The 72,089-nt window shown below is 38.3% G+C and overlaps 2 pseudogenes; one reads left to right on the top strand and one right to left on the bottom strand.

The window, feature by feature from the left end:
- Nucleotides 1-44,722: 44,722 nt before the first annotated feature.
- On the top strand, nt 44,723-46,382 carry LOC145168856 (aldehyde oxidase GLOX pseudogene; annotated as a pseudogene).
- Nucleotides 46,383-54,061: 7,679 nt separating this feature from the next.
- LOC145168855 (aldehyde oxidase GLOX1 pseudogene) lies at nt 54,062-55,802 on the bottom strand (annotated as a pseudogene).
- Between the last annotated feature and the right edge of the window lie 16,287 nt (nt 55,803-72,089).

Genomic DNA, 72,089 nt, shown 5'->3' with positions numbered 1-72,089 from the left:
ACACCATCTAAAACAGGTTTTAAAACATCAAAACAGTTTAGGGTAATGTTTCTAGTCCATTTCCAGCAGCAAAAGTCAAAAAACTGTAGTCAGAGCCTCCTACTCGTCGAGTGCATAAACCTACTCGACGAGTAGGATGAGTTTGTGCTTGGACTCATCGAGTTCCCCATGGACTCGGCGAGTCCACTGTCCAGACAACTCAATTTTTTCGATTTTTTCACAGTTTGCATCAAGTATTCAAGAAAACAAACCAAGGTTTTGGTACTACTGATGGGTTTTGAGCATCCTAACACTCCTATGGTGTACATGCAACCTTAGAAACCTTGGATCTATGTTTTACTATGAATACATGCAAATTTGTTTTTCCAAGGTTCATAACCTATCTAGCATGTCATGGGGTACTTTAAACATAAAAGCTAGAATAATTACATACCTTTTCAATAATGAGTTGATTCCTTGGAGTTTGAGAGCCAAGTACCAATAATGTGGATGCCTCAAATGGAAATCACAAATCACCATAAACTTGGAAAAACTATGAGAGTGTATGTTTGCTTGTAGAAATCGGCCACCTTCTTGCACACACACCACTAGTGCCATTTCAAGCATCATAAGCTCCTTTATATAGTGTGGAGGATTAGGGTTACATCCATGTACACCCTAATACCCATGAATCTTCCTTTCCAAGGATCCATGGGTTAAAATCTCCATGGACTATCGATCGACTCCCATGCATGCCAAGCCCATTCCAAATGAGTATTAACCCACACTTATATAAATACAAGCGCCCATATTTAATTAGTCACCTTTTTTATCACCAAATTAATTCTAAATCAATTTATGATCAATACTAATTAAATAATATGATTTCATATTAATATATTATAACTTATAATATATTAACAAATCATAAACATACAATTCTAAAAGGTTTAACCATACAAATAGTTCGGGTGAAGTGCAACCCAAATGGACCATGTCGGGTTGGGTCAAGTATATACCAAATAAAGTTATGGACTTAGACACCTTATCCAACATTAACAAGGTAGGCAAAGGGTGGCTTAAGGTTTATCATAGGTTGGTGGAGCGTGTGTGGTTAACCGGCACATCGATTGAGTGATAAACATTAAGAGTACCAAGTAATTTGCATGGTTACTTCACACCTTGTTTTGTGATCCTCGGCGTCCCAGTCACAAAACCTGAAGGTCACACTCGAGATTGAAACATTCCATTGAAAAGTTCAATGAATCTCAAAGAATCTAGGAGTTTCAAAACCAATTAAAACCTAATAATTTATTTCATTTTTCATGGTGGAAATTGGTGAATCGTCATTCACCTACCTTCAAATATTTTATAGCTTGGATTACAGAATCCCTCTTCTAAGTTATAAAATATTGTGTTGGGTCCTATCCTTAATATTACTTTTGGGTGTCTTACTAAGGACTATCTTTATATCTAATCTAAAATTGTCTTTCTTCTTTTCATATGTCTTCGAACAATGTTGCTTCTGGCTCAAACCCTACCAACTCCTTCTCTCTCATGAACCTTTGTGGGAGAGTCATCTTCGATGGATCCAACTTTATGGATTGGATCAGGAACATCAGGATGGTCACTCGCTATGAGGACAAAGAATATGTCCTCGACAAGGAGCTTAAGGAACTTAATGAGTCGTCTGCTACTCCTGAGGAGATCGCTGAATACCAGGCACATGAGAGATATGCTACCAAAGTGGCATGTATCATGTTGGCCACAATGACAGCTGAGCTCCGAAAGTCCTATGAGGACTATTACCCTTTTGAGATGCACCAGGAATTGATGGACCGCTACCATCAGAGTGCTCGTCAAGAGCGGTATGAAATTATCTCCTCCATGATAACAACCCGAATGAAGGATGGTGAACCCATCACGGGCCACATGCAGAAAATGCAAAGATTCATGGACTGTTTGGTGAAATTGAATGTGAAGTTCCCCGAGGAGTTGGCGATTGATATCATTTTTCACTCCTTACCTTCGTTTTATGATCAATTCCGAATGACATACCACATGAAGAAGGAGGAAGTTACACTCAGCAAGTTTCAAGGACTTTTAAAGACCGCAAAAAGTGATCTTAAAGGTAAGTCGGTTGTTACTACTCCTAATCCTCCCGCGGCCCCTGTCTTGGCAATCGGGCAAGGCAAAGTAAAGAAGAGGAAGAGCCCTTCGAAGGGTACCAAGGGAAATTTCCTTGATGGCTCCTCTTCAAGTGGAACCAAGAAAGGTTTTGTCACTCCTTCTGCTAACCCTAAAGAGGCAGAATGCTTCTATTGCCATGAAAAGTCGCACTAGAAGCGAAACTGCCCGAAGTACCTGCAAGATGTTAAGGATGGGATAGTAAAACCCAACCATGCAGGTATATACAATATATTGTCTAATAACTCACCCTATTCGAATTCTTGGGTCCTTGATACAAGTTGTGGTATTCACATATGTTCTGATTTGTAGGGACTAAGAAGAAGTGAGAATGTGGAGCATGGGAAGATAAACTTGATCATGGGGAATAGGAAAGTTACACTTGTCACCAAGATTGGAGTTTACTGTTTATTGCTAAGTAGTGGGTTAACATTAGATTTGAATAAATGTTGTTACTCGTCTGAAATGGCGAGAAATATTATTTCCTTTCATGGTTTGTACAAACAAGGTTTTATCTTTTCATTTGATAATGAATGTGGTGGTATTAATGCTTTCTTTAATAATGTTCTTTATTTTAAAGCATTACCTTCTGATGGTGTGTATGAAACTGTGTCGGTTATAGATAACCTAGGAAATAATGTGTTGTGTATCGATTCTTCCACTAGCTTGGATAAAGCATCATTATGGCATTGTCGTGTTGGACATGTAAGCAAGAAACGCATAGGCCAAATCCAAAAGGATGGAGTCTTGGAGTCATTTGACCTAAAGTCGGATGATAGTTGTGAATCTTGTTTGCTTGGGAAAATGACAAAGTCACCCTTCACTGGTTCTTGTGCTAGGGGTGAGGGTTTGTTGGATCTCATACATATTGATGTGTGTGGACCCTTCAGAACCGCCACAAGGGATTCTAAGCGTTTCTATGTGACTTTTACTGATGATTATAGTAGATATGGATATGTCTACTTAATCAAGCATAGGTCAGAAACCTTTGAAAAGTTCAAAGAGTTTAAACAGGAAGTGGAGAATCAGTTGGGCAGCAACATTAAGATGCTTTGATCCGATCGAGGTGGTAAGTATCTTAGTACAGAGTTCCTTGACTATCTTAAGGAATGTCGGATTGTCTCACAATTGACACCTCCCAGGACACCGCAGTTGAATGGTGTTGCTGAGAGGCGTAATCGAACCTTGTTGGATATGGTTCGTTCCATGATGAGTCGAGCTTTGCTACCAATCTCATTTTGGGGGTATGCCTTAGAGACTGCCGCCAACATTTTGGGGGTATGCCTCCAACTAGCTTTCTTCAAGTGCTCCATGTCAACAGCTAGTGCTCCAAATAAGCTTCAAGTGCTCCAACATCTGATTCTTCAAATACTTGTTGAATCTTCAATATCTTTTCAACCTGAAACATTCTGATAATGTTTATTAGAAAATGTAAATCAATACTCAACTTATTTCAAGTGACAATCACATAATAATATTTCCAACAGTTTCCCCTATGTGATGGTTACCGAAATAAGGAGTTGTAAAAAGTGTGCAAAAGGAAAAAGATTGATTTAACATTTTCCCCCTCTGCTTCAATGGAATTTTCTGTTGAAGCAGAAACATAAAAAAACTTTAAAAATTATTCGAGAGAAAGTGTTCTTCGAACTTGAAAATTTTGGTAAAGGAAAATTTTAACTGTCAATATAACAATTAAAAAAAATAAAAGGATAAAAAAATGATTTGGAATTGATTAGTAGTGAAAAATGATTGTTGGAAAAGTTGTAGGATAACTTCTAATCAAATTCCGATTTGAAAAAAATATGTTCGAATTTGCATAATCTAGACAAAAATTACGTTTTTGTCCAGATAAGGGAATGAGTGTCGGAAAGGAAATGTTGCAAATTCGTTTTGTGTTTTATTTAGGCCAGAAGTTTGAAGAAAAAAATCAAGTGTTGAATAAGAATGAAAAAGTTCATCTTTTTCGACAAACAAAAAAATAAATAAGACTTTGATATTTTGCTAAATCATATCAACGAGTGTTATGATAAAACAAAGTTGTTAAGTCTTGATCTTAAAAGACTGTAACATATCAAAAAAAATTTAAAAATAATTTCTTTTTATCATAAATGATATTTTCAAAATAGGTTTGGATAGAAAAAAAAAATCTATCGATACCCATTGAACATTAGATAAACACTAAGAACCCGAGAAATGTATGAAATTTAAACTAGGATTGTGTTTGTGTATGCCTTATCCAAGAGATAGCAAAAAAAAGTAATAAAATATAATAAAATAAAAAAATAAAAAATAGTAATAAACAAAAATGAAATAAAAGATTTTTTTTTCAAAAAAAAATTATAATAATAATAAATAAAATAAAATAAAAAAGAAAAGAAAAAAAAATCGTGCATGTGTGTGATAGTGTGTGAACCAATCAAAACATGGTTTGTTGTTGCATGGCACAAAAAAATAAATAAACGGCAGCTGAAGGATAAACATCATAGATGTTATGTAGGTTGGTTCCTTTTATGACACAGTGACCGTCACAAAAGAGCTATATACTCTATTATGCAAGAGTCGCAAAAAAAAACAAAAACTATGTAGTGTCACCAAAGTTTGTTGAAACCTTGGTTCTGCACAACATTTTGGAGTTTCTTTAGCTGGTTCACTTAACATAAGCTAAGGAGGGTATATAGAGGCGCTCCATAGTTTGCTTGATACCAGGATGACAACGTGATTTGTTGTCGTTCCGATGTGCACCGGTCACGATGACGATTTGCACATCAAGATGCTTGCACCGAGGATCAAGAGGATGCATGTTCCGGGAAGTTGTTGAAGAAGAATTTTATCAACGATGATCAAGCGGATACGACCATAAATCAACCTAATGTTCTTGTGTAATTCACTTAATGGAAAGGTGGGAATAGGTGCATCGTGTAGGTGCATGTGGTTAGAAAGAAGCATTCAACCAAGGGTTGACTGTGAATTGTCTAGAATGAGACGTGAGCCAAGAACCTTTGCATCATCAAGTGTGTACAGGGAAGCAAAGTGCGCTGATGGAATTTTGAATGTGTGTAACTAGTGTACAAAGCAACCAAAGAAGCTGGTTCACGAACTTGTGACTCTGAGAAGATATTGGGAGAAGGGGTGTGCGCAGGAGCTGTGTTTATTCGGATTTGGAATGCCAATACTACTCAGAAAAATATATGATGGATGGGGAAAGCGCATTGGAGAGTGACACAACAACAAGAGAAGGTGGAGTACCGGGAAGGGGTGTGTGTCACACCTGATCTGTGGAGAATTGACGAAGACAAAACTTGTATACATGAGGCCAGATCTATCAAGCCATGATGGTCAAGAGGTGGATGTTCACTCAGCGGGTTTGGCAAATCTGATCATGCGCACACGATGTTTCACCCGGTGATGTTGCTAAAAAAACTGATGATCTGAAGAGTATGCTCATGAGGGTATGCTCCTGATTGATCACGAGAAGGATGGATATTACATCAGAATATACCCGTGGCAGGAGGTTGTTGATGTCGTAACTGGTTTTAGAGATAGCACACCAGGTTCAGGTCTTGGAGTCTTGAAGAAGTTCACGAAGGAGGGAGGATGCGCCAAAAAATTGTGGTAAGTGCCAACGATTCTTTGCGCCAAAGGAGAGAGTCGGCACTAAGGCTTGATGCTGATGGCGCAAGAAGGAAGAGATGATCTCAAATAGTGTATTGCGCAAGTTAATGGTGAGGGTGATAATCTCGATGTTGCGCCAATGGGAAGAGAAGCGTCACTAGGGTTGGGTAGGGATGGCACAAGTAGGGTTGGATGATGGCGCAAGTAGAGATGGCACAGGAGGTGACGTTGGCGCACGAAAGGTTCTTGGCGCAAGAAGGAGTTTGGCTCAAGAAGAAGTTGCGCCAAAGAGACTCGTTTTTGTCAATAGAGAGTGGGGGTGTAACAGGTTGATCACGAGTTAGGGTTGGTGCAAGAAGGGAATGATCAAGAGGGTTTTGATTTGGACTTGTTGATCACGAAAAAAAAAGGTTGTTGAGGATCAAGAGGTGGTGTGTTGATGAGGCAAGAAGGGGAGGGTCAAGAAGAGTTAGTTTTTTTTTTTACCACGAAGATACTTGCGGCTAAAGAGAGAAAATGTGCAATTATGTTTTGTGGGTCAAGAGGAGTTGCGAAATTTGGAATGGCTCAATAGTGGTTTCGAAATTAGTGATGCTCAAGAGGGAATTTTGAAATTAGGGTTTGGCTCAAGAAGGGTTTTGAAATTACTTGATGAGCAAGAGAAGGTTGTTGAGGGTCAAGAAGGGTTTCGAATTTAGTGATGGCTCAAGAGGGATTTCGAAATTACTTGATGATCAAGAGAGGGTTGTTGAGGATCAAGAAGGATTTTGAAATAAGTGATGGCTAAAGAGGGATTTCGAAATTACTTGATGATCAAGAGAGGGTTGTTGAGGATCAAGAAGGATTTCGAAATAAGTGATGGCTCAAGAGGGGATACAAATTCCTTGTTGATCACGAATGGCTCAAGAGGGCACACAAAATCCTTGTTGATCACGAATGGCTCAAGAGGTCACACAAAATCCTTGTTGATCACGAATGGAACAAGAGGAGCTTTCGAAAATAGGGTTGTTGTTGAGCCAAACTAGGTTTTAAAAAAAAAACTTGTGGCTCAAGAGATGATTTTCAAAAATAAGGAAGTTGTTGAGCCAAATTAGGGTTTTGCAACAACAAACATGTGGCTCAAGAGTGATTTTCGAAAATTGGGTTGATGTTGAGCCAAACTTGTTGTTGTGCCAAGGCTGCTTGTTGCTCACCAACTGAAGTTGCATGTTGCATACGCGACTGTTGCTCACTAAGCCTTGTTGCTCCAAGTGAGTATGAGAGTAAGAATTTGTGAGAGAGTGAAAAAGCAAGAATGAGAAGTAGAAGTGAGGTATTTATAGGTGAAGGTTTCTAGGGTTTCTTAATGGCCGAAATAAGGCTTGCATGGGCCAACTTGTGGGTCCATAAGGCTTGGATAGTACGCAAGTATAAATAGGAGAATTTCAACTTGAGTCGCGAGCGCGAGAATGATGCCTTGAGAATCAAGAAAGAAAAAGGTGGTGCATGCATGGATCATATCTTTGAGACGTGCATGGCACCTAAGGAAAGACCTAGTCGAAACGTGCATGACATACTTGACATGTGCATGGTCTACATGAAACGTGCATGGCTCACTTGAAACGTGCATGTTCCAATGTTGTTGAGTCATGCTCCAATGTTGTTGAACATGTTCCAATTTTGTTGAACATGTTCCAATGTTCTTGACTCATGCTTTAATGTTGTTGAACATGGTCCAACGTTTTTGAACATGCTCCAAATGACTGACGATGCTCCAGGCTGGTCCAAGTGATCAAGATCCTTCAAGTTTGTGAAATTGCTCCAGGGTACTTCCAGTTGATCGAGATGATGAAAATGTGCCAAGATGCCTCAAGATGATCAAGTTGATGAAGATGTTCCAAGATGCCTCAAGATGATTAAGTTGATGAAGATAGTCCAACATGCCTCAATATGATCAAAATGAATGAAGATGGTTCATTCATTCGTCCAATTGGTCCAAAGATAAGGAGATGGTCCAAGTTGTATGTTGTTGCTCCAACTGTGGTCCATGTACCTGAAGTTGTTCCATGTTGGTCCAAGACCATGGAGTTGCTTCAAGATGGTTCTTTAAAGCTTTTGATTTTGAACTTCTTCACGATATACAAGAATGCTCCATAAACCAAGGCAAACACATATGGTTTTCTTGAAGAGGATGATACATTGTCATAAGATGCTCCACTTGGCTCAGGATGTTCCATGATCAAGTAAGTGGTATTCTCTATCTAACTTAACTGCTTTACCTAGATTCTAAGGCATGAGTTAAACAGAAAGTATAAAGTGCAAACACTGAATAATCTAACTTTGAAAGTGATGTGTGTGCATATAAATAGAGAATCTGAGAAGGGAATAGGAAGATGCAGTGAAGTATGTGCATGTGAAAACAAAAACTTTAAGGAAACACTAGTTGATTGATTTAAAGTCATTGAGGATTATCTTGCTATTACTTACAGATTTATCAAGGAACTAAATTATGTGTTTGATTCTTCACTTCACGTTGTAAAGAGTTCCCTTGTGGATTATTATGTTTTGAATTCCTTAACATTACACAGAATAACCCGATTTGTACTCACCAATTATGTCTCACCGCAATGCGTATATTTGTATCTAAGCCCTAGTTACTTCCCAAGCCCTAAATACTGACAATCCTCATAAACGTTCCCCACTTATTTTGAACAACATTCATTTTTTTGGCATTCCTACCACCTATACATTTTTATTGACCCCTTTCGTTTCAAAAGGTATCGCCAAATTCCAAGTGACACGACTTCAGAAGAAAAAATAATATATATAATAGTTGACCTAAGAATATAACTAGACTCTTTTTTTTTTAATATTTTTTTTTTGAAATTTTATTTATTTATTTATTTATTTATTTATTTTTTAACTCTAACTTTGACAAAGTACACAACCAAATAATTCTTAGCTTTACTTCTATTTCTACTTTAGTTCGTGACTTTCTAAGAAATTCATTGGAGTGCTCGGAAGCGCTTAGGTCACTAATGGAGTCCATGACTTTCTATGAAAACCCATGTAGTGGACTTCTTCCCGGTCCGATCCGCGTTAATGTACTGCAGGTGGACAAATTTTCAATATCCCGTGGGGTTTACTGGCCGAGTTCTCATAGTTCACAGATTGACTCCACTCCTGAACTATAACTTATTGAATATATAACTAGACTCAAAGTGCAGAAATTAAATAGATAAACTTGGAACTTGACTCGCTTTGTTTTACCTAAGAAGCTTTTTTATTGGGCATAGATATTCACAAAGCAAAACTTTTTATGTCCTTCAAACTACACAAGTTCGCTTTTTTGTCTCATGAGTTGAGTATGACAGGGAAGCCACAAATATACTATAACACATTGGCTTTACTAAACCTTAGAGTTCGCCTCAAATTATCCCACATAACATTAGTACTTGATGTATGTTATAACTCTAAGTAGAGTATAACCATGAAGCTTGTTAATGGTCACTGAAGTATCAATATTAGTTGTGTACTGAAGCAAACTGAAGAACCACAGAATTTAATATTTTGAAAAATCATTAAAGTGTGGAGCAACTAACCTTCTTCATTTGCATAGTTATGATGACAACTTGCATTTTTCTAACAAAAATAAAGATAAAATCTTTTTGGTATTTTCTTTTGTTTAAAGTAAAGACAAAATACAGAAAATAAAATCTTTTTGTAGTTTTCTCTTATGTAAAGTAAAAAAAAAATTTGGGGTTTTTTTTTTGGAAAAGCAAAGCAAAAATACAATAAATTAGAAAATAAAATATTTTTCGAGTTTTCTTTTTAAAAAAATGAAAAAAAAATTTCAAATGCCTAGAGAATCTGGATTAAGCATGCCAAATCGTCCTAGAAAGTGTAAGAACTTGGATTCATCCAGAGCTTTTGTGAACACATATGCAGTCTCTTATTCTGTAGGAACAAAATGAAGCTCAATATGACCTTTTTGAATGTTATCTTTAAGGAAGTGATATCTGATATCAATGTGCTTGGTCATTGAGTGGTTGACTGGATTATGAGAGATTGCAATTGCACTCTTAGAGTCACAATAGATCGGGATCTGTTGCATTTTGAATCCATAATCTCTCAGTTGTGTTTGCCTCCAGAACACTTGAGAACAACAGTTGGCAGCAGCAACATATTCAGCTTCAGCAGTAGAGGTTGAAACACATGTTTGCTTCTTTGAGGTCCAGCTGACCAATCTGCCTCCTAAGAATTGACAACTACTATAAGTGCTTTTTCTATCGAGCTTGCATCCTCCATAATCTGAGTCAGTGAAGGCTTGAAGATAGAAGTTGCCTTTAGCAGGATAGAATAGACCAAGAGAAGCATTTCCTTTCAGATATTTGAAAATTCTTTTGACTGCTATGAGGTGTGATTCCTTTGGATTAGCTTGAAAGCGTGCACACAGACATGTTGAAAACATGATGTCTGTTCGACTAGCTGTAAGGTACAGTAATGAGCCAATCATTCCTCTGTAGTGCTTCTGATCTACAGATTTTCCATCAAGGTCTGAATCGAGCTTGTAGGAAGTAGACATTGGTGTCTTTTCAGTTGATGCGTTCTCCATGGAGTATCTCTTCAACAGATTTTTGATGTACTTCTCTTGACCAATGAAGATTCCCTTAGGAGATTGACGAACTTGTAGACCTAGAAAGTAGTTGAGCTCACCCATCATACTCATTCTAAATTTGCTTTTCATCAACTCAGCAAACTCATCACTAAGGTCCTTGCTGGTTGAACCGAATATGACGTCGTCGACGTAGATTTGCACGACAATCAGATGGTTGTTGTGGATTTTCCTAAAGAGAGTGGGATAGATAGAACTCTTTGAAACTTGCAATCTTCTAAGAACTTGGACAAGGTTCCATACCATGCTCTTCGGGTTTGCTTCAATCCATAGATACCCTTTTGAAGCTTGTAGCAATGGTTGGGGAACTTTGAATCTTCGAATCCGGGAGGTTGTTGAACATAGACATCCCTATCAATTTCTTCGTTCAAGAATGCACACTGCATATCCATTTGCTAGACCATAAAATTCTTATGTGCAACAAATGCCAAGAAAATCCTAATGGCTTCTATTCTTGCAACAGGTGCAAAGGTTTCATCATAGTCTATGCCTTCTTGTTGCGAGTAGCCTTTGACAACCAGTCTGGCTTTGTTTCTGATGATGACTCGATCTTCATCACTTTTGTTCCTGTAGACCCATCTTGAACCAACAACTGATACTCCTTCTGGTGTTGGCACTAAGTCCCACACGTTGTTGCGTTCAAATCTAGCAAACTCTTCTTGCATTGCTTTTACCCAATCTGCATCTTGTAGAGCCTCTTTGATTCCTTTAGGCTCTATCATGGATAGAAAGCTTGCATATAGACATTCATTCTTGGTTGCTGAACGAGTTACTACTCCAGAATCTAGATCACCTATGATTTGATCGACTGGATGATCCTTTGTCCATTTTGTGAGGCGAGCTTCCTTATGGATTTAAGGAGTGCAAACTACCTCATATTGTTCTCTTGGACGAGGAGGGTAGTCAAAAGTGAATGTTCCTTCAAAAAGATCGTCTTTGAAGAGTCCAGAACTACCTGATATAGGTGGTTCCCCCTCAACTGCTGCATGCTTGAATTCAACAGATGGAGTAGATGTGACGGAACTTGAGGGACTGGAACCAGTCGAGTGGGGTTCCCTCTGAAACCATGGACTGAATGGTTGGGAGGATTGTAAAGTACCTTTAAGAATGGAACCATTCAAAGGTGGTTCCCCCTCGAAAGATGCAGTAACTGGTGTTATGACTGGTCCAGATTGATGGGAGGTTGGGGAAGAAGGTTCAGAAGATTCTAAATGACTTTTAGGAATAGAGTCATTTGAAGATGCCCCCCCCCTCAACCAGAGCTTTGGTGGAACTTGAGACTTTTGATGATTGAGGAGGTTAAGAGACATCAGGAGAAGCTGTTTTCGTGAGCTTTTCTGATTCTAGGGCAGAAGGTTGAGTTAGAAAGAGGAAATCAAAATCTATTTCAATAGCATGGACTAGAGTAGAAGCATTAGCAGGTGATGGCTGGTTCATTTTATCAAATGGTACTACCATTTGAGGACCAAAGTGGTTTGGATCCAAAACCCTTACATAACTCTCATCAAAAGTGACATCACTGCTTTCCTCTATCACCCTGGTTCTTTTATTCAGAACTCTATAGGCTGCAGCATGAAGACAATATCCAAGAAAGATACCTTCATCAACCTTGGGTGCAAATTTCCCTAGTTGATCCCTATTGTTATTGATGTAGCAACGACAACCAAAGATGTGAAAGAATTTCACGTTGGGCTTCCTCTTGTTTATTGCTTCATAGGGAGTGACTTCAAGCCTGTTGCTGATTAGGGATCTGTTTTGAGTGAAACAGGCGGCCGCTGTAGCTTCAGCCCAGAAGTGTTGTGGTAGGTTTGCAAAGATCAACATTGATCGAGCAGCTTCACATAGTGTCCGGTTCTTCCGTTCAACTACATCATTCTGTTGTGGAGTGTAGGGTGCAGAAAAATTGTGCTCGATGCCTTTCGATACAAGAAAGCTATCTAAGGCGTTGTTCTTGAATTCGCCACCATTGTCACTTCTCAGTCTTCTAAGTGGCTTGCCTACCCGAACTTCTATGTAGCGAATGAAGTTAATTAGCTCATTGGTAGTATCAGATTTGTTTTGCAGAAAGTACACCCAAGTGAATTTGGTGTGGTCTTCCATAATCATAAGAATGTATCTCTTACCACTTAAGCTAGGAACTGTAGTGGGACCACACAGATCAATATGTATAAGCTAAAGAGGTTCAGATACACTGTGTTCTGTTATACTTTTGTGCGGAGATTTGGAAATTTTTCCTTGTTCACAGGCAGCATAAAGTATATCATTGTCAAGTTTTAACAATGGTAGTCCTCTCACAAGATCCTTTCCAATGTGTTTGTTGATATAACCAAAGTTGAGGTGGGAGAGTCTTCTATGCCACAACCAACTGATGTCAGAGGCAGCTTTGGAAAGAAGACAAATATATGGGGTTCCCTCAATTAGTTCAATATCAAGAGGATACATGTTCCCATTTCGTGGGGAACCAACAAGGATGCGCTTGTTGGTATCCATAATCAAACTCTTGGTTTTGGTGAACAATACCTCATGATCATTGTCACACAGTTGTGCAACACTGATAAGGTTATGTTTAAGACCGTCTACATATGCTACACGCTTAACGATAAAGTCCCCGTTTGATATGTTTTCATGTCCCATAACTTCTCCCTTCATGTTGTTTTCAAAAGTAACATACTGACCTGGCGTTGTGATCTTGAAATCTCTGAGATATCCTTTGTGCCCGGTCATGTGCCTGGAGCATCCACTGTCAATGTACCATGTATCGTCATGTGGTACCCCGGCACAAAAAGCCTGCATTTAGAGAGAATGATTAGGTACCCATGTTTGTTTGGGTCCTTGAGTGTTAGCTTCCTTCGGACTTGTGGGAGTTGGGACAGTCTTTTCTTGTTTTGCATCAACCACTTTGGGTTTTGCTTGGTTTTTAGAGACCTTGGTTTTGACCTTTTTAGAGGCCTTCTTTTGAGGTTTGGTTTGTGGGAAAAATGGAGAGTTGGTGAACTGAGTAGGAATTCCTAGAGAGGGAAATCCATAGTTCACAGGCACTCCAAATTGATCAAACATGGGAAACTGGGTATTTCCCCTGAATTGATTGATCATTGGAAACCCAGAGTTTCCCCCAAACATGTGATTCCCTCCTATGGACGGAGAAAAACCACAATATGGACCAATAATAGAATTCAAAGGGTAATTACTATTCTGATACATGAAAGGGTTGGTTTGAACAGCTCTTGGTCTCATCATTTCAGACAAATCAGGAAGATTGTTAGGTTTGAAATTATTTTGATAGTTAGTTCCTGTTGGGTTTGGAAATCCAGAATTTTAGAAACCATGATTGGAAGGAGAGGTTCTTTGAGTCCTTGAAGTATTGGGAGGACTGGTATGTCTGGTCTTCCTTTGGCTTGGCTTAGCCTTTGGTACTCTCTTGGTCTTCCTATCCTTGTCATTATTTGTAGTCTTAACCACTTTGGGTTTTGAAGGATGGACTACAGTTGGACCTTGTTCTTTAGAGACATCAATTTTCTCTTTTCCCTTGTCTTTAGAGACATTAGTTGGCTTTACAATTGTCTCCTTTTGTTTAGGAATGGGTGAAGAGATTTTGATTGGAACAAAAGGTCTCTTGAGTATTTCAAAAACAGTTTTCTCATTACTCACAGTCTTCAAGGTTTCATCCTTGTTGACTGGAATTGGAGACTTCCCAGTCTGTTGTTTCTTAGAATATTTACATCCTAAGTCCTTTGTTCCAGAGACAGAAGCATTAAGAGATGGAAATGTTTCTTGACTGAGGAATTTAATGGGTTCAGTCTTGGAATATCCTATTAGCCCATTTGATTTGGGCTTTTTATCACTAGATTTAGAGTCAGGGATATTTGTTTTTTCAGAAGTGGCATCTTGTGAATTGAAACTTTCCATCGTGGGACATTCAAGAGAAAATTCTACTGAAGAGTCAGACTTAGTGTCCATGTCTGGAAGATCATGGGATGATGTGACTTCCAATGGGATGCTTGAGAATGAAGTGGCAATTACATCAGGACTGCAAGTTACCACCTCTTCTTGATCCTCATTGTCTCCAGTAAAGAGACTTGGATCACATGATAACAACTGTGGTTGAGTATTGAGTCCCATGATTTCCTTGTTCATTTCATCATAACCAAGACCATATTTGATCCATGATGGTTTTGGTCCCTTGAGAATGACATGTGAGTTCTGTTCAAGAAGGGTTTTGGATGCCTTATAACTATTGATTTTTGTATTGATTTGGGCGTACATCTCACGATTGTCTTTTGCAATAATGTCACGTTGATTCAATACAATTTCATATTGTTCAACTGACGTAAGATGTGCCTCAGTTTTGATTGCGAGGTCATTTTCTAACTTAGCCATACGATATCTCAATTCTTCAAGTCTGAGCTGATTATCAGTCAGTTCATCTTTGTAATAACTGACACGATATTCAGCATTGGTGACATATTCTTTGATTATTTCAGTAATATGGTCAATGTCATCATGAAAAGGCTCACTAGTTAAATGATTATCATGAAGCATAAATCATACCTTTTCAACAACTTGTTGATGGAGAGGAGAAGGCTCTTTGTCATCATCAGCCATGAAGCAGAAGTTTGTTCTGCTTGATCCACTTCATCATCTGTTTCCCAGACTTCTACGTTTGGAGTTTCCATGACCATGAAAGCTTTGTCTTTTGACTGCTTCTTGATCTGCTCCACTTTTTGAAGGTAGTATGCTTCGCCTTTGACCTTATTGATTTTCATTTTTCAATCCTTGGCAAAGTGATTTTCACCTTGACAGTTGTGGCACCTGATTACTTCATTATCTTCATGGGACTTCAACTTGTTATCTTGAACCCTTGAGTTCATCCTCTGAGAATTATAACTTTCACAATTTGAATTTTGAGATTTTAAGCTTTGTTGATTTTTGCTTACTCCTTGAAAGTTTCCGGAGTTCTGATGATAGCGTCGGGGTTGTTGATAACTTTGTGCTCTAAAGTTCCCAGTTGGTTTGTTCACAAACTTCTTGAAGTTTGGATTGAACTTGGTCAGGAGTGCCAAGCATTCTTCATACTCCTTTCCCTCATTGATTTGAGGAGATTCCATTGTGGTTCCAATGAAGGCTTGATGATTAGCCATGTACCCATTTGCGATCTGAAGAGGTTGTTGAGTTGACATGTACGGATTCTGATTGTACTGTTGAGCCATACTCGAACTTTGATAAGGATATGCTCCATATCCTTGGTTGGCAAACTGATCAGCAAAGTGGTTTGGGATTAGATTATGATGTCCAATCAAGTTTTGAGAATGATTTGCCATGGGTGTTGAATTTCCCAGGGCAAGTCCTTGATTATCAAAAGGAGTTGCTTGAGCTATCTTGTTGACTTTCGGCTCATGTTGTTGCAGTTCAACATATAGATCAAACAGAGACATGGTGTCTAGATTGGTTGTAGTTTGCAGTATGATCATATGCACTGTATCCCATTTTGGAGATAGACTGTTCAAGAATTTCAGATTGAAATCCTCTTGTGATCTTTCTCCTTTGAGTTTCTTCACCCTATTGACAACAATGTTGTACCTAGAATATGCATCGAAGAGAGTTTCATGAGGTAACATCTTGAAGTTGTCCATGTCTGTCAATGCAACTTTCTTCCTGTTTGCAAGGATTTTATGAGTTCCCTCAAAATTTTTCGTGAGTGCATTCCAGACAATGAAGGGTGAACTCTTATCTTCATCAGGAAGTTGCTCATAGATGTCATGAGGAATTCCAGATAAGAGCTCTTGCATTTCCTTAGCCTCAAACTTCTTGATTTTCCTGTCACGAAGTTGAGCACCAGAGGAAACAAATCCATATATAACTTTGGAGGTTTCAGGAGGGACATCGGCTTCAGGAACTCTAATGTCCTTCAGAAATTCTGGAGTATGTTTCCCAGTGGAGATGAAGGTCCAGATGTCAGAGTCGTGACCTTCCAGGTAGTATTTGATGTGATCCGTCCATGAAGTGTATTCACTAGGCACAAGGATAGGTACATGATTTCCTGCTCCAAGACTGTTTGCAACTGAAACTGAATAGAGAACATTTTTGTTTTGATTCACACTTGCCATTGAGAACAGGTGATACTAGTTTGAAACTTGAAAAAGTGTTTTTGTGAAAAGTTTTCTAAGTCTCAAAGTCGATCACTCGAGCTCTGATACCAACTAAAGAAATGAGAAAAATTCAGTAAACCTAGACTAGAATAGTCCAAGTGTTGAAAATACTGAAACAGAGTTTCAGAATCGTCAAGTGGCAAGTAGTGCGGAAAATAAAGAGTTGTGAATCAATCAAATTAATAGAAAAACGTTTTTTGACTTAAGATCAATGTTTCAAATGTGTCTCATAGTAATGAAGATTCAGTTACAAGTGTTTGAATGTAAAACACACACTAAAACTCTCAAATGTTGCTTAGATTAGTCTTCAGAGAGCCATTTGAGAGTTTTACTGTGTGTTTTACATTCAAACACTTGTAATTGAATCTTCATGAATATGAGACACATTTGAATCATTGATCTTAAGTCAAAAAACGTTCTCCTTTGAGTTTTACTGAATTTTTCTCATTTCTTCAGAGAAATCCATCTATGGATTGAAACAAGCACCTTGTAGATGGAATCTTTGTTTCGATGAGAAAGTCAAAGAGTTTGGATTTTCGAGGAGTGAAGATGAGTCCTGTGTATATGTCAAGGCTAGTGGGAGTATAGTTAGCTTTTTGGTATTGTATGTGGATGACATACTACTCATAGGAAATGACATCCCAACTCTGCAGGAAGTAAAGTCCTGGCTTGGGAAGTGTTTCGCTATGAAGGACCTTGGAGAATCTGCCTATATCCTAGGGATAAGGATTTTGAGAGACAAGAGTAAGAGACTAATTGGACTTAGTCAGAGTACCTACTTGGATAAGGTGTTGAATTGGTTCAGCATGCAGAATTCCAAGAAAGGAGAGTTACCGATCCAAAGTAACACCAGACTGAGTAAGACTCAGAGCCCGAGCATGGTCCTGATGTGGCCTTTGCATTGAGCATTGAGCATGGTCAGCAGATATCAGGGGAACCCTGGCAAGGATCACTGGATTGCGGTAAAGAACATTCTCAAGTACCTGCGGAGGACTAAGGACTGGGTCCTTACCCACGGTGGGAGTAATGACTTGAGAGTATTAGGGTATAGTGATGCTAGCTTTTAGACTGATAGGGATAATTTCCGCTCTCAGTCAGGCTGGGTCTTTACCTTAAACGGAGGAGCAATTTCTTGGAAAAGTTCCAAGCAGGAGACAGTGGCTGATTCAACATGCGAATCAGAGTATATAGCGGCAAGCGAGGCAGCAAAGGAGGCTATATGGCTAAAGAACTTCATTGGAGACCTTGGGGTTGTACCAGCTATAAAGGAGCCTATGGAGATTTTCTATGATAGTGAAAGTGCAGTTGCCCTAGCCAAGGAACCGAGGGATCATGGGAGATCTAGACACATCGAGAGAAAATACCATTTCATCAAACATCAAATAGAAGAAGGACTCCTCGTCGCAAAGAGAGTATCATCGGATGAGAACCCAACAGATCCCCTCACGAAGGAACTGGGTAGGGTTAAGCATCTCCAGCATGCGAGGCGCACAGGGCTGAAGGATAATATTAGTTTTAGTAGTTAGATAGCTTTGAAATTTGTAAAGTGTAATTGACATTTGATGATAAATAAAAGTTGTTGTTTATTTATAAGTAAAGTGTTGCTATCTTCTGTCAATCGTTTACTATCATTTCATTTTGCATGTTTTGACTTCCAGAATAATTATGTTATGGTATATCATATTATTCAAATTCTCCACAGTCGGTCGTATGTTAGAAGTAGATATGAATCAAGACTGCCATGAGTTGGCTTGTAGATGTCTAAGATGTTGGACATAACAAGAGTTGCTACACCACTCATGAGTGCTCATAAGTTCTGAGTATTGGATTCAACCCACGCTCACTTGCATCACTTCATGGAATCTATCTCGAGTGATCGTGAGACGGTAATATCATATAAGTCTTCAAACCTAGAGATATGAGTTGTTGACTATGAGTTGGTTATACATTGATTGTACGAAAACGCATAGGTAACTCGATGTTATAAAACGTACCTTTGTGTATAATTCAACAAGTAGTAGAACAAGCATATGAGTCGAAGTTTATCTGTTCCTTCTTGGATTAGAAGCGATATCTGGGCCCCTCGATGATTTTGTTGTGACCTATGTACCGGGCCCAGTCAGAACTAAATTGATGTGTTCGATTAAGTTCTATGTCAAACAAATCGGAAATCGGGAAACAAACTGCTGGACAATAAGTAAGACATTGTTCCATGTATTTGTCCGGCTAATATTTAGAACAGAGGATTATATGATCACTTATCTTAAATGGCGTATAATCATCATCTCAGTTCCGCGAGACCTTGAAAGAGCTACGATTGTTGATCGGTTCCTGAAGTCATACTTGCATTTATAGTTATTAGACTTATCCAAGTGGGAGACTGTTGGATAAGGTGTCTAAGTCCATAACTATTTCTAGTATGTACTTGACCCGGTTGGCATGGTCCATTTGGATTGCATGGCATTGCAATACATGGATAGACCAAATGAGAGAAAAGACACTTATGTTTTATTAATATATTACAAGTTTGAATATATTAATAATATAATTTGATTAGTATTGATCAAGAATTAATTTGGAATTAATTAAGTGATCAAAAGGAGACTAATTAAATATATGGGGTTGATTGTGTAAATCATCCATTCCTATATAGTGGGCTAATGATCCATGGTTTATATGAATTTGGCTAAAACCCATAAGGTGCTCCATGGATAGTCCATGGAGCTTATAAACCCATGGATCATGGAATATGAAAAACCATGCACATTAGGGCTTACATGGAGTAACCCTACATGTAGCACACTATATACGAAGCGCTATGGTAAGCAAAATCGGCCACTAAGTGAAGAACAAGAGGGCTAGCCGATTTTGAGTGATAAGTGTCATCTCTCAAGGTTATTCCAAGTATTGTGGTGTTGTGTGAGACATTTGAGGCATCACACTTAAGGCGCTAGGCTCACAAGGTTCTCAAGGAATCAAAGCAACAAAAAGGTATGTTTTCTTACTTGCTTTAATGATTCAAGTTCCCGATGCCATGCTAGATAGGTTAAGAACCTTGGAAAAACAAATTTGCATGTATCTTAGTAAAACATAGATCCAAGGTTTCTAGGGTTGCATGTACACCTTAGGAGTGTTAGAATGATCAAAACCCTTCAGATGCACCCTGAAGTCTGGCCAGATGATGCTCGGTGGCTCGTACGCGGGCCTCCAACGCTGCATGTCTCGCATGATAGTCCCAAACCACCTCATGAGTCATTCTCTCTGTGCGCTCAACTACAGGTCTCATTGCACCCATTTGACCGGCGGTTGCCTGTGCCTGCTCACCTATATCACACATCCTCCTAACCATCACTGGTAGGTCTTGGTCCGCAGTTCCGTCGTGACTCGGGTAGTAATAGTCCCGGTTCATGCCGAATGGGGGACGCACCCCCTGCAGGCGACTCCACCTCCAGATCTCATGTGCCCATGGGGGCGTAGGGCCGTTGGGACGTATCCTGTGCGGGGGCACCCTAGCCACCTATGGCGGATTAATGACTTCGGACTCCGCATCCATGTCATCTGCATCACCGCCATCATACTCCTCCTCCTCTGCGTCCACCACCACTTCAGCTGGTCCTTCTTCGGGTTCTTCTTCTGATTCCTCTTCTGGTTCTTCCTCTGGTTCCGGCTCTAGCCATCCTCCATTCCCCTGGTTGGGGAATTAAGGATCTCCGGGGTGATGAAATCTAGGCATAGAGTCTGCATATAACTATATGAATGCGGGAAAAATGGATAGCATGCAGGAATAGTCATATAGTATTTTAATTGTTTATGTTTGAGTTCCTTAAAACTTTTTGGATACGAGGTTGGTAAGTTTCTAGATTCATTGCCCACCATGATCACTCCCAAATAGATGTTGGTCATATTTTGAATAACTATAGTTGATCAGGCTATATTTACCCGCAATACGACTACATAACTGTACGGGTTTAACCACGATGTTCAATTTCTTCAAGGACTTTTATTGTTATTGTAATAATGCACACATAGGTATGTATTGTATTTTTGTTCAGAGTATTTTAGTCCCAATGTATTTATAGTTGCATATCTTGTATGATTAGATATGTCAATTCACTATAAACATTGCTCTGATACCAATCTGTCACACCCCCGAACCGAAGAAACGGCAGAAACGTCTGGGGGTTGGGTGACTTCATCTTGTAATACCATCACAGTGTATATAATTGAATCACGACAACATCATCATCACGCATACAATAATACAACCATCATTTTTTACATAAGTGTTTTGGTTTACAATATTGTAACATCCGGATTTCCAGGCATCATAATTGAGTATTTATTTTTGAAGTCAAGGAGAGGGACTCGACGAGTTGACGTCTAGACTCGTCGAGTAGGATCGCGACTGCTGACTAGGATTAATGAATGGACTCGACGAGTCGGAGGGTCGACTCGACGAGTCCGCGCTGTGGACATAAACCCTAAATCTTTGGGCATGTGCCCTATTTAAGAGTCCTTATGGCCTTCATTTGCGGCCACCCTTTCAGAGAAAAGAACCCTAGCATATTTGAGTGCGTGTAGTGAGAGAGAGAGCCATCTTGAACCATTTGTTGTGATTTTGCTAAGGAGGAGAAGTGATCCAGCAAGAAGGACCAAAGGAGGTTGTTGTTCTGAGACTTTCAAGCAAGGAGGCTTCACTTTGAGGTAGCAATTCGCCCTTTTTCTTATTTATTGTGTAGGCTTCTTGAATCAAGGGTTTCTTCACCCTTTCTTGAGTTGGAGTAAGTGCATGAGAGGTCCCAATGTGAAATAGACCTTAGATCTGGACCTTGAGAGGTCCAGAGAGCCCCAAACATCCGGCTTTATGCAGTCCCTTTTTGGGTTTTAGATCATGGTTGTCATTTTAGGGCTAATTCATCATATAGAGCCATATGAGTGTTGCATGAGCATAAAGTTTGGACCTTTACGTAACTTTTGAGTGTAAGAAGGCCAGATCTATAGGTTAGAGAAACAGATCTGGCCTCAGAAGGTCGTTTGATCATTCTCATGGAAGAAACGCGCCGAGTCCATGAGCGGACTCGACGAGTCGGATCGTGTTGCACCACGATTCGTGATCAGTGGTAAGCCATCGAGAGAAAGGTTAACTCGACGAGTCGAGTGAGGCCTTAGGAGGATTCAGAGGACACGCATGGACTCGCCGAGTCACCCCAGTGCACTCGACGAGTCTGGTCAAAGTTGGACCGTTGACTGGGGTTGACTTTTAGGGTTTGGTCAACATTTGGACATTGGACCATTGGAGGGGCAAAATGGTCTTTTCCCCTTCTGAAGGAATATAGGGAGGGACTAGTCTAGCCTTTGAGAGCCGTAATAATTAGAGATAATTACTTTATGTGATTAGGCGGAGGCTAGATCAGATATTCGAGTTTGAGACTTTCCGAGATTACCCGAGGTGAGTCTTCTCACTATACATTACCTAGAGTGGTAACTATGTGCAGACCAGAGGGTCTTATGTGTTATGTGTAGGTTGAGTTTATGTGCTTTGTGATATATGTATGCTATGTGTTATATAGACCGGACCGGAGGGTCCTACGATTTAGACCGGACTAGAGGGTCCAACGATTTAGACCGGACCGGAGGGTCCAACGAGCTAGACCGGACTGGAGGGTCCAACAAGGTACGGGACTGGAGGGTCCCGCTGAGACACATTAACCGGAGGGTCATACCGAGTTATAGCCTCGAGTGGCTTATGTGTTGTATGTGGTATTTTGGGGAACTCACTAAGCATTTATGCTTACCGTGTTATGTGATATGTGTTTCAGGTACCAGCGAGGATCGCGGGAAGGCGACGGCATGAGATTTTGAGATTCTGAGAATATTATATGAGTTTTATTATGTGGAAAAATGAAAAATTGTTTTAAAATTTACGTTGTTACAAGTTGGTATCAGAGCCTTGGTTTGAGGGATTCGGATGCACCTTCAGGCATATCTGAACTAAAACTGAGGATTTAAGAAATTTTGCATAAAAGAAACAATTTTTCTAAAAAGAGAAAAAGATTCTTGAGAAACGCAGAACGGAGCAGTGTGTACAATCAACCAGCGCCCGAACGGTGATTTCCCAAAATACCCTTACATTATGTGTTATGAGATATTATGTGATATGATATGCATGCTAGAGTAGGCTAGGTATTCATACTTAGGACTAGAGTGGGCCTGCTTTGTGATGCCTTAGCCTAGGAGTTACTGCTACTATGAGATACTTCGAGAGTGAGTAGGTAGCAGCGAGGAGCTTATGAGTGGTCTACTGGAGGGTAGCTTGAGTTTAGTGAGATATAGAGTACTTGTGATCTGGGATCCTAGGAGGAGGACTTGGGGTGAATATCGATGCGTTGTGGAAGGTAGTATAGGGCCCGTACTACTGGAAACACCGGATCGGTGAGCAGTCAAAGTAAGAATCCTTAGGGTACTAAAGAACAAGTAGGTTGAGTATCGAGTGCGAGAATACTCGAGCGAGTCTCTGACTGCTTTTGTGTTGTATTTCAGAGACATCATGGTTGGGACGCGCCACCACCCAGGGGGCAGTGGTACCAGTGGTACCAGTGATGAGGAGATCCGTAGGTTGATTCACGAGGAGGTGGCCGCAGCCATACGAGCGGAGATTCCTGAAATGTTTGGGTCTATCAAGACCACTTTGATTGAGACGTTTGACGAGCGGTATGCTTCTCTTACCGAGGCTGATGTTGCTGCAGCCACCGCAGCCGTCGCCGCTGCCAGGCCACAGTAGGGTGACTCATTGTTGTACCGAGAGTTAAGCAACACGAAGCCACCAGAGTTTGATGGGACTCAGGATCCGATAGCCGCGATGAGGTGGATCTCTGACATTGAGGGATGCTTCTACACCTGTTATTGTCTGGAGCATCTGAGAGTTCGGTTCGCGCTGAACCAGCTTCGCTTGGGAGCGAAGGACTGGTGGAAGTTTGTTGCGGCAGACTTCACTCCTGCAGAGATTACAGTGGTGACCTGGGAGAGGTTCACCACCATGTTCCGAGATGAGTATGTTCCCCCGGTGAAGAGGGAACGATTGGCGCAGGATTTCTTGTCCCTCAAGCAGGGGACGGAGTCCGTGACTGTGATTACACGGATGTTTCATGAGAGGGCGTTGTTTTGCCCTGAGCACGTGTCTACCGAGCAGGCACGTATGAGCTGATATCTGAGCATACTGAGAAGGGACATTTGTGAGTTCGTCGCGAACTCGACATACCGGACATTTGCCAAGCTCCAGGCGAATGCCCGGAAGAGGGAGATTGAGCTAGAGACTCAGGCCAGGGAGGAGGCCGAGTCTCAGAGGAGGGATAGTCGGCCGGTACAGTCTCAGCCGGCAGCCAAGCGGGAAAAGCCCGCTGATTCGAGATCTGGAGATCCGAAGGGCCGCACTTGCAGGAAGTGCGGCAACAGCCATGATGGGGTGTGCAGAGCTGGTGTGTGCTACAAGTGTGGGAAGGAGGGGAATATCGCGAGGGATTTCCCCAAGGGATTTTTGGTTTGCTTTCACTGCAACCAGACAGGCCATCAGAAGGCCAAGTGCCCACAGCTACTTTAGGGATCAGCACAGGGATCTGCACCTGCTGCTAGAGCTACCGAGGTCCAGCCAGCAAAGGCCGAGGCACCGAAGGCTCACCGGAGAGCCTTTCAGTTGACAGCGGAGGAGGTCCTCGCAGCGCCCGATGTCGTGGCTGTTATGTATTCTTTTATTTACTTATACTGAGTTTGAGATATTATGCTTATTTTGTGGTATGCATAGGTACTCTTCTTGTAAGTTATGTACCTGCTTTGGTGCTATTTGACTCGGGTGCGAGTCGATCTTTCGTGTCATTAGCGTTTAGCCAGCACATCAGTACCCAGCGAGAGGCGTTGAGTCGACCTCTACGAGTTTCCATAGCTGACGAGCGAGCGGTTTATGCTACTGATGTGATTCGAGGATGTGTGCTCGAGATTTTCGGTGTTGAGTTCCCGATAGATCTGGTACCGATTGCGATGGGTGATGTCTGTGTCATCGTGGGCATGGACTGGTTGAGCCGATTTGGAGCTGTTATAGACTGCGAGCGGCAGTTGGTGACCATACGAGACCCTAGTGAGGGAGTGCTGACGGTGTATGGCGAGGGTACCCGATCTGGGTCAGCATTTTGTTCGGCTGCCAGAGCGAGACAGAGTCTACAGCAGGGCTGTAGAGGGTTTATAGCCTATGTGATGGATACACGAGTTGCCGCAGAGAGGCCGAGTTCTGTCAGCGAGGTACCGATAGTGCGAGAGTTTCTGGATGTTTTCCCCGAGGAGTTGCTGGGTGTGCCTCCCGAGAGGCAGGTGGAGATTCGCATCGATTTGATTCCGGGGGCAGCACCTATTGCCAAGGCACCCTATCACCTTGTGCCACCGGAGATGCAGGAGTTATCCTCGCAGCTTCAGGAGCTGTTGGGGAAGGGATTCATCTGACCGAGTAGCTCGCCGTGGGGAGCGCCGATCCTTTTTGTCAAGAAAAATGATGGTTCACACCGGATGTGCATTGATTACCGGGAGTTGAACAAATTAACGGTCAAGAACCGTTATCCATTGCCGAGGATCAACGATCTGTTCGATCAGTTTCAGGGTACGTCTTGGTTTTCCAAGATAGACTTGAGGTCTAGATATCACCAGATGAGGGTGCGTGATGAGGATATCCAGAAGACAGCATTTAGGACTCGTTATGGGCATTACGAGTTCGTGGTGATGCCTTTTGGGCTCACCAATGCACCAGCGGTGTTCATGGACCTCATGAACCGAGTATGCAGGCCGATGTTGGATCGATCGGTGATTGTGTTAATCGACGACATTCTAGTGTATTCAAGGACCAGAGAGCAGCATGAGGAGCACCTGAGGGAGATCCTTGGAGTATTGAGATCGGAGATGCTTTATGCCAAATTCTCCAAGTGTGATTTCTGGTTGCGAGAGGTCCAGTTCCTAGGACATCTCGTTAATCAGAATGGGATATTGGTCGATCTGGCCAAGATTGAGGCTGTCATGAGTTGGGAGGTGCCGAGATCCCCCACCGAGATCAGGAGTTTTCTGGGGTTGGCCGGCTACTATCATAGATTTATTCGGGATTTCTCCAAGATTGTCGTTCCCCTCACCAGATTGACTCGAAAGGGCGTTGCTTTTTCTTGGGGTCCAGAGCAGCAGAACTCGTTTGAGACCCTTCGCCAGAGACTATGCGAAGCCCCAGTGTTAGCCCTTCCGGAGGGAATGGAGGATTTTGCGGTTTACTGTGATGCGTCTATATCAGGGTTGGGTGCGGTGCTTATGCAGAGAGGGCACGTGATAGCATACGCATCGAGGCAGTTGAAGCCTCATGAGACAAGGTATCCCACCCACGATTTGGAGTTGGGGGCAGTAGTGTTCGCCCTCAAGATATGGCGCCATTATTTGTATGGGGTTCGGTGTACTGTATACACGGACCACAAGAGTTTGAAGTATCTGATGGATCAGCCCAACCTGAACATGCGTCAGAGGAGATGGTTGGATGTTGTAAAGGATTATGACTGTGAGATCCTGTACCACCCGGGCAAGGCTAACGTGGTAGCCGATGCTCTAAGCCGTAGGGCGGAGAGTGCCCCGATTCGAGACATATGTATGAGGATGACGGTGATGACTCCGGTGTTGGATACTATTCGAGAGGCCCAGGCAGAGGCTGTGAGGCCGGAGAACCGCAAATGGGAGCGGGTGATTGGACAGGTGTCCGAGTTTGTGACGGATAGTCGAGGGCTCATGACCTTTCATGGTCGGATTTGGGTGTCGTATACGGGCGGGGCACGTAGCACTCTGATGGAGGAGGCGCATAGATCGAGATTCTCGATCCATCCCGAGGCCACAAAGATGTATTTGGACCTAAAGAGAGACTATTGGTGGCCCTGTATGAAGAGGAATGTTGCATGGGTAGTAGAGAGGTGCTTGACCTATCACCGGGTTAAGGCCGAGCACCAGCGTCCGCATGGCAATTTGCAGCCACTAGAGGTTCCCCAGTGGAAGTGGGAACATATATCTATGGATTTTATCACCAAATTGCCAAGGACCGCGAGGGGTGTTGATGCAATTTGGGTGATTGTGGACCGGCTGACGAAGAGCGCTCACTTCCTTGCAATCAGTGAGAGCTCTTCTGCGGAGAGGCTGGCAGAGACATATGTGAGAGAGGTGGTGTCGCGGCATGGAGTGCCGATCTCGATTGTGTCAGACCGAGATGTATGTTTCACTTCCAGGTTCTGGAAGAAATTCCATGAGGAGTTGGGTACGAGATTGCATTTCAGTACTGCTTACCACCCACAGACGGATGGGCAGAGTGAGTGGACGATTCAGACACTCGAGGACATGCTTCGGGCATGTGTTATGGACTTCGGTGGAAGTTGGGACACATACCTACCTTTGGCTGAGTTTTCTTACAACAACAGCCACCATTCGTGTATTGGTATGCCGCCCTTTGAGTGTTTATATGGGAGGAGGTGTCGGACCCCCATCTGTTGGGAAGAGGTAGGGCAGCGAGTGATGGGTAGCACTGAGATAGTGCTTAAGACGACTGAGCAGATACAGCAGGTCAGACAGAGGTTACTGACAGCCCAAAGCCGTCAGAAGAGTTATGCGGATAGGCGGCGATCCGAGCTCGAGTTCCAGGTTGGAGATTTCGTACTCCTGAAGGTATCGCCTTGGAAAGGAGTGATCCGATTCAGGAAGAGGGGCAAGCTGGTGCCCCGATACATTGGTCCGTTCAGGGTGACCGCGAGGGTGCGTAAGGTAGCATACCGTCTGGAGCTACCCGAGGAGTTGAGTCAGATCCATAATTCCTTCCATGTATCCCAGTTGAGGAAGTGTATAGCCGATGAGACGGCGGTTGTGCCACTAGAGGATATTCAGGTGGACGCGAGTTTGAATTACATTGAGAGGCCGATCGCGATTTTAGATCGGAAGATCAAGGTTCTGAGGAACAAGGAGGTGCCCCTGGTTCAGGTCCAGTGGCAACATCAGAGAGGGTCCGAGCTGACCTGGGAGCCGGAGACGGAGATGCGGGAGCAGCATCCAGAGTTGTTTGTAGAGTGAGACTTCGAGGGCGAAGTCTGATTCTAGTGGGGGAGAATTGTAACATCCGGATTTCCAGGTATCATAATTGAGTATTTATTTTTGAAGTCAAGGAGAGGGACTCGGCGAGTTGACACCTAGACTCGTCGAGTAGGATCACAACTGCTGCCTAGGATTAATGAATGGACTCAACGAGTCGGAGGGTTGACTCGACGAGTCCGCGCTGTGGACAGAAACCCTAAATCTTTAGGCTTGTGCCCTATTTAAGAGTCCTTATGGCCTTCATTTGCGGCCACCCTTTCAGAGAAAAGAACCCTATCATATTTGAGCGTGTGTAGTGAGAGAGAGAGCCATCTTGAACCATTTGTTGTGATTTTACTAAGGAGGAGAAGTGATCCAGCAAGAAGGACCAAAGGAGGTTTTTGTTCTGACACTTTAAAGCAAGGAGGCTTCACTTTGAGGTAGCAATTCGCCCCTTTTCTTCTTTATTGTGTAGGCTTCTTGAATCAAGGGTTTCTTCACCCTTTCTTGAGTTGGAATAAGAGCATCAGAGGTTCCAATGTGAAATAGACCTTAGATCTGGACCTTGAGAGGTCCAGAGAGCCCCAAACATCCAGCTTTATGCAGTCCCTTTTTGGGTTTTAGATCATGGTTGTCATTTTAGGGCTAATTCATCATATAGAGCCATATGAGTGTTGCATGAGCATAAAGTTTGGACCTTTACGCAACTTTTGAGTGTTAGAAGGCCAGATCTATAGGTTAGAGAAACAGATCTGACCTCAGAAGGTCGTTTGAGTATTCTCATGGAATAAACTCGCCGAGTCCATGAGCGGACTCGACGAGTCGGATCGTGTTGCACCACGATTCGTGATCAGTGGTAACCCGTCGAGAGAAAGGTTAACTCGACGAGTCGAGTGAGTCCTTAGGAGGATTCAGAGGACACACATGGACTCGCCGAGTCACCCGAGTGCACTCGACGAGTCTGGTCAAAGTTGGACCGTTGACTGGGGTTGACTTTTAGGGTTTGGTCAACATTTGGACATTGGACCATTGGAGGGGAAAAATGGTCTTTTCCCCTTCTGAAGGAATATAGGGAGGGACTAGTCTAGCCTTTGAGAGCCGTAATAATTAGAGATAATTACTTTATGTGATTAGGCGGAGGCTAGATCAGATATTCGAGTTCGAGATTTTCCAAGATTACCCGAAGTGAGTCTTCTCACTATACATTACCTAGAGTGGTAACTATGTGCAGACCGGAGGGTCTTATGTGTTATGTGTAGGTTGAGTTTATGTGCTTTGTGATATATGTATGCTATGTGTTATATAGACCGGACCGGAGGGTCCTACGATTTAGACCGGACCGGAGGGTCCAACGATTTAGACCGGATCGGAGGGTCCAACGAGCTAGACCGGACCAGAAGGTCCAACGAGCTAGACCGGACTGGAGGGTCCAACGAGCTACGAGACTGGAGGTCCCGCTGAGACACATTGACCGGAGGGTCATACCGAGTTATAGCCTCGAGTGGCTTATGTGTTGTATGTGGTATTTTGGGTAACTCACTAATACCGTGTTATGTAATATGTGTTTCCGGTACCAATAAGGATCGCGGGAAGGCGCCGGCATGATTTGTACACACTGGTTGAGGATTATGTTTTGAGATTCTGGGATATGTTTTATTATGATGACATTTGATACATTAGATTTTGAGAATATTATATGAGTTTTATTATGTGGAAAAATGAAAAATTGTTTTAAAATTTACGTTGTTACAAATATTACATTCCCAAAATATAAGTGTACAATGATAGCAAAAACACATGAAAATCCATGAGTTCTTGAAGGCCAACCTGCTGAACGATTTCCTAAGAATACAAGTTATTTTGAAAATGGTCAACATATATAATGTTGGTGAGTTCATAAGCATATTTTTATGAGAAGTTTGTATCACTTTGTAAACAAAAGAAAATCTGATATTTTCCGTAAAATAAATAAATGGTTTGAACGCTTTGTATCAAATCTTGTATCATTGCATCTGTGTTTATGTTTTGAAAATGTATAAAGAGTTTATTCCAACAATCCTATGTATTCTGTTGTAAATAGAAGGTAATTGTATAATGTAAGTTTTCCAAGAAAATCTGATATTTTCTGCTTGTAAAAGTGTTGTGGTCTTAAACCCAAAGACCGTAAAATAGTGTTTGTATAGTATTGTAACTACATAAATGTATATGTATTCCGTAAATTTTACGGTGGAGTTAATTTCTATGTGATTCGTTATAACCATGCTTAATATGACGGAATTTCCTGTCATGACGTTTTTCAGACGTCAACTTGTTTAAGGTAAGACATTTGTCACCCTAGACTCGCCTAGTCTAGCTGTAGCGAACAGCTCAGGTGCAAGGCTGTCAACCCCGTGTACATCTATACACAAACTCTCGCTCTCCCTCCAGGAGACTCTGGTTATAACTACAGGACTAAAGGTTGTACACTAGGTAGGTACGGATGAAAGAACATGTCTCACAAGAACCTTAACTATGTTTACGCGAATGTTGTATCACACTATGTAACGCAGTAAATAATGTTTCCGAGTATCTTTTAAGTTTATAAGGCCCAACCAGCATGTAAATGGACCACAAAGGCCCAATAAACATGTAAGGTATATTCCAGTCCCAATAACCATGTAAATGAACCACTAAGGCCCAATAAACATGTAATGTATATTCGAGGTCCAATAAGCATGTAAATGGACCATTAAGGCCCAATAAACATGTAAGGTATATTCCAGGCCCAATAAACATGGTGTTAGTGGTCCATTTACATGCTTATTGGGCCTGGTGAAAGAACCCCTTTCTCACTCGACACGTTGTTACTCCAAAACATGCTACATGCATATTCATAAAACAATATTTTACATTGATAGTTTAATTACAAAAGACTGGATACAAACCGACTAACTTTTAGTATATTACATAACTACCCAGGATATTATAATTTTATACAAATGTAAACCCAAGTACAAAAGCAATAGTATATATTATTCTAAATCTTCCAACATTATATGACTATACTGGATGCTTATTACCTGCAATTGTTAAACACTGAGAGGGGTAAGCGGTGACGCTTAGTGAGTTCAATAATAGATACAATATAACTAAACGATTGTCAAACTCTTCAAACTTCTTAATTGATGGTAGTGTTCAAACCTACACTCGCTCTTCATTCTCTATTGGACCTCCGGTTTTAATCTCTAAGAAAGATCAATTCTCATTACAGACTCTTACTCCTTCTTGAATTTGGGTTATAGACTCAACCCAAGATAAAGTCTTCACTATGCTACAACAACAACTCGAATAGTCATATTCTAATGACCTTTGATTTCATAATGCAAAAGACACATAACGAATCATACCCTTATTTTTAGGGAAAATACTGGCAATAATAAAAAAACAGGGGGTATTTTTAAAATTTAGACATGAAAATGGACATTTCCGAGTATAGACATGCATTCCGCGGAGGTAGCTCCGCGGAGCTCCGCGGAAATTACTGTAGCTCCGCGGAATGGCAAAATCGTAAATAAATTAGTGTATTAGAAAAAACTCAAGATCCATTCCGCGGAGATACCTCCGAGGAATTAACTCATTCCACGGAGGTAGCTCCGAGGAATGGATTTTCAGTTTTTTTTTCACATCGATTCTTCGGGGTTTATATTAATTCCCCAACTAATTATTTTCAAGAAAATATTATGATAGTATGATAATCTTTTCTTGAAAATAATTAGTTGGAGAATGAATATAAACCCCGCAGAATCGATTTGAATAAAAAAAAAACTGAAGATCCATTTGTCAGAGCCACCTCCGCGTAATGAGTTCATTTCTCGGAGGTAGCTCCGTGGAATGGATCTTGAGTTTTTTTTATACACTGATTTATTTATGATTTTGCCATTCCACGGAGCTACAGTAGATTCCACGGAGCTCCGCGGAGCTACCTCCACTGAATCCATGTCTATATCCGGAAATCCAATTTTGTGTGTCTATATTTTGAAAATACCCCCTATTTTTTTTTACTATTGCCGGTATTTTCCCTTATTTTTATTAGTCAAACACTATCATAAAAGAAACCTTCCTTCATGTTCTAATATGATAATTAGTAGCGTTTCTATCTAATGGGTGCTTAATCCTTTAATGAAGGCTGTTATACTTTTATTGATTACCTCGACCATTTCCTTCTTCAATCTTCCGACTGAAGTTTCGTCACTACACAAGACATGGTTCTCTAAATCAATCAATTCACTTTGCAGATCTATATTAGTCAGACTCGATTCTTTACGACCACTAAGGTCTAAACGAAAATCATTTTCTTAGTCATCACCGAAACGAAGGTAATGACATACTCGAACAAAAACGGAATCAATTTCTAGCTTCTTGGTAACCTTGTGACTTTCCCTGATCCAAGTATGAGTCTTGTACTTCCAGTAGTATAGGCATCTACGCCTATTCACACCTACTCATACTCGTCCCAAGTATTGTCTCGTAGTTCCCAAGTCACCATTCAAAAGTTTTCACAAAGAAACTTTTCACACCTGAGTGTGTTCAAATAAATACATACAACAATTTCTCCTAGACTCAACTAGGGATTTTACGTTTCTATCAAACATATATTGGATTTCTCAAATTCACCTTCTAGAATTCTTTTTATGCATAAGCTCGATCTAGCATATCCTAATATTTTTCTTAGGTCGATAGGAATTTCACTTCCAAATTCTTCATATAAATTCTTTCTCGGGTAGTGTCTACTTTATAAGACACACTATACCAGAATTTACTCTAATAGTGTGGAGACAAACGATCTCCAACTATCTATATCATTTTCTAACTCATGCAAGTCACCATGCACATTTATTCATTTCATTGTCCTTTCATGACATCGTCATTCCTTTATATGGGAAAATTTTCTTCTCATGAGTGTATATTTTAAGTCTACTTCATAGGAATCTATTCTAGGATGTCTGCATTTTAACTGCATCATAGCATGTTCTACTAGCTTCGACTTGGTTCTCTGTCATTCCTAATAGCAACATCTCTTCTCATACAATACTATGAGTGTATATTTTTTTCAACTATGTACTCTACCTTACTCTAACTAGTAAGTCATTCAGCCTAACTAAATGACTCATTTCACCATCCTAATTAAGTATGTTAAAGTCGGATTAACACACTATGGAACTTTCATAAGGATGTGATAGAAGTCAATTGTCACTCGGTATTATTAAATACTAAGTCTGAGCGTTACATAACAGCCCTTACCATATTACTCGAACTGCATACATCACAATGTTAGGCAAGGTCTTGGCCTATTGTGTCTGAAAACTTTGTTAGCCTTTCCTTTGGTCTTCATTGAATTCTTCTAAATCTTGCACAACATCAATTTCGATATTGTCGAAGTATTTATCACCATCTTCAGCTCTTCTAACTCTATAAGCAATCACTGCTTCAATCTGGTCAGCGGTGGAACAACTTCATGGACTACACCAAAACATTCATCTCGTCTGAATGTACTTTAAACACACAACTTCCTCCAAAAGTGTTTTATTTTGTCAAACATAGTTTGAATGTACAACACCACTCTATAGGTATTTAATACACTATTTATGGTATCACTTGATAGATTTTATTTTACGATATCCTTTGACCGTTTATTTATGAAGTTATCGATGTCAACTATCGTAGGTATCCTTATCATCTTGAAAAGCTTCGTGCCGATGGAATAGAAGAAACAGAAATAGTTTTATCGACACGTGGATGCTTCGAAAGAGAAAGAGTGACACGATGTATCTCCAAGTCGTGCTCGCACTTTCGGGTATTTTATTTATCTTTTAGCACATATTAGCATATAAGGCATTTCCCTTAAGCCTAGAAATCATTACCATTCCTAGTTCGCTTAAACTAATGCTCTAAAAATTTTGAAGTAGCTTAATACTTTAAAATATTAAGATTTGTCATTATCCAATACTCCACTTAATTCTTTCCTATGGTTTGTATCCATATACTCTTAATGAATCTATTCATATTTTGAACTTCTGACGGTTTAAGCCTAAATACCAATCCGTGGTATTTAGTTCACTTAAACTACTGCTCTGATACCATGACTGAAAGAACCCTTTTCTCACTCGACACATTGTTACTCCGAAACATGCTACATGCATATTCATAAAACAATATTTTACATTGATAGTTTAATTACAAAAGACTGGATACAAACCGACTAAGTTTTAGTATATTACATAACTACCCAGGATATTATAATTTTATACAAACATAAACCCAAGTACAAAAGTAATAGTATAAACTATTCTAAGTCTTCCAACAGTATATGACTATACTGGATGCTTGCTACCTGCAATTGTTAAACACTGAGACGGGTAAGCGGTGACGCTTAGTGAGTTCAATAATAGATACAATATAACGTTATGCCATATATATATATATATATATATATATATATATATATATATATATATACATCAATATGGCAGAAGCAAAGAGGGACAAGGAACAACAAAGGCAGATGAGTATCATATGACATGCTTTCCATATCAACAAATAATCTGATTCAAATATTTTCAATCAATGAGACATAACAATTTCAACTTCATATACATCAATAAGTCTTTTGCCCATGTGGCATGGAAGAATAAAGTATTTCTGAATAAATATTTTGGTAGATTTTGCAGGCTTTTAGCCCTATCTAACCTTCTGCCAATGTCATAGTGGTAGAAGTCATTCTCTTATGAGACATGCTCTACACGACCAGAGGCTAAATACCAATACCACTGTGATACTAGTCCTTTCACTGATCACATAGTCAAAGGTATAGCTTTGCTAACATAATAGCACGGGATAATAACACGGAAAAGCACATAGCACATATAACACATAACATATAATTGTTCCTATATATTGAACTCACCGTGAAATAACCGAATGATAAAATGTTGATTTGGGCAGCACTTCGTCTCTAAAAATGACTTTCTTTGACGAAACCGGCGATTTTAGTTGAAAACCGGGCCTTGCATGGGAAGAGTTTCAACTCGAAAAGATTATTTTCTTGGGCTTTCGGAGCATCGGGACTTGCTTCGAGTGTCGGGGATGTTTCCTAGGCTTCGGGAGGTGTTAGGGTAATTTTAGAGAGATTAGAGGGTGTAAAAGTGTGAAGGAATAACTGAATTTGTAAACAAAATTCGGAAGGCTCTCTTTCTATTTATAATAGTCTGAAGACTCTTCGTACGCTGGGCGTAACTCTCCGGTACGCGGGGCGTACTGCATGGCGGTTCTCTACACTGAGCGTAACTTCGTACGATGGGCGTACGAAGTGGATCAGCTCGGACGCGTCAAGGCTATGACACGTGGCATTCATGCGAAGGAGTAGGGAGAATGACGGACTCCGGGTCTCTTACACGAGTACGTTGGGCGTACTCATGTACTCTGGACGTACTTTGATTTATCAAACTTCAAAAATCCGTAACTTTCGCATACGAGCTCCATTTTTGACGTTCTTTATATCCATGCTTAGATGAGATTATACTCTACAACTTTCGTTTAGACTCGGTTTAACGAATACTAAGACTTTCATTTAGATCACAAAGGCTAAAAAGTAGTTTATCGTAAACTCACATTTTACGTCATATGGCGTCGTGCCGGTTCTATCGCGAAACTTCAATAAGTCATAACTTTATTCGTTATAACTCGGATTTTGATGAGGTTTTCTCCTAAACGTTTCTAACGAGATAATTTACAACTTTTAATAACATTATTTTTACTTATTTCCAAATTAAATTTCACATTTTCGTTAATTTCAATATTTGACTTTTGATTGAATCTCATAAGACTTCCAATACTTCCCGAATGATTCTAAACATAGTTTTACTTCAATTCTCATAAAACTATCTTGTTAGAACTCATTGCTCAAAACCATATATTATTTAATAATATTCATTTTTTTAAACTTAACAAAACATGATAACTGAACGTGTATGTTACACCTGGAATATATCTAACATGTTTATTGGGCATTTGTGGTCCATTTACATGCTGGTTGGCCCTTGTAACTTAAAAGATACTCGGAAACATTATTTATTGCGTTACATAGTGTGATACAACATTCGCGTAAACATAGTTAAGGTTCTTGTGAGACACGTTCTTTCATCCGTACCTACCTAGTGTACAACCTTTAGTCCTATAGTTATAACCAGAGTCTCCTGGACGGAGAGCGAGAGTTTGTGTATAGATCTAAACGGGGTTGACAGCCCCGCACCTGAGCTGTTCGCTACAGCTAGACTAGTCCAGTCTAGGGTGATAAATGTATTACCTTAAGCAAGTCGACGTCTGAAAAACGTCATGACAGGCAATTCCATTGTATCAAGCATGGTTATAACGACTCACATAAAAATTAACTCCACTGTAAAATTTACGGAATACATATACATTTCTGCCGTTACAATACTATACAAACACCATTTTACGGTCTTTGGGTTTAAGACCACAACACTTTTACAAGCAGAAAATATCGTATTTTTTGGGAAAACTTACATTATACAATTACCTTCTATTTACAACATAATACATAGGATTGTTGGAATACACTCTTTATACATTTTCAAAACATAAACACACATGCATTAATTCAAGATTTGATACAAAGCGTTCAAACCATTTATTTCTTTTACAGAAAATATCGGATTTTCTGGTATTTACAAAGTGATACAAACTTCTCATACAAATATGCTTATGAACTCACCAACATTATATATGTTGACCATTTTCAAAATAACTTGTATTCTCAGGAAATCGTTAAGCAGGTTGGCCTTCAAGAACTCATGAATTTTGATGTATTTTTGCTATCATCGTACACTTATATTTTGGGAATGTAATATTGTAAACCAAAACACTGATGTAAACAATGACGGTTGTATTATTGTATGTGTGATGATGATGTTGTCGTGATTCAATTATATACACTGTGATGATATTACAAGATGAAGTCACCCAACCCCCGGACGTTTCCGTCGTTTCTTCGGTTCGGGGGTGTGACACTGAATCCCTCAAAACAAGGCTCCGATACCAACTTGTAACCTCCAAAAAATAGTAATAAAAATTTTGATTTTTCAAACCATCAAATCACACAATGTATGTTACAAAATCAGTCATAGTAAAATGTATCACAGTCATCAGAGTTAAATAACAATCATCAGTGCGGAAAATCATCAGGGGATGCTGTGCAGTTAAGTCGTGCCCTTCTCTTTGGAACTGGAAGTACTTGAAAATGTTTAAACCATAAAACCATATGTATAAAGGTTAGTGAGTCCCCCAAAATACCACATAACCATACATAACATCAGGGCCCAACCACATATCGGAGCCCACCCATCATATAACGGGCCCCGCCCAACATACAAACATGCCCATCAGAGTATACAAACGAGCCCAGCCTAACATAAAAATTCACGTGTCACAAAGACAACTAGCATCCTACATATTATACTGAGAAGACTCACATCAATCTGCATACAAAAAAATCACACACTTGAGCTGGTGATACTGGAACTCTTCATACTAAACATATACAACATAAAACCCTATAAAAAAAATTAAGGTAATAACCCACATTCAAAGGGTCTTGGTTCATATCTAACCCTCCTTGGGACAAAATACCATTTTTCCCTTCCAAGACTAAGACCTACCCCAGTTGACTAAAAGTCAAACTTGTCAATAAGCCAACAATTGACCCTTAGTTGACCTATGCTGAACGTACATGCTGCTCTATGCTTAATGTAGAGCTCAAGATGAATAATAGGCCAAAACTATGCTACACTTAGCGTAGAGGAATCTACGCTCAGCGTAGCCATCTGATGTCTAAAAATCTCATTAAGCTCTTAATATAGAAAGTTAACTCCTCAAACTTTCTGATGTGAACTAAATGAATGTTCTAATGTATAAAGTCTCCGACTTTATCCATTTACATGCTAACAAAAAGCAATAAAACAAACTATACTCTGTAAAGTACTCTAATTCTAAAGAACCCGTGCATGGATGGATGAGACTGACCAAGCTCTCATTTTTACGACTTAACAACCCCAAAAACATCTGGTAATGGCATTGAAATGGTCTGGAGTATCTCATACTCTCAAAGACCAAGATTATGGGACAAAAAGCATATAAACCCATGACCAAACTAGATCTAGCATGAAAGAAAACTGATATTGAAACTTTATACCTTCTGGAGGTGGATTATGAGGTTCAAAATCTAGATATACAAAGCTTGGAGCTCCCAAATGTTTCTCCAATGAACTCTTCCTTCAAAGATGCACACAAAAACATTCCAAAGCCTCAAAAACTCTCACGAGATGGCTAGGGTTTTGAGATGATTGATTAAGAGGGTGAAGGTTGAGCATGGAGAGGCCCTCGAGGAGTTAAAGCCTTTAAATATGGCTCACAACCTGAAAAATTAGGGTTTTTGTTCAGCACACCGACACTCAACGTAACGCAACCTGCGTTCAACATAGGTCATCAAACCCTCATATGAGTTCTTCCTCCTACGCTCGACGTAGGGGACCATCCTATGCTCAATGTAGGACATAAAAATGCAACAAATGACAAATTTAATCTTAAAGAATCATACCTGATGATACAATGATACAGGTGTTACAATACATAATATTTTTAAATTTATATTTAATTTTATTTTATAGATAATATATCAGTAAATAAAAAAAGGTTAAAAAATTGTAGATGAACCTTTAGATGGCTAAATTGAAAATATCTATTAATGAGATGTAATTTGTTATAGTAGGTTAGACAATCTTTGTTAAAGCATCTAGGATGTCATTTATGTTCTTGTGTGATGATAGCGAATTAAACTAAAACATGCATGGTGATGTTGGCCGTTGGCGTATGATGAATAATGGGCTGAATGACCATTAAAAATATTAATGGTAAAAATGAAAATGTTTTAATTTAATAGTATTTAAAACTATTTTTTTTAAATTATTTTTAATCGATCATTTTTAGAGTTTAATATATTATAGGAAAAAATATTAGTAAAATTTTATAACAATTTTAATAATTATGTGACAATCCATTAAATAAACTCATAAACTCAAAAAGTTGACACGTTGCATAAATTTTGTTGGGTTCCATTTTGTTCTCAGTTTAATCTTAGATTATTGGTTTTAACAATTCTGGTTCCGGAACCGGATACATCTCTAGCACAAACACTACAAGAATATCGGCCTTTAGCGGCGACACTATTACCAGCGACAGGGCCTTTTTGCGGCGACTCTAGCATCTGTCACCGCTAAAGGCCTAAGTCTCCGGTAATAGTGTCGCCGCTAAAGGATTATCACCTGAATCCGCGTTTTCACCCTCTAATAGATCTCAGCCGTTCGATCGAGTATCTAATCCAATGGTTGGGGTCCCTTATCCGCACAAACCTAATACCGACGACATTTGTGTCGCCGTTAAAAGTCTAAAAAGTGGCCGCTAATAGTTACCTAAAAAATGACGCGGTACCCTTCCCTCCAGATTGTCGCCGCTATTGACTCGTGTCGCCGGTAAAGCCCTAACTGTCGCCGCTAAAGGCTCTCGCAGCTAAAAAAAACGCACGCAATCTACTCATTTCTTCCCATTTTCAATTCTGTTTACTGCTGCTACGCTGCTGCTCTTCCAAGTTCCCCCGATTTTGTGTTCGATTCGTTGATTCCAACAACATATCTCCCCACATTGTGTGAGATTAGGGATCAAGGGTGGTTAGGGCTTCGTGTGACCGAGACACTTTAGTAATGACGGCATACAAGAGCAACTACGTCGTCTACTAACTCGTAAACCGGATAAACATCCTGAGCATGGAGGTGGGGAGCCAAAGCGGCAAGATTACGAGTTGAACTGGTCGAAACGAAGCATTTTCTTCGAACTCGAGTATTGGTCTTCTCTACAGTTGAAACACAACATAGATCTCATGCATGTCCAGAAAAATGTGGACGAGAGTTTGTTAGGCGCTCTTCTAATGAACGATAAAAGCAAAGACACATCAAATGCACGAGAGGACTTGAGAATTCTAAACATTCGGAGAAATGAATGGTTGCAAAAAAATGGTGACAAGTTTCATAGACCCCATGCAAGATACTCTTTCACGAAATCTAGTTGACATCTCTTTTGTCAATTTATAAAAGATGTTAAACTGTCGGATGGGTTTGGTTCTAATATCAGTAAGAAAGTGAACGATACTAATACTAACCTTATTGGGTTGAAAGCGCATGACCACCATATTCTTATGCAACGTTTGATACCGATTGGAGTAAGAGGGTTGTTAGACAAAGACACTTATACACCTATTGTAGACCTTTGTACGTTTTTCAAGCAACTTTGTTCCAGAACATTGAAGGTGGAGGATATGAGGAAAGCAAAAGTAGACATTATTGCAATATTGTGCAAGTTAGAATTGATTTATCCTCCAACGTTTTTTGACATAATGGTTCATTTACTTTTGCATTTACCTGATGAAGCGATTGCCGGAGGCCCGATATGTATGAGATGGATGTATCCCTTCGAAAGGTATATGACAAAACTAAAAAACTATGTCAGAAACAAGGCAAGGCCGGAAGTTTCTATACCTGAGGTTTATGTTGCTGAAGAAGCTTTATCATTTTGTTCGATGTACCTTCGAGATGTAAAGAATCGTCAGGAAAAAATGAAGATGTTGTCATTGAAAAAACAAAGTTTTGGATGTTTGAGTCTACATGTCGACCGGCCAGCACAAATCAAATCAAAACTCTTAATTTAACGGAAATGTGTAACATGGAATGGTTTGTATTGAATAGTTGTGAAGAAGTCACACAGTATATCAAGTAACTAATCTTATCTCTAACTTTCATCCTTAATTTTTTTTAATCTTTTTAAATCTATATCTTTTGGTCATCAACATAGGAAATTCAAATCTGAACATCCCCAAAGTGATGAAAAGAGAGAATTTCGTAATTCGTTTCGTGAAAAGGTAATATAAATTAATAAACAAATTTGTTTCATTGATCTAACGAATACATAATACATATTACTTTATAATTGCTAGGTTCATCAAAGGAAAATAGAAAACTCTCCAGAATTCCACAAAGAGTTGTCGGCTCTTTTAATGGGTCCGCAAATGAATGTTTATTCTTACACCGCATGCATAGTCAATGGTGTTAGGTTTATGGTACTTACTTGTGACACACAACGTACAACACAAAACTCTGGGGTTTTAGCGGTGGGTGAGAAAGGCGAGAAATATTATGGCCAGTTAGAAGAGATTATAGAGTTGAGGTATACACATGATTATTCAACTGTACTATTTCGTTGCAAGTGGTTTGATACTCGAACAAGAGTTATTTCTAGTGATAATTTCACCAGTATCGACACACGACGCGAAGCATACAAAGATGATCAACTCATATATGCTTCACAAGCCAAACGAGTGTTCTACATCAGAGGGCCAAACAATAACCATCAGTGTGTTGTCGAGCATGTTAATCATCGAAGTATTTGGGATCTACCATCGAACGATGATCGTGTCCAAAATGTTGACAATGGCTCACACAAAAATGTAGATAATGTCGATGTACTTCAAAATATCTCTTCATCCAATGCTCCACTTTTTATCGATTCCAGCATATACTTTCAAAACATTCCTAGAGTCATTGTTGATGTAGAAAATGAAACTTAAGTTCCTCCGCCAACTGGTAGAGTCAATGATGTTTCTGATTGCGAGACTGATTACGATTAGACCGATTATGATTATGATACAGAAGAAGACACTGAAGGATATGAGGAAGATTCTGATTAGAATAGTTCTTATGTAACACGTGTTTGTAATATGAACTTTATTTGGATTTCTAGTTTAAATAGAAATGTTTATTCCTATGTAAATGTTTATTTCTATGTAATGTGTATTTGTAATAAAAATTATATTTGTATATCTTATAATTTTCAAGAAATGATGAAAATATGGCTTTTCTTTATGTATACCATGGCTGTTGTTATTGGTCGTGGACACGGGGGTGATGGAGCTGAGGACCCACCTCTCCCAGGTGGTAGAGGTGTTGGTCATCACGAGCAGGATGGTAAGTCTTATTATGAATTTTTATTTACTATTTTTATTCAGTTATTATAAATTAAATACCGTTTCTAATAATTTTTAATTACATTTGTAGTTGAGCAACGTGCACGTAGGAAAGTTCGAGGCAAAGCCAAAAATATAAAGCTTGAAAAAGCGATCTTACGGAATCAGGGCAAACCGATTAGCATGGAATATGATAGGGATATCACATTTGATCCCGTAGGAGAGCCGAAAGACATGTTTTCACGAGAAATTGGGAAAACAATGTGGCAAATGGTCCTTTTTGATAAATGGACTTGGAAAAAAGTTTCCCCTGCAATAAAGGATATTGTATTACAACATTTAGCGATAATTATTTATTTAAAAATATTTCATATGGTTAACTATAACTGGTTTTTACTTGGTTAACTTTTTTTTGTAGACAAAGTTTGATTTGGATCAGATGTACCAGGATGAACAAGCTAATATGTTGATAGAGAGTTTTCAAGCAGCTTTGTTAAAAGGTTATCGAGAACGTAAAGCTGACGCAAAAGAATATTTTAAGTTAGTAGGAGGGTATGAAGATATCCCGGGAGCATTAGCCAACCCTCCAAAGGTTATGGAAGTTGATAACTGGAAGAAAGCAGTTGAGTATTTCAAAACGGACGAACACATAATTGCTTCAGAAAGAAACAAAAAAGTCTGTAAAATGCAAACAAATGTGAATCGTGGGGGGTCGAGCTCGTATAGCAGTACTTGCTATAAGAAGGTAAGGTAACGATACATGTAATTATTTATTTAAAATATAATCTAATTTTTAAAGTTAAACAGAACCTTAAGAGAGTGTAAACGTTTCGCAAAGCTCATACCGATAAGAATGGTGTGTTTGTTAATGCTGAGGCGGAACAACAATATGTAAGTATTTAATTATAATTTTATCATATAATTAAATGTTTATTTATACTTAATTGTTACTCACTTTTGGCAGTTACAAAATCGGTTAGTTGAAGAGCTGTTAGAACAAACTCAAGGTGAAAGTGAGTTAACACTCGCTCAAGAAAGAGCTTCGTTTGAGAAAGTATTAGGAAAGCGATGTGGTCATATTAGAGGCATTGGTCGTAAACCTTCTACTCTCCGGCCGATTCCACAGCCTTGGCAACCATCACCACAACCATCACAGGTAAAACAATCTACTTTGGTTTTTTGTGGTGATTATTTGCTAAAAACTTTGTTAATTAGGTTTTTGTCCCAAGTGCAAGAAATAGCAACATACTTTGTCTTAGTTTAAAAATAGCAATCTATTTTAGAATCATAAAATGCATGTTGATTTGGTAATTTTTGTTTTGTGGTGATTATTTGCTAGAAACTTTGGTAATTGAGTTTTTGTCACAAGTGCAAGAAATAGCAACGTACTTTGGATTTTTGTCTTACTTTAAAAATAGCAATCTACTTTAGCATCATAAAATGCATGTTGATTTGGTAATTTTGGTTTGTGGTGATTATTTGCTAAAAACTTTGGTAATTGGGTTTTTGTCCCAAGTGCAAGAAATAGCAATGTACTTTGGCTTTTTGTCTTAATTTAAAAATACCAATGTACTTTACCATCATAAAATGCATGTTGTTTTGGTAATTTTTATTTGTGGTGATTATTTGCTAAAAACTTTGGTAATTGGGTTTTTTTCTCATGTGCAAAAAATAGCAATGTACTTTGGCTTTTTGTCTTAATTTAAAAATATCAATGTACTTTGATAGTTTTTGTTTATGTTTGATAATTTAACTTATAAGTTTATATATGTTGTTATTAATTATGTAGTTGGAAAATCTTCGTGCAACGCTCAACGACCCAGCATGTAGGGATGAACTTTATTTGTTTTTTCAATCCCAAAATAATCGAGGAAACGATGGGAACGAAGATGATGATATGTAGGGATGAGTTTTATTTGCATATTACACTTGTTGTCACGCTTTGCTACAATTGTTAGATTGTAAAATTTTTTGTTGTTTTATATAATTAGCGGTGACACTATTACCGGCGACATTATTACATTTTATATGTAATCGGATGTTATGTAATTACCGGACGACATTATTACCGGCGAAATTATTACTTTTTATATATTAATCGGATGTTTGTTTTGTAATTAGCGTCGACACTATTATTTTTTATATTTAATCGAATGTTGTTATGTAATTACCGATGACATTATTACCGGCAACCAAAATTGTTGATTAAAAAAAAATTAAAAAATGAAAATTGTAATTACCGGCGACAGTATTACCGGCGATATTATCATTACCGGTAACATGGTCATTAGCGGCGACGTACTCATTAGCGGCGACAATTCTCATTACCGGCGACATATTGATCAATAGCGACGAAACAGTAGCGACGACTTATTACCGGCGACACGTCGCCGCTATTACTATTACCGGCGACAACTTGACCTTTTAGCAGCGACTTTTGTGGCCGCTAATGATCTTTTTCCTTGTAGTGAAACCCGTCCTAATTTTTTACAAAGAAACAATAAGTACCACAATTCTACACATTCTATTTTAACTACCGTATATCTAAACTCGAACTTGTCAAAAAAACATGAAATGAAAGCTAGCGGAGGCTTTGTTGTAATCTGAAAAATAGAAAACTACTAGTTTGATGATAAGATTCAATAGAAAACTAACAAATTAAGAGAATGAATCCACCTTCTGATTTTATCCTTATAAAATTAAGAATGCATATTTCATGGTTAAATGATTGAATGGAATTCGTTTATCATTCAGGTTGACTAATGGGTTATTTAATTCACAACGCAGTTCATGAACCATACCCGAGTGTAAAATTAACGATCATAGAAAACTCTTTTCATCGCCTCAAAATGTATTTAAAGCCAACATTAACACTTTCCATAAACACACTAAACCCTATCAAATTCCAAGAGCCAAAAAAACGAAAAAAAAAAACAAAGCGATGGCTCCTTCGACTTCCCACATATATCATCACCTCCTCTTCTTCTTTCTAGTGTTCCTCCTCCATGCCCAGCAATGTCCGGCGGCAGGTGGATCGTGGTCTGTCCTCCTCCCAAGTATTGGCATTTCAGCCATGCACACACAGTTACTTCCCAATGATCGTGTTGTCATGTATGACCGCACCGATTTTGGAGTCTCCAATATCTCACTTCCAAACGGGGCATGTCGTCCTAACACAACCGATTGTTCTGCCCATTCAGTCGAGTATGATGTTGCATCAAACACCGTTCGTCCACTTATGGTGCTCAGCAATGTCTGGTGTTCGTCTGGAACATTAATGCCCGATGGAAGATTGGTCCAAACTGGTGGCTTTGATGATGGTTATCGTGTTGTCCGAATTTATAAATCGTGTGATTCATGCGACTGGCAAGAGATACGTAATGGCCTGAATCAACAACGATGGTATGCGACCAATCATATTTTGCCAGATGGCAGACAAATTATTATTGGTGGCCGCCAAGCATTTAACTATGAGTTCTACCCCAAGATGTCGCCCACTGAGAACACTCCAAATTTGCCTTTTTTGGTTCAAACCAACGATCCTAACGTTGAGAATAATTTGTACCCATTTGTATTTCTCTATCCTGATGGAAATCTTTTCATTTTCGCCAACAATCGTGCTATTTTGTTCGACTATTCCAACAACCAAGTTCTCAAGACATACCCTTCAATGCCCGATGGTCAACCAAGGAATTACCCAAGTACCGGTTCTGCAGTACTTCTCCCTCTCCAGATAACACAAGGAACAGTAAATGCCGTAGAAGTGTTGGTTTGTGGGGGTGCACCAAAAGGAGCATTTGCGAATGCAAATAAAGGGATATTTGTTGGAGCTTTGAACACATGCGGAAGGATCAAAATATCTGACCCTAACCCTCAATGGGTCATGGAGACGATGCCTTTCGCTCGAGTCATGGGTGACATGTTGTTGCTTCCCAATGGTCATGTTTTAATCATCAACGGTGCATCTGCTGGTGTTGCAGGTTGGGAACTTGGGAGGAACCCTGTTCTTAGCCCAGTGATTTACCAACCTGATAAACAGGTCGGGTCTCCATTTGAAGTGCAGAATCCAAGCACCAAACCAAGAGTTTACCATTCCACAGCGGTTTTACTAGCAGACGGACGAGTTCTTGTTGGTGGAAGTAACCCCCACGACAAATATGAATTCACAAACGTTCTATATCCCACTGAACTGAGTTTGGAGGCGTTCTCTCCTTCTTATTTGGATTCAAACTCGTCTGATATACGCCCCAAAATAATCTTGCCTCTAAAAAACACTAAAATAGGGTATGGGAAACAAGTAGTTATTGTGTTTACAGTTTCAGGCATTGTGGATCCAAGCTCAGTTTCAGTGAAAATGGTGGCACCTCCGTTCAACACACATTCGTTTTCTATGAATCAAAGATTGCTCGTGCTTGATGGTGGCGTGGCTGCCCTGATTTTGGGGAAGTCAAGATACCAAGTTGTAGTAACAACACCGCCCAATGGTAACGTTGCTCCGGCAGGGAATTATCTTTTATATGTAGTTCACAAAGAGATCCCAAGTGCTGGTACTTGGGTTCAATTGTAGTGATAAAATATATCATAATTGTCAATATTGTTGTGTTCATCTCTAATTATACACTCATTTTTATTTTGGAACGACAAATCTAATATACTCCTAAACTACTACTTAATCAATCTATATCCATCTATATCCATGACGGGACTTGAACCCTCAACCTCTAGAAGTGAGGACAACACCTGATATCATTAGGCTTTTTGGTAATTATACACTCATTTCTTAACAGGGTTTTATCATCATAATTATAAAGACCATGTTTTTTAACTTAGTTTATCCATTTGTCTTTTTCGCTATTTTACTTTTTATTCATTTCTAAACTTTTCATATAACAATTGGTGTTGTGTATATATATATATATATATATATATATATATATATATATATATATATATATATATATATATATATATATATATATATATATATATATATATATATATATATATATATATATATGGGAAAAGTGAATATACATTACAGCCCCACCTAAGCTTACGTACTAAACTTAATGAAAATACGTTGTTTTACTATACAAAGATTGCGATTAAGGGATTCACGATTAACACTTGAAGATGTAGATTCATGATCGACGTAATAGTTTTGATAAGGAAGCAAGAATATTGATTATATTCGACCTTCGTGACAGTGGAAAGCAGTAATGTTCGTTGGGATGAAGTAATGGAGGAAAGAAAACATGGATGGTAAAATGATAATGGAGGAAAAAAATATTATCGTGGATAGTATATTACTAAGTGAAAACCAAACCGAGTATTTTTACTAAGTTAAAACGACATATTTTACAGGTTTAGTACCTAAGCTTAGATGGGGCTGTAATGTGTATTCTCTATCCCCTATATATATATATATATATATATATATATATATATATATATATATATATATATATATATATATATATATATACACACACACTAGCCATTTACCCGCGTTAAACGACGGGTGTGAATAGTTTCGGTAATTCGTTTCTTTTCGGCGAAAAACGATTAGTTTCAATTCAACGATTATTTTGCTTTATGAGATATGTTATAAAATATGACACTATGTAATGACAAATGTCACTAACCATTAGTTTCAATTCAACGATTCATTTTCTTTCTGACGCACAATGTATTTTTTAAATGTATTTGTCCTATGTATTTATCGCTTTTGTGTATGTTATATAAGTGTTTTCATACATGTGATCTATTGTTTCTAAAATATATCATTTTCTTATTCTTGATAATATAGCGGAAAAAAGCATTTTTTTGGTTTGTAAATTTAGAGTCTTTTCCAACTAAGTTTTCAATCCCCTAAAGCTCGTTGCTATTGATACAAAAAATAACCATAATCTAAACAAAATATTTTGAATAAATCCTCATTATAATAAAGAAGATGAGAACCTTTTTACCTTGACTCTAGAACTTAATTGTTTTTCTTATGACTTTAGCCTTGAAATCAAGTGTTTTATTTAACCCATTTTGTAGAAAGCTTACTTTATTTATAATAGTGAAATTCATAGGTCTATCATGTAAATTGGAAATTTGGGCCATTGTTTACCCATTTTCCGACATGTGTTCCTCATGTATGGTTAGAGGGGTCTAAAGCACTGTCATCATCAATTTGGAAACACCGTTTGTCAGTTTTGAAACACACAAACCGGTGATAAAGGGGTATAACACATTAGAAAATAGTAAAATAGAATTAAGTTGAAATTTCTTACGGTAGGAGTAACCAATATCGGTTTTCTTAATTGAAACTCTCATCATTTCTTTTGACTCTTTCTCCCTTCAAACTTTGCAAAATAATAATAATAATAATAATAATAATAATAATAATAATAATAATAATAATAACCATTAAAACCAATATCTGATTGGGATTTGTTTAAGACAAATACACAGTAAATCTTCGTTGCATTCATACACCATATAAATTGGTACCAATAAATTGAATTACTAAAAGACCAAATCGGGGGACGGCGAATACTTTGTTTCGATAATTACTTTCTTTTTGGAACAAAAACCATCTGGACCATATATGGACCATATATGTAACTAAAAAAGTTGGGACAAAAACTAATTTGATCAAAGTTATTTCCCCATTTTAACTAATTAAAGTATTTAATGTTTTTTTTTGACCTTGCATCTTGCGAGGTTGAGGTTTACTTTATATATATTTTTTCCTGTATATAGCTCCTTTGTTAAGTAAGATAAATATAAACATACTAAAATCAATCTATTTTATGTGAATGGATACACATAAATTAGTTGATGTTAATTTTATTTGCAGATAGAAAATGACAAGATGTCATTTTATCAAAAAAAAAATTGTTATTTTAGTTTCATTAATAGAAAATTATATTTAAAGTTTGACGTTAGAATCTAACTAAAAAGTTATGTGTATTAATTTTGTTATGTATTTAACCATTTGAGTGCATAAAGTATAAAATATTAGATTAAATAAATCAATTGATTGTAAAACGTATAAGTAAATATTAGAATGAATTTGACTCTGACTATGAGGATTCAAGATACATGCAGTAACCCATGGCCAAATAGTTTGATGAAACAACCGAAAACAAAAAACATATTAAAGATTTGATACATGTACAACAATGTAAAATATAAAAGTAATAAGGATCATAACAAAAGTATACTTATGACTATGGTTGTATGTCTATTTTGTTTTCTATATAGTCACTTCTTTGATAACAGATCAAGCCCACATGCAGCATGTTACCACTTCAGCTGTAAGATCAAAGAACATAACAGAAGAGTAAATGCAAAAAATGAGTAAATGTGGGGAATTAACTATAGTTATACAATATTCATAAATATGGTTATGCAAAATTCAACAGAAGAGTAAATACAACTAATGGCTTATATAATTGATTTTGGACTCTTAGACCAAATTACCTATATTTGATTGTTTATGTGGAGTTGATTTGGCTGAAGCTTTTTCCAATACTATGACCATTTTACCCTTGCATGGCTTTTTCAGGTGGCGATGTTTGGTGCATTCATCTAAAGGATTCATCTAGATTTCTTATGTTTATACATGATATGGTGCTTTTTGATTCAAGATTGGCTGGTGGGAGAATTTTGCTTGTTTTGACCATTCTACCCTTAATGGTTTGGTTTTAGTTGCCTTATGGATGATGTATATCCATTATTCAAGCATTTATCTCCTTGCTACTACTGCCTAATTCTTTTGGCGTGTTTGGTTTAGAGTTTGAACCACTTTACCCCTACATCTTTGTGGGTTTATTGTTGGGTTGGTTGACTGGTGTTGGGTCTATAGTTGAAAGCTGCTATAAAACATATGAATACCATTACGTCATGTCCAATCCCCAACTAAACAGTGTATGTGTATATAAAACTGAACATTTAATAGCACCAAAATCTTTTACATATCACTCTCTTTCATTACTCATAATCAAGATCTTTTACATATCTATCTCTTTCGTTCTACCTAATAATCTACATAAAACTGAACAGTTAATAACACCAAAATGTCAAAAGAATCATTATTATTGAATCAAAAAATTTCAAAACTTACACTCTATAGGTATCTTTCCCCCTTATTGCTTTAATATTAATATCATCAAGAATCCAGTGGAGGAAGAGAAGATCCCACACTTGAAACCTTGAAATCTGCATTAGAAACAATTACAACCAACAATCAATGAAAACTTACATTCTTAAGAGATATTTAAAATGCATAAAATTGAATCATAATTAGCATCAAACCTTCATGTTGAGTATGTTTGAACACATAGGTCCCACATTCACATGAAATATTCATATCTAATTGAGATAGAGGGGTGTATCGAGTTCTAGGTTTGTTCTTCTAGTCTATTTGTTCTGGAACAAAATCAAAAAATATGACCTAGTATAGATCGAATATCCTCCTGTTGGCCCCTAGCACACAACACACACAGGGATAAACTATGCTCATATCTCCATTTTGTAGAATTCAGAAATTCAGAAAATGAACTTGATCATGCAGAATTCAAATTTTATAATCAATCTCAAAAGGAAAAAAATCAGGAAATCTATTTTCTTTTTGCAGAAAATAAAGTTACTTTTATAGAAATAGAAATCAGAAGCAAACCTAAATCGGACATATTTTGGCGTACGAAGAATGAAATCAAAAAATAGGAGGCGATGTTCGGATGTATCGGGCAGGGTTTAGGGTGGTGAATGGCGGATATGGATGGTGAACGCGTACGAAAGCGATGGTGTGTGTATATTAGTGAAGAGGTAGTCGAACCAAAATTAGTCTCTGATTGATTGTTTGTTTATTGTTTGGAAAGTCACATATGAGAAATCTAACCTCCACCTATGTACATTACTACATACAAACGCAACCTTCCACATAAGCTGAAATAAAATAAAGAATATGCTTACTTTGTTCTGTCCTAGAGAAGATTTAACAGCCAAAATGTAGTATCGCACAATGAATAGCTCCAATCCCAAGCTTTGTAAGCTACAAATCAGACCCTGAAATCCTAAGATTAGATTTATAGAAATGAACAACGTCAGGTTCTTAAGAGGATATAAAAACGGAAAAAAAAACTCACTTGTTAGAAACCCTACAATGGAACCATATTCACTTCTAGAACTGCTGGTAATTAGTGAACCAAGCCCTAGCTTCCAAACAATCAAAATCAATCGGATCTCCACCTATATTTTAGAAAAATACATACATAGAAAATTAGACAGATACACATACAAATACATACACATATGTACATGAATAAATACACACACACACACACAATATTTCACAAAAAATGAAGAAATATGCCCAGAGTGTTAGAATTGAAAGGGAGGAAATAAAGATTACCTATTTGACTTCAAATCGTTGGAAACCTTCAATCATCAGTATTCAAATATTCCATTTCAAGAAACCCACCACCAACCTATGTTTGAATAGAGAGAGAGAGAGAGAGAGAGAGAGAGAGAGAGAGAGAGAACGCCAGAGAAAGAGGGGGGTTAAGTTTCAAGTGGGTCTAATAGCGATGGTATGATGGTCTTGACTCGTTCAAGGTGTGTGCTCCTGGTATGGTGTGAGACGGTGGAGCTGGTGTGCCTGGCATCTAATTAGGCTTAGAGATAAGGAGAGATGGTTGTGAGAAGGGGGAACATTTAATAGTGAGGAAAGATTTCAAAATTTTAAACTGAAAATAATGTGAGAGTCAGAAAAAGAAGGAATAAAGGATTTGATATATAGGGGAAGCCATAAAATCAGTTTATTTAGATAACCATAGAGCCGGGATTAAAGGCGGGGACCGAGTCAAAAACTGTTGCAGAGCTGAACGATTTTAGTATATAAAGTCATTGTACAAATCGTATAAGGGATTGTATCTCTTAAAATTCAACATTTAGGCCTAAATGCTTATTAAGTTACAAATATATATATATATATATATATATATATATATATATATATATATATATATATATATATATATAATTGAATTGATGCAAGTAGAGTGCCAAAGTATTGATTATTTTATCGAGCTCACAGTCGAGCTTGAAAATTATGTTTCGAGCTGAAGGTTTTAAGTCAAATTAAGTTTCAAGTTTGGCAGCACTCAACTTAGCTCGATTACACCCTCGGTCCTAGCTAGTGATGCCATGCATAAGTTGTAAATAATTTTTTCCTGTTCTGCTACCTTCTTATTAATAAGGGTGTAACCGAGTCAAGTTAACTCTTGAGATATTCGACATCGACACGATTTCAAGTCATTCCGAGATCTAGCTTAAGCTACTCAAGTCATTATAGAACTGAGCTGAGTATCAGCTCGCGAACCTAACATGCTAAATCGAAGATAATTATATTTGTACTTTTAGCATTTCTTTTATTCATATTTACATTATGCTAGTGCTAAATCGAGCTCGCGAGCTTAATCGTATTTCTAGAGCAATTTAAGAAATCTTTTAATAGCTAACTGAGTTTAGCTGAGCGGAGTTCGAAAAGTTTGATTAGATTATCGAGCTCGACCTTCAAAATTAAAGCTCAATTCCAGCTCGAGCCGAATTTCGAGCTCCAATTTTTTGTTGAGTCGAATTTTGAGCTTACGAGTACTCGAATCGACTCGGCTCTATACAACCCTACTTGTTAGTAGTTTGCTTTTTTAATAAACTAATGTTTCAAGTAAAATTTGTGATTGTATTATGCTTTGTAAGGGTGAGCGAAAACGAAAGGGCTAACACGGAAAAGAAAGGTTTTCATCATCAAAACCCTACAAAGTAATATTATATTTGGTTTTAAAATGTCACCAAACTTTTTTTTAGGAATTATAAGCCCTTAAGAAAGCGAATGGATCATGTTAGAAGGTAAAGCTTAGAGGATGTGGCCAAAGTACTATCCCCACAGATCCCATTTGGACGTTAACGTGAAATTGCTTAGATGATGTGACCCAATTCCACTTCGTTCGTCTCCCTTTTCACTAGAATACGAGCAATTACACCTCGTGCCGATCATGTACTCCCTCTTCCTTCTTTCATTCTTTCGACAACCACCGTACATCCACCCTTTCCTTTTATCGCTATAGATGAAGAAACCAACAAGACTTCTGATGAGTAAATCGACAAACCCAAAGCTCCAAATCAACGAATTCCATCATCCAATCTATGTGTTCTTTGAACTTAAATGAAATATCCATTTTGTCTCCATTGGTCCGGAGGGCTACAATTGTCGATGGGTAAATGCAATAAATGAATTGGAAACTTCTGTGCCCCCATATTTATGGTTTGTTCCAACTCAAATGAAGGGCTTCCGATGAGATAACTGATGAAAATCCTAAACCTACCTATTAAAAATCTCTAACAACCATAAACCTCACAGGAATGGAGTTGAACTATACATAACTTTCCAATGGTATGCAAAAAATGCAATACAAAGAAACTAAGTATAAAGGAGTGAATCAAATCCCTGAATTTCAATTAAAAATACACACATATCAAGATAGGATTTATAAAAGATTTATTTCGACAAAACCACACGTCAAAAGAAGAGGGTGGTTGGATACAAACAACAAAAAGAAAAGCATCTGCAATTCATATATAGAGCTATTTTAATATGCAATGAGTTTAATGGTGATGTTCATTTGATTGAAATTGGTTTGGTACATGTTTGACATTTTATTAAATTCATTTTCTTATTTTATTCATAAATTTATGAACAACGTCTAACCTACGTGCAGGAAGACACAATGTACATACCAAAATAATTTAATATCCACAAGATATTGCCTACTACTATTTTATTGAATGACCATTATTTTATTTATTAATTGTTGCAATGCGTGCAACAAATGGAATGGAATTGTGATTAATATGCTTAAATAAAAAATTAGAATTATTACATTATCAGTCGCGTGCCATATATATATTTTTTTATTTGCTTCCGTCAAGCGGAAAAGTTTAATTAACCCAGTAGTGAGGTTGTAAGTTCAATTTGTTGATGGGGTCGTATCTTCTTTCTCAAATGACTTTGGTTGCTTCCATGATGAGTAAGGGATTGTCCAATATCACTAAATAGAAAACCAAAATGACAAACAAAAACCCGGCCTGTGATTACACGACAAAGATGACATTGTTGGTTGAGATGTTATTCGTTGGCTCGTGAAGTAACAATGTAATATTAAAGCGACACAATAATATCCATATAACCCGGTGAAATTTACAACATAAAAAATATAATAAATGCACCATCTAATTAATGCATGAAACAAATGTAATATAGTACTTTGGGATTTTATCTCCGGATTTGGACCCAGATTCCTGGACTTGGAATGTCTTTATGGACCACAAACAACATATAATTCCCAGCCGGTGCAATGTTACCAGATGGAGGTGCCACCACACCAACTTTATAAGTCGACTTTCCGACAGCCTTGGCGGAGTTACCGCTGTCAAGCACCAGCAACCTTTGATTCATAGAAAACGAGTGGGTGTTAAATGAAGGTGACATCAATGTCACAGTGACCAATGTTATGTCCACAGGGCCTGCAACCGTAAATGTAATAGCCACCCTTTTTCCATAGCGAATATCGGATTTTGTCTTGGGTGAGATTATCCTGGGGCGCAAAGAAGAGGAGTTTGAATCCAAATAAGAAGGCGAAAAGGCCTCCAAGCTCAATTCAGTTGGGTAAAGAACATTTGTGAAGACATATTTATCATGAGGGTTGCTTCCACCAACAAGAACACGACCATCTCGTAGCATAACCGCTGTGGAATGGTAAACTCTAGGTTTTGTGCTTGGATTTTCCACCTGGAATCGAGACCCGATTTGGTTATCGGGTGTATAAGTCACAGGGCTGAGAACTGGATTCCTCCCAAGTTCCCACCCTGCAGCTCCAGCGGATGCACCATTGATGATCAAAACATGACCATTGGGAAGCAACAACATGTCCCCCATGACTCGAGCCAAAGGCATGGTCTCCATCACCCATTGTGGATTTGGATCCGATATTTTGATCCTCCCACAAGTATCAAGTGCTCTATCAAATTTTCCATTATTTGCATTAACAAATGCTCCTGTGGGTGCACCCCCACAAACCAATACTTCCACTGCATCTACTACCCCCTTTTTTATCCGCAAAGGGAGTAGTACTGCAGAGCCCGTGCTTGGGTAGTTTCTTGGTTGACCACCGGGTATTGTTGGGTAAGTCTTTACAACTTGGTTCTTGGAGTAGTCGAATAAGATTGCACGGTTATTTGCAAAAACAAACAAATTCCCATCAGGATAGAGAAATACAAAAGGGTATAAGTTATTCTCAACATTGGGGTCATTAGTCTGAACCAAAAATGGAAAGCTGGGAGAGTTCTCAGTAGCCGACGTTTTGGGGTAGAATTCGTAATTAAATGCCTGGCGGCCTCCGATGATAATTTGTCTCCCGTCTGGCAACAAGTGATTGGTGGCATACCATCTCTGTTTACTCAAACCATTTGGTATCTCATTCCAATCGCATGTTCCACACGATTTATAAGTTCTCACCCTCCTGTAGCCATCATCCCAGCCGCCTGTCTGGACTAAAGTGCCGTCAGGCATTAGGGTTCCTGAGGAACACCACAGATTGGTTAAAACCATGAGTGGACGTACTGTATTGGAACCAACATCATACTCCACCGAGTGGGCTGAGCAGTCTGTTGAGTTAGGACGGCATTTGCCATTTGGAAGAGAGATGTTGGAGACACCAAAGTCTGTTCGATCATACATTACAACACGGTCGTTGGGGAGTAGCTGCATGTGCATGGCTGAGATGCCAATGCTTGGGAGAAGGACGGACCATGATCCACCTGCAGCAGGACACGGTGGGGCTTGGAGGAGTAGGATGAAAAGGAGAAGATGATGATAAAAGGAGAAGCTGATCATGTTCAAGTTTCTACTTTTGTTTTTTCTTTGTTTCGGGATTAGTAGTGAGGTTCTTGTGTGTTTTAGAGATGATAGAGGTGGGTTTAAATACTTGTTCAGGCCATGCAATGTCTAAAAAGTCAACTAGCTGAAACTTGTGTAAGGAGAGTTTCAAATATTCCCTTCATTTCTATGATATTATTAGATATGCGATTTCAAAAGAATTAGTGTCGGGTTCATTCACTACAATTATTGACATATATTAGAGACATGCAATGATTTTCATAAAGTCAATTTCATTTACATTTTTTATGTTTAACTAATGTATATCCTCTATATAGTTTATATGAATGAAATCAGATTTCTTTAGGTCATGTTTTACATTGGACATAATTAAAATTTTGGAGTATAGAACATAAAATTAAGAGATTCTCAATGATTCAAAGCACCATTGCTCTCCTTGAATGGTTTGGTGTCTAATTAATTATTGGTTTAATCAACTTGTAAAATAATTCCACTGGTGCTGTTCGTGATTGCTTCAAAAGTCCCTTGGCTGCTCGTATAAATTTTAATCATCACGCCTTCCATTGAAATTGCGGATATTTATTGTTGTTCGACTTTCCTTGAACAAAGAACTTGAAGGAGTGTAGGACAACCTTTCCAAGAACGTAGGGTTGTTTTATCATTCTTGCTCCTCCAGATTATTCTATGCTTGGTGTTATTTTTGTAGTGGTTTATGACATATTTTCCCTTGTATTTTCTTGCCATCATCAATACAAGAATTTTGACTTGCAACCATAATTGTTAAAGCCTAAAAATGTGACCATATCCTATAAACACATTTTTTTCATCAAAAGTACACTAGTACAAAAGATATTTAATAGTGGGATGAGTTTTTTTTTTTTTTTTTGTTGATGCAGTGGTAGCTGAAAACCGCATCATTAAAACATTTTCGCATTAATAAACCAAGGAACCGCATCATTTAAAGTATTTATTGATGCGGTTTTCCTCAAAACGCATTAAAGATTATTAAAACGGATTTAATGGTGCGGTTTCCCCAAAAAGGCATTAAAAAGTCATTAAAACCTATAGTTATTTGGCGAAAAATCAAATATCCCGCTTCCTAAGTTTTCTAGGTTTTAGAACTCCCTTGTTTTTCCCAAGTTTCACTCTCTCCTTTTCTCCATCTCTCACGCCGCCCCTTCTTATACTTCTCCTTTTCTCTTTGCCATAACCATCGCCGATTCAAACATTGACCACTGGTTCTCTCCGCCATGGCTCGACCATAGCTCCGCCTCACCGGAAAACGTCACTGCCGCTGCCCCCACTTATTATGGAGAATGATGCTCAGCAAACCCTCGTCGCTCCGCCTCCTCCTCCACACTTCTCTCTCTCTCTCTCTCTCTCTCTCTCTCTCTCTCTCTCTCTCTCTCTCTCTCTCTCTCTCTCTCTCTTCTAATATTACAGGGGAAGACTTCGCCACAACCGGCCCACCACCATAGGTCAGCAGCCATCGTTTAGGTTGGAACAGTTTATTATGATATTGTGTATCATAGACTAAATAATGACAATGGTTAAAAGGCATATTCACTTTAAATTGTAATATTATTTTAAGTTAAACCATGTGTCTTTTGATAATTATTTAATTTTACAAAGTTAAATTTACAGCTTTCAAGGATTGAAATTGTAGAAAAAAAGAACAGAAACTGTGAAGTTCAATTTACAGCTTCCAATGGGTTTAAAAGTTTGAAAAAAACTGAACTGATACCTAAAAATTCATAATAAAAGGGGTCTTTTAAGAAAATCAGGAGTTCAAATAGTAGGACCCTTGATTTTTTTATGTTAAACCAATATAAATCCTCTATTTAGTTTATATGTATAAAATCAGATTTCTTTTGGTCATCTTTTACATTGGACATACTTAAAATGTTGTAGTGTAAAACATAAATTAAGATATTCTCAATGATTCAAAGTAACAATGCTATCCTTAAATGGTTTGGTGTGTAATTAATTCTTGGCTTAATTCAACTTGTAAAATAATTCCAGTGGTTTTGTTTGTGATTGCTTCAAAAATTCATCCGCTGCTCATAAAATTTTTAAATTTTATTGTTATTGAGCTTTTCTTGAACTAAGAACTTGAAGCATGACTACAGAACAAGCTTAATTTCCAAGAATGTTGGAGATCATCCTTCCTTACCCCTGGTCACACCCACCCTTCAACCCGAAGGAAGACCCACGAATACAAAAATTATCGAATCTCATGAGAGATCGGTTTCAATTTGTTTATTGTTTTCAAATATAAGACTGGTTAGGCACAAAAACAAATGACAAACTAATCTACTTATACACTACTAACTAAACAAATGAACCTATAAAGTAGGTCACATCCTAAAAGTAAACTAACGAAACGTGGGTATACGGTGACTGCTTGATGTCCATAATATTCGGTCCATTTCCATGCATATCGGTCAAAGCTATGACCTATTCTCTTTTTTACAGCCTCAACGTACGTTACTTCAACTTGTGCATAAAGGAACTAATAACCTAATTAACCCATTCAGATTACTAACTCGCTACCAACATACTGATCCGCTCCAACTGACCCGAACCATAACGATCCATGACACTACAAAAAATCAATTCAATAGAGACGACACCATTAGCGGCGATGCACACTATTAGCGGTGACACGTAATTTACAAGTTACGTGTCGCCGCTAATAATGTGTGACACCGCTAATGACGTCACCACTATTGGTAGAAAACCACGATCCACATCAAAAGAAAAGAGTAAGCCCTATCTGTTGATCCGGACTTAATCGAACGGCCGTAAAGGAAGATCACACAAAGTTTTAGCAGCGACGTCAATTGCAGCGACATTGTCGCCGCTAATGCTCCAAAAAAGGCGTTTTTTCCCTCCATACATTTCGCTGCTAAAACCCTATTGTCACCGCAAATACTCCTCCGTCGCCGCAAAAAGTCGTTGACAGAAGCATCGTTAAAGTTCAACGCAAATATACTATCCTATATCATTGTATTCTGATTACGTTTCTAGCTTCTTTCCTCTCATCATCGACGGTGACACCGAAAATGCCACCAAGCCTCGTACCTTCTATCATCGGCGACGACAAGACCGCCATCACCAACAGCAAAAGCATCAACGTCGATGACCCATCAGCTACCGGATTTTGTCTGCTTTTTTCCGTAATAGCCTCCAATGTCGGCGATTCTCCGAATATTCCGATTTCGTTTTTGTACATTGACTATCTAAGTGACTATCTAATGATTTGGGTGTTTGATTTTCTGTATTAAGCTTTGTGGACCTCTAACGTCGGGTTGTCATCACCACCACCAAAGCTTCCAAATTTTATTGCCACCACAACACCCCCATAGCATCACCACCATTCTGATTTCGTTCAAGCACATGTTTTATTAAATTTCATGAAGTATTCTAATCTAGTTTTTCATATTGTAAGCATGTAATGTGTATGATGTAAATATATGAAATAGAATGGAACACCTGGAGTTCAGAAGGCTTATTAAGGAAAGAAAATCTTTAATTAAGAGGCCAACTCGTCGAGTTCAAGGGTGAGAACTCGACCTATTGGAATAATTGGGCACGCGAGAATTTAAAGACCAACTCGACGAGTTGGACGGGGTTTGGAAAACCCTAGATCCGGGATTTTGCACCCTATTTAAACAACTTATGCTTTAGGGTTTCGCCTAATTTCCAGCCTCCACTGTCCTAACCCTAGATATGAAAACCCTAATGATATTGTGAGTGATTGTGAGCCATTTTGAGTGTTCTTATGGGTGTTTGAAGCTCTTGGAAGGAAGGAAAGTTTGAAGGAACAAGGAAGAGTTGCTAGATCCAGAAATCTCACTACATTTTCGTCACTTTCTGGTAATCAAGTCTCAGACTTGCCTAATATTTGATTAGATCTCCTTCTTAGCACCTTTTGCTTGTTTTTGGTCCAAATGATATGGTACTTGAGAGTTGGACGTCCCAAATCGAAAACACTTCAGATCTAGAGTCTTGAAGGACTTTTATGGCATAAAGGTGCTAACTTTATGGCCATGGAAGTCCCATGCAACCTTTAAGCCATCATTTTGGCATTTTGAGCTTCTAATGGCCATGCATGTATAGAAAGCTAGGAACTTTACGTGATATTTTGGTTCTTACGGTCCAGATCTATGACCTCATGGTTTACTTTGTAGTTTTGGTGGTTTTGGATTAAGACCTTGGCCTTTTTTGGGTTAGGGTTTGAGCTTATTCTCTTTAGGAAGGGATTAATGAGTAAAGTTGGAAACTTTACCCTTCTAAAAGGTATTTCCAGTCTAGATCTAGAGTATTGGGTTCAAATATGAAGAATAAAGGCTTAATGCATTAAGAAGGAGTAAACATACTGAATAACTCGACGAGTTCACGAAGGAACTCGGCGAGTTGATGTGAGTATGACCCGATTCTATTAAAAAGGAAAGGACTCGACGAGTTAAGGGAGAAATCGACGAGTTGATTCGAAGTATCACGATTATGTGATTTATGGGAACTCGTCGAGTTGAAGGAATAACTTGACGAGTTGAGTCAACTCAGAGCGTTAACTTTGACTTTGACTTGGATATTGACTTTGACCTTGACTTGACTTGGATATCAACTTAGAAGTTGTCGCTATATCTTTTGCGAACTTTGACCAATTTAATTTGACCAGGACCTCTATTCCGACGACAAGTCGTCGGCAAAAGTCTGGCGGGAACGACAAAAATATTGGCGGTCTTCTGAAATTCTATACCGACGACATGTCGTCGGTATAGGTATCAAAAAATATATTTTCCATTTATTTTTAATATATATGCGAGAAAAACAAAACGATGTAGTTTTGTGTATGCTATACCGACGATCAGTCGTCGGCATGACACGTGGCGATCCGCATCCCAGGTCTATCCCGTCGACATGTCGTCGCCATAGGGTTTTCATTTTTAATTTTTTTTTGTTTCAGCAAATAATTGAAACGACATCGTTTATTTGACCCTATACCGACGACATGTCGTTGGCATAGGGGTTTACCCTAAAGAATGGCACATCCCTCGTTCATTTGCACAGCGACGCAGCCATCTCTTTCTCTCCGACGAAAATCAAATTCCAATGTCAACTAGTCGGTGATTAGCTCCAGGTAAACCTTTTCTACTCCTATTTCGTTGAATATTGATGTGTGCTAATGATTTTTACCCCGAATTTGGGGTTTTTTTGGTGTGTAGGGTAGTTAACCGGTGGTGAAGCACCACCGCCGTTTTCCTGCCTCAACCTTCCCACCGGCGAGTTGTTCGCCGGCGACCTTGTTCCAGTCACCAAGGGAGTTGTTCACTGGTCCGTTTTCTACCCCTATTTCGTTCATATTGTTTTTTTTCTTTTTTTTTCTGATTTTGTATTGCCGCCTGTGGCCACCACCAGCCACCACCGGAGGATTACCAGCTTCTTTGACTAGCCAGAATTCGTTCATCACACAAGAACAAAACACAGGTTAGTTTTTTTTTTTCTAATTTTTATTGAAATTGAAATTATATGTATATATAGAATTGTGTTGAAATTGAAATTGATCCTCCTTTGATTATATAATTGTGTTGTTTGTTTGGTATATATATGTGATTGTGTTGTTGTTTGTTTAGGTTTATACTTTAAACAAACTATTAAAAGTACATTGGTATAGAATTGTTTTGCTTGGTTGGTATATGTGTGATTGTGTTGTTTGTTTGTTATATGTGTGATTGTTGTTTTTTGTTTGGAATATGTATATTGTTTGTTTAGGTTGGTATGAAATTTTGTATGATTGTTTAGGTTGGTATGAAATTGATATTGTTTAGGTTTGTATATGAAATTGAAATTGTTTAGGTTGGTATGAAATTTTATGTATAAAATGTAAAATATGTATGGTTGTGTTTAATTTGTTTAGTTATTAATAGCAACATACTTTTTTTTATCTTGATAATTGAGATTTTTGGAATATGTTTATTGAGATTAAAGTTTATTAAGTCAAAAATATTTAAACTATAAAAGTTATTAATAGCAACATACTTTTTTTTATCTTGTTAATTAAAGTATTTTATTTTCATTTCTATTTGAAAGTTATAACATAAAACAAAATAATAAAATTACGTTGTTATTAAAAGTAATATTAAAAGTATTTTTTTATCTTGTTTATGGTGCTATAAAAAAACAAAAAAAAAACAAAATAATATTAAAAGTACAATGCTGTAATTGAAAAAAATAAAATGTATATATACTATAACTATGAAAGAGAAGTGAAAAATAGAATGTTTTAAACAAACTAATAAAAGTACATTGCTATAAAATCTGTTTAGAAGTCTACCCTTGTGAATACTCTATCAATACCGTCCGATTTCTACTTCCAGGGTATATATTTCTTTATATACTTGTCAATATCTATCCATTCCGTCCGTTTTTTTTTCTCAAACAAAAAGTCATACAATTTAACTATGTATACAATGTTATTTTTAATAATGAAACAATAATGACAGGCGATAAGAGTTGGATTCGTGAAAACCGAATGTCCCCAAAATTCTTGGAAGGTCTTAAAAACTTTATGGAGATTGCCAGGAAACATGTTGACTCTGAAGACAAAGTGCGTTGTCTGTGCGTAAAGTGTGTGAATATGTATCGATAGTTGTTGGAAGGTCTTATATATTTTGAATGTTTATAATATTTGTTAAATTTTCAAATGTTGCTTATTTATAATTAGCTTTATTATATATTTTGAATGTTTATAATATTTGTTAAACAGATGGCAGAAGTCGCGAGGGGACATGTAGGAGACGGTGGGGATAGACCACCACACGGGGTCGCACGCGGTGTACCATCGGGTTGCCAATCTTGTAAGTTACATGAAATTTTTAAGTATTAGATATATTAAAGTTTTAAATTTCTAAATTTTCAATTCTATATGTAAATGTAGCACAAGCGAAGAATGTGAATGTGAATAAGCGTGGCAAAGGGAGAAACTTAAATTTGTACGACGAGTATGAAAACAACAAGTGTAATCCTTTGGATTTGCGAATTGATATCTGCGGGCGGACGTACCGATTTGTGGGGGACAACGGGCAAATGTTTGTCAGACTGATCTCAAATCTGGTGGGATCAAAGGTACCGTTGCATTATCATACTTGGCGTCGTGTTCCTATCAAATTCAAAGATGATTTATATCCCGAGCTAGAAGTAAGTATACAATATATTTTATATGTATTGAATTTTACACTTATTAAATATTTTTTTACTAATCAAATATGTTTTTCCTTTTGTAGACTTATTTTGATCTAAATAGGTACCGGGGCACAGACTTGTGGGAACCCCTTCGAGCGGGTATCCAAGCAGACATGCAAAGAGCTTATCGAGACCGCAAGCATGATATGAAAAAACATTTTGATAGAGTTGGTGGATATCATGATGTGGAAAGGGCAAGAAGATGTCCACCGACTGATTGGTCCGCCGAAGCTTGGAACAAAATGATTGATTTGTTATTTTTGACCGATGAATACAGACGCACGTCGGACAAAAATAAAATTTGTAGGTCGAAACTTCCGCACACAAGGGCTCACGGATGTAGACCCTATGCTCAACGACGTTATTTAGAGGTAATAAAATATTATAGTATTAGTTAAAAGTGTTATTAACATTTGTATAAATATATTTATTGATTTCACTTATTATAGGAGAAAATGGGAATGAAGCCGCAACATATTGAGGGTTGGAGACAAATGTGCTACAAAGAAGGTACGGGTTGGTGTACAAGTCGAGCACAAGAAGATTGGATAAGTGATAAACGAAATGAATGTGTTGTTTAAATATATTATTATTATTAATTATAGTTTTTTGTTTAAGGAATATTATTATTATTTTAATGTTTAAGTTTAGTTTGTTTTAATTAACGTATGTTTATTGTTTTCTTTATTTTAGGAAAAAATACAAGAAGAATATGAGAAAATGCAAAGCGAGGTTGGGGAAGGCGGAATAGTAGACAAGGAAGAATGTTTAGAACGTGCCCTTGGGACGAGACGCGGGCATGCTCGCGGGGTGGGTAGGAGACCAACTGCCAACTTCGGTTTAATTCCAAATGAACGACCTTCCACTTCAAAATCGTCCCAATCTCAACCCCAATCTCAATCCCAATTTGATGGACAACAAATGCAAGAATACTTGCAACAATATAATGCATCATTGGCGGCATGTATTTCGGGCTTCCAACCACCACCATTTCCTAACTTTCTATTCAACTCTAACACACAAGCAACTACCTCTCAACAAGTTGCCGAAAGGATGGAAGAAGAAGGAGAAGAAGAAGGAGAAGGAGAAGACGGAGAAGAAGGAGAAGGAGAAGAAGGAGAAGAAGAAGAAGAATATGATTATGATAATGATGTTTGATGTTTTTTTAGTGTTTTGAACAATGTTAGTTAACTACTTGAATTTGATGTTTTGAATTTGAACAATGGTACTTAGTTAATGTATTTCAATTGATATATGTTGGAATGTGTTTTGGATTTGTTAAAAGTGCAGGAATGGCAATGTACTAAATCTGTAAAATTGAAAAAAAAAAAACAAACAGTGCCTATCCCGACGACAAGTCGTCGCTATAGGTATGTCATTGGCTCCTGTTAAAAACCATATAGCGACGACTTGTCATCGTAATAGACAAATCCTGTGGCGACGACATGTCGTCGCTATAGGTAATTAATAAAACTTTATCTTTTATCCACGAAAATATGATTGACAAGAACCTATCCCGACGACTTGTTGTCGCCATAGGTGAAGCTATCGCGACGACATCTATACCGACGACACTATTGACCTATGCCGACACGACTATGCCGACGACATGTCGTTGGCATACCCTATCCCGACGACATGTCGTCTGGATAGAGTCCGAATTCATCGTCGCCATAGGGTGTTAATGTTGTAGTGTTTCCAAGAATGTTGGAGATCAGCCTTCCTTACCCGTAGTCACACCCACCCTTCAACCAGAAGGAAGACCCACGACTACAAAAATTATCGAATCTCATGAGAGATCGGTTTCAATTTGTTTATTGTTTTCAAATATAAGACTGGTTAGGCACAAAAACAAATGACAAACTAATCTACTTATACACTACTAACTAAACAAATGAACCTACTAAGTAGGTCACATCCTAAAAGTAAACTAACGAAACGTGGGTATACGGTGACTGCTTGATATCCATAATATTCGGTCCATTTCCATGCATATCGGTCAAAGCTATGACCTATTCTCTTTTTTACAGCCTCAACGTACGTTACTTCAACTTGTGCATAAAGGAACTAATAACCTAATTAACCCATTCAGATTACTAACTCGCTACCAACATACTGATCCGCTCCAACTGACCCGAACCATAACGATCCATGACACTACAAAAAATCAATTCAATAGAGACGACACCATTAGCGGCGATGCACACTATTAGCGGTGACACGTAATTTACAAGTTACGTGTCGCCGCTAATAATGTGTGACACCGCTATTGACGTCACCACTATTGGTAGAAAACCACGATCCACATCAAAAGAAAAGAGTAAGCCCTATCTGTTGATCCGGACTTAATCGAACGGCCGTAAAGGAAGATCACACAAAGTTTTAGCGGCGACGTCAATTGCAGCGACATTGTCGCCGCTAATGCTCCAAAAAAGGCGTTTTTTCCCTCCATACATTTCGCTGCTAAAACCCTATTGTCACCGCAAATACTCCTCCGTCGCCGCAAAAAGTCGTCGACAGAAGCATCGTTAAAGTTCAACGCAAATATACTATCCTATATCATTGTATTTTGATTACGTTTCTAGCTTCTTTCCTCTCATCATCGACGTTGACACCGAAAATGCCACCAAGCCTCGTACCTTCTATCATCGGCGACGGCAAGATCGCCATCACCAACAGCAAAAGCATCAACGTCGATGACCCATCAGCTACCGGATTTTGTCCGCTTTTTTCCGTAATAGCCTCCAATGTCGGCGATTCTCCGAATATTCCGATTTCGTTTTTGTACATTGACTATCTAAGTGACTATCTAATGATTTGGGTGTTTGATTTTCTGTATTAAGCTTTGTGGACCTCTAACGTCGGGTTGTCATCACCACCACCAAAGCTTCCAAATTTTATTGCCACCACAACAACACCACAACACCCCCACAGCATCACCACCATTCTGATTTCGTTCAACCACATGTTTTATTAAATTTCATGAAGTATTCTAATCTATTTTTTCATATTGTAAGCATGTAATGTGTATGATGTAAATATATGAAATAGAGTGGAACACCTGGAATTCAGAAGGCTAATTAAGGAAAGAAAATCTTTAATTAAGAGGCCAACTCGTCGAGTTCAAGGGTGAGAACTCAACGTATTGGAATAATTGGGCACGCGAGAATTTAAAGACCAACTCGACGAGTTGGACGGGGTTTGGAAAACCCTAGATCCGGGATTTTGCACCCTATTTAAACACCTTATGCTTTAGGGTTTCGCCTAATTTCCAGCCTCCACTGTCCTAACCCTAGATATGAAAACCCTAATGATATTGTGAGTGATTGTGAGCCATTTTGAGTGTTCTTATGGGTGTTTGAAGCTCTTGGAAGGAAGGAAAGTTTGAAGGAACAAGGAAGAGTTGCTAGATCCAGAAACCTCACTACATTTTCGTCACTTTCTGGTAATCAAGTCTCAGACTTGCCTAATATTTGATTAGATCTCCTTCTTAGCACCTTTTGCTTGTTTTTGGTCCAAATGATATGGTACTTGAGAGTTGGACGTCCCAAACCGAAAACACTTCAGATCTAGAGTCTTGAAGGACTTTTATGGCATAAAGGTGCTAACTTTATGGCCATGGAAGTCCCATGCAACCTTTAAGCCATCATTTTGGCATTTTGAGCTTCTAATGGCCATGCATGTATAGAAAGCTAGGAACTTTACGTGATATTTTGGTTCTTACGGTCCAGATCTATGACCTCATGGTTTACTTTGTAGTTTTGGTGGTTTTGGATTAAGACCTTGGCCTTTTTTGGGTTAGGGTTTGAGCTTATTCTCTTTAGGAAGGGATTAATGAGTAAAGTTGGAAACTTTACCCTTCTAAAAGGTATTTCCAGTCTAGATCTAGAGTATTGGGTTCAAATATGAAGAATAAAGGCTTAATGCAGTAAGAAGGAGTAAACATACTGAATAACTCGACGAGTTCACGAAGGAACTCGGCGAGTTGATGTGAGTATGACCCGATTCTATTAAAAAGGAAAGGACTCGACGAGTTAAGGGAGAAATCGACGAGTTGATTCGAAGTATCACGATTCTGTGATTTATGGGAACTCGCCGAGTTGAAGGAATAACTTGACGAGTTGAGTCAACTCAGAGCGTTAACTTTGACTTTGACTTGGATATTGACTTTGACCTTGACTTGACTTGACCAAGGGTGACCCCTGGAGGCTATTGAGGTTCAGAATGGGTTCTAAAGGGTAGTTCCATTTAAGGTTTGGGCCCAATTTGGAAAATTGGGCCATTGATGGGCTTTCATAGATTTTATAGTTTGGGCCTTGATGGGTCGGGGGTGAATCAGTCATTTCACCCCAAGTAAGGATTATGGATCATGGTTTGGAAACTAATTGCTAATTGGGTGATGTTTTGGTATGGATAGCTCGGGGAATTGTCAGGGCAACAACTAAGGATTTCGTGCAGTAAGCTTCAGCATTCCAAGTGAGTCTCATCACTGTTTGTATGGGTCGAAGGCACCAATGTTGGACCATTTGGTTTATGTAGTGTAGGAAGACCCGGGGGTTAGCCCTAGGCATTATGTATAAAATACCAGGACGTGGCTCCTAGCATTATGTATGAAAGACCATGAGGTGGCTCCTAGCACATTGTATTCTAATTGGCTAAGTAGAGTAGTATGTATGCTAGTTGTCTTTGTGATGCTTGCATGGAAGACCAGGATGTGGCTCTTGGCACTTGTCTGTAAGACCCAGGGAGTGGCCCGTGGCATAATGGCAAGACTATGTTCGGCACATAGCATCTTTATTGATTATGATATATGAATTATATGTATGGCTCATGGCTATGTATGACAGTATATGATTTATGTGCTTATATGCTAGACAGTATGCGGTTGAAAGAGACCGAAGGGGTAGACCAACACCAGTATATGTTGGGTTTTATGTACTCTAACATCCCTATGGTTCACATACAACTCTAATGCTTTGGATCTAATTTTTCTCTAATTATACATGAAATATTCATTTTCCAAAGCATGAAGCCTAACTAGCATGCAAAGGTGATATTTGAATCACAAAAACTAGTTAGAAGATTACCTCTTATTTGTAGCTTGTAGTTCTTGGCCTTTCAAGAGCTTAGCACCTCAAGTGTGACGCCTCAAACGGTTCACAAGACACCATGAACAAATGATGAATATGCGAGAAAAGTTATGAAGCTCAAATCGGCTAGGCTTACACCTTAGGAGGCTTGGGGCCGATTTTGCAAGCTTAGGGGTTCAATATATAGTTTGGAATTCCTAGGCTTTCAACTTGTAAACTCTAATTCACTTGGGCCTTTAATACATTAACTCATTAGCCTTATGGACTAACACTTCATGGACTCTCAAATAAACTTAGTGCATCACTAATCAATCATAGATCATTGGCCCAAACTATATGTATCACTGATTTACATAATCAATCCCCGTTAATTTAATTAGTCTCTTTTGATCACTAAATTAATTCCAAATTAATTCTTCATCAATACTAATTAAATAATATGATTTCTCAATTAAATTATTATACTTGTAATATATAAATAAATCACAAATAACTTCTTTCTCAAATATCCATCCTATCAAATTGTTCTGGTGAATGCAACCCAAAATGGATCATGCTACTCTTGGGTCAAGTACATACTAATTATAGTTATGGGCTTAGACACCTAATCCAACAGACTCTCACTTGGATAAGTCTAATAACTATAACTGCAAGTACGACTTGAAAAACCGACTAGCAAACGTAGCTCTTAAAAGCCGTTGTCGAACTCTGACGCGTCCATTAGATAAGGGATCATATATTCCTCCATTATAGATATCGTATGGACATGAGACATGGATTATTATCATTCTCTATGTCCATGTGTTGTTTCCCGATTTCTTATTTATGACGACCGAGTAATTGAACAAATCAAATCAGTCCAGGCTTGGCCAAGCGCTTAGGGTGTCATCACTAAATCATGTAGGGGCCCATAGATATCGCTTTTATCCCACATTGGGTAAAAGGAATGGATAAAATTCGACTCATTTTCTTGCTCTATTTACTCATCAAATCACAGCCAATGATACGTTTTATAACACCGAGTTACTGGTGCGTTTACGTATCATCAATGTGCAACCCACTTGTAAACTGAAACTATATGTCTCCGTTTCAAGAATATAAGATATTATCGTCTCACAATCACTCGTGATGAAATCCATGAAGTGATTCAGATGAGCGTGGGTTTAATCCAATACTCAAATCTTATTACACGAGTACTCATGAATACTGTAGCAAACTTGTGCTATGTCTAAACACTCTAGACAATCTACAGACGGATTCATGATAGTCTTACCTCAATACCTACTTCCAAAGTATGATCGGTTGTGGGTAGTATGAATAATCATTATTCGGGAAGTCAAAACATGCAAAGTGAAACCCAAGAATAATCAAATTCAATATGGTCTCAAAACTTTTGAATGTAAATAAAACATCTTTTATTTAATCACCATATTGATTACACATTATTCATTGTATAATGTTTCGATTAATCAACTTAATACTGAATTAAAACAATAGTTATCCCATGCTCCAAGCATGCACACTATGTTTGCCTATGGTCCTTTCTTTGTGAAATAAACACAAACTCATTTCACAATTCCAAATCTTTATCATAAGTTTAAGATTCTAAACTATCATGCAACGATTCATTTTGTAATGTCATGGTACCAAAGTCACAGAGACTTTGCCAACGATATTAAAAAACTTTCCACTGGAGATTGATAACAAAAAAATTCCAAGGAAGCAAATCTCAAATTCAAAGTACATTCCTTTGAACATCCTTCTTGCATAAAAGTTTCTAACCTACACATAGATTCTTAATATCCAAATCCCATTATGCAAACATTTCCATATTTGTCATATGACAATGCATTATTAATAGAATTCTGTCTATTCATAATAATGTCAATATGGTCCTTCCATTACTATACTTCCAACTGTCCTATAGCAACCAATCCTTTGCGAACCTTAGATTGTCCTTGACAGTTGTTTAACCACTTTAGTCATATCCGGTTCTAGTCCTTTTTCCCTCTTAATGCCCTAGGAATTTGGAAAATTAGAACACTTGAATATTATAGCATATACAATCGATCCTATATCCAAAGCATATGGGACATGATTCATAATGTCTTACATAAAGACATGATACTTGACCAGTCTTTTGCTATAATATTTCCATATATAGAATTCCTAATGTTGTAATATTTCAACATGGTATTCATATATATCCATGACTAAGTTTGATTAATACTTCAATCTAAACTTTTAGATTCGAAATCATGTATAAGTATCCTCTCCCTTCCTATAAATAGTATTGCTAACTCGCTACACTTACCATAATAATTATGCTCCCACTAGCATAACAATTATTTTGTTACTAGCATAACATTTATGCTCCCACTAGCTTTGACATGTATCCAAAATCAGCTGGACTTCTAAAAATCAATACTTTATTGACTTTCTTACCAAAGTTCAGATTTCTGATACGAGATGCTTCGATAAGCCTTTATCTAAGCTCATACACCTTTTATTAGAAAGCCCATATGTGTGTCTAAACTATTTCAGAACTTAGAGCAATAAGTTCCGAATGTTCAAACTATTTGCCATTTCGAACTATGAGGAGGGATGCTGTAATCATAATCAAATTTGAGAACGCAATTAACACAACTGCTATGTCCTTCAAATCTATTTAGTGAAAGCGTTTCCTGTCAATCATTTTCATGAATTGGAGAGAAACCTTATGACACTTAGATTTTATGGTGTATGTCTTCCTATCCATGTGAATCTGTCATTTCCAACCATTACCATAAGATAAGGTCTCTGACAAACTCAACCTCATATGGACTGAACTTGTTCAAACTTAATTTCTTGCCACTTCGCAGGCACAAGGGCCTACCATGTCTTCCAAGTTGTTAAGAAGCTCACCTATACAAATCAATGAACTTTCACTGATCAAGGTCCTTCGCCTTATGCAAATAATTGAGAACTCATAGAACTCACATGCATAGTCAACTTTTAACTAGAATAGGCACATAAACAAGAATATGTCAACACGATAGGTTACAAACCTCAAGTCGTGAGCTAGTGATACACAATAGGTTTATTCTTGATTAGATCCTAAAACTTTTCAAGATCTTTAAGACTCCCACTGACTTCTGGACATATAAAATTCTCTTGTCAAGAAACACTCCTTGACAAACAAATATTCAAGAGTTAGTGCAGATTCTTATCAAGGAAAACCACTTCATATAATTGGTCTTTGTCTTAAATACATCACAACTACCAATTCTAAATGTGTTATTCTAACACCGTAAATTTTCAAATAAACTTTTCATTTAAAAACACAATAAAACACATGCCACATTTTCTCAAAAATCACAAATATACTTTTTATCAACATTTTTTTTAAGAGTTGTTTATCACAAATCCAGGATCCTCCAATAATATATCTCTACTCAGATGTGTGTACAATCGAGCCGGCGCCTTCTCGCGATCCTGATAAGAACTTGAAACATATAACACATAACACGGTAAGCACGAAGCTTAGTGAGTTCCCCAATATACCACATACAACTCCTTAGCCACTTGAGGCTATAACTCTGTAAGACCCTCCGGTCAATGTGTCTCAGTGGGATCCTCTGGTCCCACAACTCTGATGGACCCTCCGGTCCTAACTCTGTGGACCTTCCGGTCCTAACTCTGTGAACCATCCGGTCCTAACTCTGTGGACCTTCCGGTCCTATCTCTGAATAATACATAACATAAATTACATAGACATAATGCAAAATATCACAGTACTCAAATAAACACATAAGACCCTCTGGTCACACTACTCTGGTTACCACTCTAGGTATGTATAGTGAGAAGACTCACCTTGCAAGCAAGCAAATATCCTCGAACTCGAATCTCAAACTAGCCACCGCCTAACACATAGGGTAAAAATCTCTAATTAATACTCTTTTCACGACTCAACTAACCAAAGGCCATTCTTTCTCTCTCTAACTCT

This window comes from Lactuca virosa, chromosome 4 (genome assembly GCF_052849685.1).
Source record: "Lactuca virosa cultivar CGN04683 chromosome 4, Lactuca_virosa_CGN04683_v6, whole genome shotgun sequence".
Taxonomy (NCBI): Eukaryota; Viridiplantae; Streptophyta; class Magnoliopsida; order Asterales; family Asteraceae; genus Lactuca; species Lactuca virosa.
This window is presented reverse-complemented; position numbering and strand designations above follow the sequence as displayed.